Source organism: Phoenix dactylifera, chromosome 1 (assembly GCF_009389715.1).
Source record: "Phoenix dactylifera cultivar Barhee BC4 chromosome 1, palm_55x_up_171113_PBpolish2nd_filt_p, whole genome shotgun sequence".
NCBI lineage: Eukaryota > Viridiplantae > Streptophyta > Magnoliopsida > Arecales > Arecaceae > Phoenix > Phoenix dactylifera.
Genome location: NC_052392.1, coordinates 31,300,831 through 31,372,919, shown reverse-complemented (window position 1 = coordinate 31,372,919; position 72,089 = coordinate 31,300,831). Strand labels below are relative to the sequence as shown.

Sequence of the window (72,089 nt, the reverse complement as noted above, 5' to 3'; positions counted from 1 at the left end):
AATAAAAAAATGAAAATAAGGAAAAAGAGGAGATCAGCTGTCTGTGGAAAACTTGAGATTAGAACCACCTGGACACTACTTTGAGGATGTATAATGTCCTGGAAATCAAAAAATCTCTTTATTGATTGATCAACAGGGTTTTCACAACTTACAAACTTTTAAGAATATCAATAAAAGAAAAGAACACAACTATCTCCTATACAAACTAGTAGTTCTCTTGTATAATATCAGGTCAAACCTTCAATATACTCCTGGAATTAAAAAGATTAAATATAATTTGCTTCTCAAACAACAACAGAGGACTTCTCACAATAGCAAGGAGGAAACTCTAATAAGATATACACTATATCGAGCATCAGCACTGCTTCATTTATGTATGCTCTTCAATTTGGCTTTTCTTAAGGTAACAAGAATTATGTAACATAGTTTACCGTCATTCATAAGAATCATTCTCCACATTTTTTTATTAGTTAAGGCGAATGTCTACATTCTCTGAACCTTTTCTGAGGAAAACTGCAATGTTCAACCTTCAAATTCGTTGTATACATCGAACCCATCCGTTTATCCTTTAGAGTTTCGTTTTAGAATCAGTCTTTTTAGATATTGCAAGAGTTTCTATTCTGGTTTTCAAATGCAAATAGGACATTTCAGGCCGCCGCCTTTTGAAATGGACTTTCTTGAACTGCTCTCTTCTTTCTTTTCATCTTTGAATATAATAGTAGTACCCTGAGATCAAGGGGCAATGCTTACTTAAAACTAGACCAAAGCTAGAAAATGTCAAAAAGAGATGCAGCATGTTGGCTTTGAATATGAGCTTTTTGCTTGGTGGTCCAAATTCCACTAGAGAACATTGAACTTTGTTGTTGGCCTTTAAATATTTTTAGAACTAAAATTCCCTTGATCCTCCATCATCCCATTCCTCTTTTTCCGCTCAAACTCTTCTTCAAGCTGAATCAGTCTTTTAAGATCAAGAGCTTCTATTCTTGTTTTAAATCGCAAATAGGACATTTCAGGCAGCAACCTTTTTTTTTTTTTGTGCTAAGGTGGCAGCAGCCTTTTGACATGGACTTTCATGAACTACTCTTTTTTTTTATTATTATTTTCATCTTTGAATATAATAGTAGTGCCCTGAGATCAAGGGGCAATGCTTGCTTAAAACTAGACCAAAGCTAGAAAATGTCAAAAAAGAGATGCAGCATGTTGGCTTTGAATTTGATCTTTTTTGTTTGGAAGTCCAAATTCCACGAGAGAACATTGAACTTTGTTGTTGACCTTTAAATATTTTTAGAACTAAAATTCCCTTGATCCTCCATTATCCCATTCCTCTTTTTCCACCCAAACTCTTCTTCAAGCTGACATCAAATCCTCCTTCGGCCATGAACTTTGACTCTGACATTGTTTTAGTGTGATGCACAGTTCCAAAGAACCTCCTTTCTTTTAAAGCTTACATATTGATTTAGTTGGTGCGTAGTAGTATTCAGTCTTGGCTTTGCTTTTTCGTAGAATATTTTAGTCTATGATTGCACGTGAAAGTGTTTTGATGATGTGAGCTCCTCTAATTATCATTGTAGGGAAACTTGATTCCCAGTCTAATCATCATCACCAATAGAAAACTTGCTTGGAAATCGAGACATATTTTATTTTCTTTTGAAAGTGGGCAAGAAAATATTTTTCGGCAAATTTAAGGCTTCTCATGCATGTAAATGAAATTCTCATCAAAATTGGGAAAAGGAAAAAAAAAATTGAAGTAAATAAATAGAAAAGTTGTTGCTAACTTTGATTTCTTGTACATATATAAAAATGTGTGTTCTCATATGTTCCTGACCAATCTATAATTTTTGATTGTGGAATTATCTTGTATTTTTGATTTATATCGATACTTGCACTAGTTTCCTGCAAAGGATTTCTGATGTTTTAGCTATTTTGGTGAGTGATTTAAATTGAGATGCACTCACATATTGTAATGATCAAGATATATATCAAAGTATCAACTGATATAAATCAAAATGAAATTAACTAGCTTTGAAGTCCATTTTAGTATGCAGCAAATAGAGGACTCATTTTTAGACAGTCAGGAAGACTCCAAATATGTTGATATCATAGGATAAATGGTTTATATTTGCCAAGATAAATGGTGAAGACCAAAACCATATTTTTGTCAAGAATCATCATTGAATGAACTTGTTGATCAACATGTTAGAGTTTTCATTTTATCTTTGTCTAGTTGTTATCTAGTTAGGATTATGTCGAGCTGCTATGGAAGTCCATGGATGTCGGATTGGAGTCTTGGCCCTAGGAAGCCACCTTCCCTTCCCCTCGCTTCCTCATCCTCTCTCTTTCTCAGCTGCTCTATCATAACCCTCATGGCCGCCCATGGCCGAGCCGCCGCCACCACCACCACCACCAATCGACACCCTTCTCTTCCTTTTCTCCTTCCCTTCTCTTTCTTCTTCCTCTTCCTCTTTTCTGTTATTCTTCTTTTCTTCTCCTCTCTTTCTCTCACTTCGAGCGAGGAGGCGAGCTGCCGGTGGGTTGAAAATAATTGCCAAAAAGGGAGGATGTGGTCGGAACGTCCCAAATTGGGACAGTGGAAAAGATATTAAGGGCTCGTTTGGTTTGCGGGAAAAGAAGGAAAAAAGTATGGTCAACGAAAAAGTAATGAGATGCCTCTTGTTTGATTGGAGTTTTCAAAGAAGAGATATTTCCACGAGAAATATGATTCTCACGTTTCATGGAAAAACCTTTTCCACGAGAAATATGGAAAAGTTACTTTCCCATGAGAAACATGGGAAAGTTACTTTTCCGTGAGCCGGAAATCACTCCATTTTTATTTCTTCCTAAAAAGCCTTTCAGCATTAAAGAGGCATTAAAAATCTAATTTTTATTAAGGGTATAATAGGAATTATACATAAGTTTTTCAGGAAAATAGATGGTTAACCAAACATAAGCACTCTGAAAATTTGTCACTTTTCCATTGTCAACCAAACATGTCAAAAGTACTTTTGCAGGCATCTTCTTCCTAGGAATCTACTTTTTAGGAATCATATTCCTAAGAGGAAAAATATTTTCCGTGAACCAAACGAGCCCTAGAAGATATCTAAAGAGAGTGAGGGCATTTTGGTCATTTGAAATTGAGGGCAAATGATGTTGGCTAGTTGACGAGCCAAAGGACCAATTTGGGTCCTTTTAGAAACTTAAAAGGTCACTTTGAAAACTTTTAAATATAAGGGCGTATGCTAGAATTTGCCTAAACTTGAAGACGTGAAACTATAATTTATCTAAATAAAAATAATGATACAACAATTTTAAGATGCAGATAGAAATGTTAGACTAGTTGATGACATGTTATATTCTTGCCCTATCCTTTTACACTATATAAAGGCATGTATCTCAATTATGAACAAAAGGAATGAAAGCCAAGTTCTTTGATCATTTTCTATTTTATCTCCTATGTATCTCTCTTTTTGTCTCCAGTTGCAACCAAAAAAAGGTTAACAACCGGTATTATTGCTATTCCTTTTGTTTCTTGAATGATATCAAAAGAGATGAGATGGATGGAGAAAACATTTGTTGGTTCTTGCGGAATGAAAGGCTTAACAACATCAACATCTATTAAAGTTTTAGATATAGTTTTTTCTGGAAAGTTAAGGTTAAGATCAGCGAAAGACGGTAAATGATGGTGATGTCAAAGCTAGGGGTGTAAATGAGCCAAGTTTAATTGGGCAGGCATCTAATCAAGCTTGGTTTGAAATCATTTCTAGCTTGAAAGTTGAGATCAAGCTTGATTTATTTATTGTTTAGTTGAGACTAATGGTAGCCAAATTGCAAAGAGAGTCGAACTTGAGCTTATTTCAAGCAGCTTGATAATATTTATTGAGGAGATGAACAGAGAAAATATTGGTTTATTCACAGGGATTGAAAAGCTTGATAACACATCAACTGTATCTATTAGAGGTTTTATATAAAATTGTGCTTGCGACTTCCAAGTTCAAAGCTAGATTGTCAATCTACTCAAGCTAGGTTTGAAATTAGTTTCATGTTTGAAAATTGAAATTAAGCTTGATTCAGTTTTTTTTTAATTGAGCTTAATTCAAGAATTTCAAAGCAAATGAAACTCAAGCTTACTTCAAAGTGGCTATGGAAGCCCTTATTCCACATTAGTTCCATCAGCTTCAAGATATTCTCATTTCCATTCCATTCTAATTTCTGTTTTGGTTTTTCTTTATTTCTACCAATCGTAATGATGCTACTGTTGAAAGCAAGCTAGCTACAAATATAGATTTTCAGTTTCTCTATGACAAGAAAAGCTAGGAGCAAAGTTATCTCACCCAAGTGTGACCGAAGTTCGTTCGATCTTTTGCTTCTTTTCTTTTCTCTTTTATTTTTCTATCAACTGACCACTAGATTCTAAGAGTTAAACACTAAGGGAAGGGGTCAATGTATATCAGATCCTAATATATTCAATTACTATCAAATAAGAGCAACAATTTTCAATTCATATAGCCATGAGTCCTACCAACATGACTACATAGCTTGCTTTTTCTCCAGCTAAACTCAAATTTGACTCCTCTTTTCCCCTTCTTTTAGAAGACTTACTTGCAGTTTCATTTTCTTATTAATCCCCTAATCAATCATTAGATATTCCACACTTTGAGCACTTTCCCTGTAAGCATATTGACAAATACCACACCACACAAGACATTAATTAATTGAACCATATGGTGATGATGGAAAGAGAGCAAGGTTGAGTCCTATCCAAATGATCTTATCCACTATCTGATCCCAATCACAACACTACTCCCTTACTTTATCAAGCATGCTCTTGAGTCCTGTCAGAAGGGCAATTCACACAATGCCTGCCCTAGATAATAATCTGTAAGCAGTGATGTCATGCAGATGTTGATATCATAGACCAAGGTCTTTTGCATGACAAGGTACTGCCCATATTATTTTAATTAAGTTATGGTGGTCCATTATGATTTGATGATGAAAGTAAGGGACCAAAATCATAGCGCGTGGTGTTTTTCTCATTTTTGATTAAAAAAATCGAGATTTTTAGTACACTCATGCGTGTACGTACTAAAAGGGACCACAAAATTGCAGCTGGTATTGTCTCATATGTATGGCAAGGTAAGAATAACGACATCATTTTATTATAACAAGCCTCCATCGATATCGTTATTGACCATTATAACAGTTACAGTACCTCGTATTTTCTCCTCTAAGTGTGACTTGTTACATCTTTGTCTTTCAAAAATGACTATTTGTATGTACCTTTTCATTTTTTTTGGCTACGCTAGATGACTTGCACCGGTCTGATATGGATACATCTAAAAAGATCAAAATGGGATAAGTCACAAAGCACCTGAGGCACTTACTCTTCGTTTGTCTAAAGAACTCCTCCAGAGTGATTTGCAACGTAAAAGACCACTTAGTCCGCAACTTAGTTGGCCTCGCTAAAGGCATACTTCACCATGAAGACAGTGTCACTATTAGCTATGCCCCAGATATCTCGAAGCAGAGGGTGGTGACCCTCGGCAATACCAGGATACTTCCGGATCCAACCGATCACTGTGGCCGAGTCACCTTCCATCCCAAGTAGCTCTCAGCTCGTCCTAGAGACAGAGATATCAAAGATTTGGCTCCTTCTAGCCGCCACTACTCTAGAGTCCAGGCTTCTGATCACGAAGCCCACACCACCCCTTCTACTATCGTCCAAAACACATCCATCAAAGTTGATTTTGAGAAAATTCGGGGGTAGGGGCTCCGAGATAAAGTACACTGTTTGAGACACTACATGAGCAAAAAAAGAGTTCCAAGCGCCCCGAGCTATCAAAGGCCTGTCCGATAGACCAGCATGGGTAATCTCCGCAGCCTACACTCGGATCCTCTCCATGACGAGCCTAGGTGTCGAACTACTCTCCCCAAACAACCAAGTATTCTGAGCAAGCCAAATGTGGTAAGCAACATAAGTTGCTCTAGTGGCCAAATACCTAGTCTGAGACGTACTAGCCCACCTCCTGAGAGCCTGGGTAAAGGAATTGGACTAGTGAAGTGCTTCAGGCGAGATGTTAGATGGCCTCCACACCCTCACAGCTCGATCACACTGGAATAACATGTGTTCTGCAGACTCCTCCACCTCATACCCAGGGCAGATCAACGGAATACTCAGTCTCGTCTGCTCAGGACGGCCTTTGTCGGTGGGCGTCCCCAAGTCACCTTCCACAAAAATAATGCAATCCTCGGATGAAGACCAAACCTCTAGATCCATGCACAATCTAGCCTCTGACTTTGCTCACTTTGGAATAGGTCACAGATATCCTTAACACCAACCCTCAGACTGCAAGAAGTACTCCAGACCCTCACATCCGGGACATCGCATCTAGGAACTACTAGAGAATGCAGTCTCTCTGCAAGGTGCTCTCCAAATAGATGACCAGTCGGGCTAGAGTCCCACCCAGTCCCATCCAGGCAGAGGAGATCGCAAATCCGCAAACCACTTACAGCCTCAATGTTGATCGTGGTCGACTATAGTCTCACCGGGAGGGTGTCCATCTAGGGGTCCTCTACAAGATCCACATTACACCCATCACCGATCAGCCACTTGATGTTGGCCAAGATAGTAGGAACATGCATGCTAATCTCTCTCCAAATGAAGGAGCACCTACGACTCTTCTGAAATACCCCATCAGCGGCCTCCGAGCCATACCAGGCTGTCATCACCTACTCTATAGGCTCCGTGGCTCAAGGAACAGCCTTTCGGCATGTCTCGCGACCAGTGCTTTTCTTCTCATGAGCAGAGATTGAATACCCAGCCCCTCCTTCTGAGTTGGATGGCAAACGACACTCTAAACAAGCACATGCACCTCGTGTCGAATGCCATAAGAGCCTCACAAAAAACTCCGAAGCATCTGCTCGATCCTCAGCAGCACCGACTTCAAAATAATAGTGTTGGAATGAGGTAGATCGACATAGAGCTAAGGACCGATCTCACAAAGGTTAGCCTGCCTATTATAGATAGCGAAGCTGCTCTTCAACCCTCTAGCTACTCCTGAATGCACTGCACCACGCCTAGGTACTCCGTCGTTTGGTCTTCTTCCGATAATAGGTATGCTCAAGTAACTCCATGGCCCCTCATGCGTATGTACCTTTTGTTTTATCTTGTTTCCACAACACTACCCTTCCTCTTAACTGACAGCATCAATAAATAACTATTATAAGTGTAAAATGAATGTATCATTGATTTGAAGTGTTAATGCTAAAGAATAATAGAGTCATTCTACACTTTAAATGACTATTCATTAACACCATTAACAAAAAAACTAATGGAGTGGAATCGATACAAAAATAAGATGCAATAATATATGTAAAAAGATGTGTATGCAAATATATATGTATGTATATGTAAATAGTATTGCAATGTTGAATGCCATACTTAACACTATAATAGTGAAAGCAAAATAATATTATTTTCTGATCACTTTTCACCTAATAAGCTATATAATTAAGGTGGTGCAATTCTTTTAGTCCAAAAATTGGAATAAAATTTTGAATTTGGGAAAAAAGAAATAGTTAATGCAAATAATGACTACTATTTGAGTTATAACAAGCCTTCATACATACGTACGTATGTACATACATATATAGAGAGAGGGGTGAACTTGGCTCCACTTAAATGGATCTCCACTCTGATCTGGTCAAGTCTAGATTGGACTATGTGGTGTTACATTAATAATTCGAGTCATTGAATGTGATTTATTATCTCTAAATTGCTCACACATCAAAAATAATATGATTTGGAGACCTCTAACCTATTCATCAAGTCATCAAAAAAACATATATAACTTAATGTTGTTTAGACAATCCGATTTTTTTGACCATTTAGGCTAGTAGTCTCTAAATCATATGATTTTTGGTATGTCGTAAGTAACTTAGAGGTACTAAATCACGTCCATCGGCTTAGATCCAGCTCATATTATATGTATATGTATGTATCTATGTATGTATAATGTTTGTATATGTGTACATATGTACATATATGTATATGTATATGGATCGGAATGAAGTGTAACTCTTATAGAGTTGCATGTTTTTCTGAATTGGACAATAAAAGTCTTACATTAATAATCCGAATCGTTGGATATAATCTACTATCTCTATACTACTTAGTAGTACCTAAAAAAAATAGCAGTACCAAAAATTATATAATTTCGAGATCTCTAGTCTATACAATAAGTGGTCAATTTTCTGGTACTATTTAAGCTGTTCAATTGTTGGTCACTTCATGTACATGCTAGAAATTTCTAAACCATATTATTTTTTAGTATCTAAGATCATGCATCTTTGTAGATTAATATTTAAATGCATGCACTTGTCAATCCTCTTTTATTTTATTTTTTCTTTGAAAAACCATCTTGGCTTGATACGTGTTGCATCACCTTCTCTTTGTCAACATGATATTAGACAATCTATCAAAGTTAATATTTTAAATTCAATGAGGAGTAAGAAGATATGATTTTAATATTGATCAGGTGAAATCTTATCCCATAAGTAGGCCCACTAAGCATTTCCCCGGGTGGAAGCCTTCCCCAAGGCGGTATCTTGGGTAGGTACACCCACTCGCATTCATCCAATAATTAAACCTTGCTAGTTGGGCAAAAAATCACAAGAGAAGGAATTTAGAGAGAGAGAGAGAGAGAGAGAGAGAGAGAGAGAGGATGGTATAAAAGTATGACGTGGAGTGTTCCTTTGAAAATGTGGTATGAGGTGGACAAGGAAAGCTCCTTCAACACGAGAGCAACGTGCATGGACCGTGCACTTGTGCACCCAACTAAAGAAAGAACCGATGCCTGCAGACCATTCCATCTTTACCGTAATCCGTGGAACAAGCTTTGATGCTCTTTTTTTTTTAATCTTTTGATGACAAAATCTGGCCGACTATGAAGATATGAGGGCGGTCAATCCACGGAATGATAATGATCTGCACATAAAAATAAAACTCGTCGGTTTGACTCTAGCCAGACTCTCCGATGCCTAAGTTAGAAAGAATTTTGAGATAATGGTAGAAAAGTAAAATATATGAGAGAAAAGATTAGTGTAAAATTTTGACCTTTTTAGATCAATCTTTTCATCTCGGCCTTTTTATCTCAACCGTTTCACCTCGGCCTTCTCAGGTTGGCTTGAGGAGTTCGGTCTTAGGCTCCTCACCTCGGCGTTCTCAGATAGGCTTTAGGAGCTCGGTCTTCACCTCAGCCACATCCTTCTCACCTAGGCCTCAAACCTTTATATCAAATTAGGCCTCAGCCTTCATATTAACTGTGGCGGCTCATAGATCTGTTGACCTACCAAAAAAATAGAGCAAAATGATGGATGAGGGCTCGAGAACCTGTCACCATAAGAGCTTTAAGCTACGAGTGCCTCTCCCTTTGGGATCCCTTGGCCCTATTTGTATACGCATGGAAGTAAGAATCTGTTACAATTAGAGGCGGAAACACGGAATAAGCTATATTATAAGCCATAATCGTCCTTCCTTGTAAGCTATAACCTTCCTCCTTATGAGCCCTAACCATCCTTCCGCTTTTGGATCTTCTTAATTGAAGTTATAATCATTCAGAATTCATGTTGTTAGAATCTGCCTGCCATATGTTAATCCATGATAGGTGGATTGATTATATGCCATATCAATCATGGATTACATATCATTAACAAAGTAGAGCATGCAAAGAATCAAAGTCGTCAGCTGAGAAACAGATGGCCAATTCCAAACAAGCTGTTCTGATCAAATAATGTTATTGGGTGCGTTGTAACGCATCAAATTATTGCACCCATCTCGGTATATCATTTTAGAAGGAAAGTTTGAAGCATTCTATGACATGTGTTTGTAAAGAAAATTAAAAATCTTATATTGCTAACAAAATTAAAGTCTATTAATGTGTCCCACCACCTACTCATCATGTGATACCTCTCACATTGATAGAAGTAGATAGGTGGAGGAAGAAAGAGATCAACGAAGACAGACCTTTGCTTGCTTTGCAGGTGGATCATATTTACATATGACAGTTACTAGGTGACAACTATATATGGAATTGTAGTTGACTAAATGAACGCTAGAAAAACTACTTTCATGTGTGTGATTCATCTACTTGCAACCAATTAAAGCTATGAGGACGTCTGTTTAGTCCCATATCGGCTATATACCGGATAAATCTTGGATACTCATACAAGATTAAAAAATTTAAATAACTCTTTTCGGCTAGTCATTTTGGATAGAGTCCTGAGTTTTGATCGGCTTATAACCTAGGTGGACTAGGAGACGTTGCAGCACAAGTTTATAGAGGTTGACTATGGGCCCATCGTGGTGCTTCTAATTATATTTGAATAGAATTAGATCTTTAGCCTCGCAGGAACGTCAAAGCTTAAACAAATGAGTATGTGAGGATTCTCCCATCATCTATGTACTAGATAGATCTTGAATATTTGTATAGAATTAAGAAATTTAAATAATACTTTTTGATTAATTTATTTTGGATGAGATTCACACGATCACACCAAACCACACTAACATGATGGTACGGCTCTTGCATCAAAGAAATTTGGCACGCAAAGTTGCGTGTCGAAATTTTACGCTTGCCGATCGATAGATTTGCTGACACGCATGATTTTGTTGGAATTGGTACCGTACACGATAGACCGGCAAATACTAAGTTTACCGAATCAACACTTAGTCGGTGTCGTAAAGCATTTTCTAAAGAATATTGCACATGTAACTCTCAATTCAGCAGTAAATTGGTAGATGGCTGACCAAGATTCATGCGATTTTTGTCTTCCAAGACTCTGAATGGATCCCCTTCTTTGGCACCTAGCTATAGTAGCGCTCAAAACTTGGTTGGACTAACTTTATCCATGTACATCACGCACCATTCATGGTGGTCCCAAATTATGTTAATCAATGGTGGGTTGGTCATGGTAAGACCCATTCCACTTCTATTGAGCTACCTCCGCCCTCCAGTTGAGTGGACCACAATGGATGACAAAGAAAACCTAAAGTATTTTATTTTTTGCTGATGCGGACAATTCATACAGATTTAGTACGAATACATCCAAAAAAATCAAAAGACAACACATTACGGAGAGCTCTGGGCAGCTTCCTTTTTCTAATCTACATAGCTTTCTCTGAGTAGTCTGCCACGAAGAAGGCTACTTAATTCGCGGCCGTTTTGAACTACCTGGCTAGTCTTTTTAGATGAGATCCTGTATTGTATTGTGACCGACTGGGCCCAACTTTTAAGCTAGCTACCCACAAAACCACCTACCGCGTTCCAAAGGCGTGCGTGCCTCTCATCCATGGGTCATCGTCACCTTTTTGAACTCTCCATACGGTGGACCCCAAGGTGTTTTCCTCCACTTGATATCCTCCTAACGGTCTTGATGATACCGCTGCCACGCTGCAAATACTGGGGCATACGAGCAAAACCAGCTAATTAGGTGTCAAACCTTGGCGTTTTCTCTTTCTTTTTTTCGGTGGGAAAAAAAAAATGGATCGATTGACCAAGGTCAGAGCGATTTAATCTAAACATCGATTTCGACGGTGGACCAGGGAACGCGTCATCCGGAAGTCGACAAAAGGGAGATGGGCGGTTGATAAGAAGTCGACGGGTAAAGCCAAAAAAATGAAAACGTAGGGAGTACAAATATCTAATGGGTTCCAATGCCAACTTGCCAACTTGGTCTACGATGAATACTTATAGTGGAAGTAACACGGAATAGAGACTCAGTCCATTCAAAAGGCTACTCAATACTGCACCAGACTCCACTTGGCCTTCCTCACTTTCCTACCTCTTTTACCCCACAGTAAGTTTGTTTATTTGCTCAACTACTCTCTCTCTCTCTCTCTCTCTCTCTCTCTCTCACACACACACACACACACACACACACACACATTGTAAAATGATTAGCTAATTTCAATGGTGTGATTTAGGCTTGATATGCAGGGGAAATCTTGGCTTTTATAGGAGCAGGCTGGAATGCTCGATGAATTTTGTGATTCATGCTCGCCGGATCTCCAGTAATATTATAAAAAATACAGGTCTCTGCAAAGTCGTAGCCCATCTACTAAGCATGAATTTTAGTGTAGAACATGTATTGCATTATGCGCTTAATGAAAATAAAATATTTTTATTGCATCTAGTAGACTAAATTGTACCCTATTTGGAAATGGAACAAACGTGCAACGCATGTCCTTCCATGATTAAAATTTGAAAATATAATGGAAGTCAGACAAAATAAGAGATCATTGCACTTAACTAGGAGAAAATACTAAGAGAATATCATGATTCATTGTCCTTCGTCTAGTGATATTTAAACTACCATCTACACCACTCTCAAAACTTCAAAAGCTAGCAGACATCTATGCTAAACTGGCTTGTGGGGGTAAGCATGAGTTAAGTCAGTTTAAGACTTTCGCAAATAGGATTGTTCTAAGATACTAAACAAAGACTAATTTCATTTCCTTTCCCCTTTCCCCACATCTCGAACCGAGGTTTTGCATGGAAATCTTCATGTAAAATAGCATACCAACCAAAAGGGATGTGACTTGCATGTCATCTTGTTTGGTTAATCTCTTTATCATATTAGATACGAAAGAGCTCTCCATTCTCTAGCTTTATTCAACTACCCTAACCATGTGATTCATGCCACCATAGCAGTGCCATTTGCATCCTTTTGGAATCCACCTTAATTTTAAAACAGCCATTAGAAATTAAAGGATTGGCTTTTTTTATTTATTTTTGAAGCTTTATATTTTAGGTTTTAATTAATCTGTAGATAATCTGTGAGAATCCGTACGAACGTGTGTTTAGTTCCATATCGATTATTCGCTGAGTAGATCTTGGATACTTATACAGGATCAAGAAATCCAAATAATATCTTTCGGCTAGTTATTTTGAGTGAGATCTTGGATTGTGACATAATCTGAAAAATATGATGATGCAAGCAAAACTGTTATCTGTTTATTTTTTATTAATTTCAATAACTACTGGTACAACGGTATTATTCTATTATATCATATCAATACGTGCGTACGCTCTTGCGCGTGTGTGTGGGTGGGAGAGAGAGAGAGAGAGCATTTGGTCTGATGACCGAGATTCAACCGCACGGGTTAAAAGCAAGCCGCCACCGGAGAACCAATGAGTAAACATAGAATAATTAGGCTTCTTATGAGGATTTTTCCCAAAAAATTCAAGATGGCGTAAACGTTGAGCAGTGACAATCTTCTCTATCTTAACAGAGCGAATAGCTTCTTTTTTTCTATGATGAGTAGCTGAATTCAAATCCACAGTCTTTATATGCAAGAATTTCATTGGATCTGCGAAAGAATCCAAGAAATGGGAACTTTCTACGGTGGAAAATAGTATGTTAGGTGGGACCTGTGCAACAAAGAATAAATATGTCATTCATGCAGTTATTTTTATTCTTATGATGATGTAGACCGAGCTATTCACACATAAGGGAAAATGATTTCACATTAAAGAAAAAAAAAAGAGGCTAATGGAAATGTTTAATGCGTGTAAAGTTGGCAAAAGTTTCTAGAAACAATGTGAAAAGATATTTTTGCTTTTCCTGGTGGCTAAATTAAGGATGCAACAGGTGTAACAGTGATAATTAATTGAGTAGGACTTCCACTACCACTAAATTAACAGGAATTTGGCTATTTTTGCTGCTAAAGAATTAGAGAAATTCAACAGGTTGGAAATTAAAAAATGTTGTTCGGTTTTATTACTGATGCTGATGATTTTTTTTAAAAAACGAAGATATGAAGAATGGTAATTAATTTTCTCAAATTGCATATGATCATCAAATAGACAAGTGTTCATCAATTGTAATATAGATAACAAGAAGCATATTGCAAGTTGCATGTTTATCTTATCGTTTAAACCCATATGTTAGCTCAGATATCATAAATATTTTATCTTTTTTGCATTGTTTTTTAGAAGAAATATCAATTAATTTGAAGTCTTAGCTTTTATAACATTTCGATTAACAATATTACTTACAAGTAGTTATTAGCTTAGCTGGTTAACATCTCTTGAAATTTTTTTAGGTCCAGAGTTTATACTTTACTGGTGGTATATTATAATTGTATTGTCCAAAAAAAAAAAGAGTAACAAGAAAAAAAAAAATATTTTAATTTGATGATATATTTCACATTAAATTTTAGAATAACTTGTTTATATGTATTTTGGTCAAGAGATGATGACAATAATGAATTGGTCACTTTGACAGTTGGATTCCCAACTTGGATTCCCCACTTGGGATCTCGGAAGCTGCGGTCTTCCCTCCAATAAGGGGCCTGTCCTTTTCTCCAACAAGCAAAGCCCAATGGGCCGTTCCTCTTGTCGGCACCTAGGCAAAGGAACTCAATCCAGATCGAAATTCTCCTCTCGTTGTCCAACGCCGACCTCATACAACTCTCTCTGTCTCTCTCTCTTTCTCCAACTCGATTGCCGACTTCCTCCTCTGTTTCATCTTTTGTCCGAGTCCTCACGCGGTCAAATCTGTGTGAACGGCATATTTCTCTCTCTCTCTCTCTCTCTCTCTCTCTCTCGATAATTACATTTAGGTGTCTCAAACAGTGGATAGAGTTAAATAAAAAAAAATATATCCATGAGATCCTGAAAGAGAATGAGAAAGCCATGCACTCTTAATGGAGACGCTGTCATGGATGGCGGCTCTGCACGTTTGAATTGCCTTAAAGCAAATGCCTTTCTTTCTCTATAAACATTCCTTTCCCTTCCAAATATTCGAGGGGGTTGAACAGCGGTTTCTTTAAGCAGCTGGTCCAAGGCCTTTATGTGCTTCAAACTGGCAAACGCATCGGACGGTAGCTTCGCCCCGGCAAAGACCGATGAAGTCGAAGACGAAGGCGCGGCGGCCATGATGTCATCAGCAATGGCACAGGATGTGACGCTTTCGAGCGACCACCGGTCTCGGGAGATGTCGACCATGGTCTCGGCCTTGAGCCATGTCATCTCCCCGGAGGTGGTGCCGGCAGGTCATATGGGCGGCTCCGTTAGTTCGCCGCCTTCTTCTTCTCTGTCTTCGCAATCTTGGGGTGGTCAGAGAGATCGGGAGCTACCACCCGAGTTGTTGATGAGGTATTACCATGGTTATGATCAGTTTGGCAGCTACGATGGGGAGGCATTACCAAATGTTGCAGGTGTGCTGTATATATGTTTCCTTGTAGTTTTGATTGCTCTTTAGATTTTTCTATATTTTATGTGTTCCATATTTTCTTATTCATCAACAAAAAATATAGATAGATTTTATAGATGAAATGACTGCAGAGTTACAATTCTGAACTGAAGGGATTATTAACAAAAATAATCAACATCTTGTGCTGGTGTTCTTCTTTTATTTTTTTGAATGAACACAGGAAAATATTGATTATTTTTTCCCTTTGGATGGAAGATTTACATGTTTGGAGTTTCTGAGTATGAAGTAGAAATGATATTATAGCATAAAGATCATGCAAGAAGTATCAAATTGTCATCTTTTTCGTATTCTTTCATGTGAATCAAAAGCATTCGGCCTGTTAATAACTGATCTTATACTGGCAACTTCTATATCAGATTTTCTTTTTCAGTCTCTTCTATCTTGTATGGAGTGTCATGCCAAATTTATTTATTGCATGCCTTCAGTGTGACAAGGAAAACAAACTTAGCATAGAAAAGAGAGAGAGAGAGTGGATATAATGCTCTTTTCTCCACCCTCTGTCTTGCTTGAGTTTGATCCATGCATTATTAGTTCATTGCATGTTAACAAGATGACAAACAGCTAAGAAATACACATACTCACTGTCCCTCTTCTTTATGTCTCCCGGATATAACAAAACATAACCTCCTAACATTTTCTTTTTCAGCTCTTCTGTCTTGCATGAGCCTACTGTCATTATCCATTGCATGTCTAACAAGGTGCCATATAAATAATCATGGGATGGTCTCCCTTTTTCTGTCTTTCTGTGCATCATTAACATACAGCAACAAGTTAGTTCCCAGATTTTCTTCTGTTTCTTTATGTTTCATCAAGTTTCATGGCAACATTGTTACTATTGCATGGTGATGGCAGGAGATAAAACTGCTTCCCCTCCCAACAAAACCAAAGAGATGATAGGATAGGATCAAACTCCACCCACTTATCCCTATTTGCTTTTCGTAGGAGCTATCTTCTATAACTTTGTCTTCACACGGGTATAAAACTCAAGTCATACATATCTTGAAACATTTGGTCCCCATGTTTTGCTCCACTGTTTTCATTTTATGCAACTTGGAAACCCCTATATCTGACCTCCATCCTATACAACACCATCCCCTGCGCCAACCAATCTCATATCTCTCTCTCTCTCTCTCGCAACATCCTTATCTTCTGAGCCAGCAAAGTGTTATTTATAATTTTACCTGAACTCACCACTTGCATGTATCCACCACCTTCTAGTATTCTCTCTCTCTCTCTCTCTCATCAACCAGATAATTCTGACTTCTGTTCTTTTCTATCGTTTGCAACTCTACAGCCACAGAACATAGCCCACAGAGCCTCCTAACCACTATCCAAGCCCCAGCCATGGAAGAGTCCTCCCCTTCCGGCTACCGAGAAGCAGAGAGGGAAGCTGCACCGAGGAGGCGATACAGGGGAGTCCGGCAGCGCCCATGGGGCAAGTGGGCTGCGGAGATCCGCGACCCCCACAAGGCAGCTCGTGTGTGGCTCGGCACCTTCGACACAGCCGAGGCCGCTGCCCGGGCCTACGACGAGGCCGCCCTCCGCTTCCGGGGCAGCCGAGCCAAGCTCAACTTCCCTGAGGATGTCCGCCTCTACTCGACACCTCCCCCTGCTCCTCTACCAATCTCGAATTCTCCAGCAACTCTAAGCTCTGATGCATCCAGGGACTACTTAGAGTACTCAAGGCTGTTACAGGGGGTTGGAGACTACCAAAGGCTTCCACCGACGAGCCTTTTGGATCAGTTTATGTACTCCAATTATTCTTCGGCAATGGATTCGACGCTGGCTGATGGTTCTTTAGCTACTCATTCCTTTCCAACCTCCTCTGCTTCTTCTTCCTCTGTTTTTGCTTCTTCTTCTTCTTCCTCTTCTATTTCTTCTCCTTCTTATCCTCTGTCCTATCCTTTGGAGGAGACAGCATCAGAGACTTGGGTTAGGGAAGATGGGTCAGTGTTTCAGAGGCCGTATTGGACTGATTCCAACCAGTTTCCGCCACCTTCTTCTGGGTAGAGTTGAAACTGGGGCATTTATCCTCTTCCTTTGTTCACTCTGTTCTATCTCACAGGCTGAAGGGGCTCCCTGTTGTACCTTTTCTTTCTTTCCTTTTCTTTTCCTTTTTTTTTTAAAAAAAAGTTGTGTTTCCGCTTTCAAGTTATATTCTTTTCAGCAAAGGACAAAATTTAGGGAACCAGGATCCTCTGTTCTATAGCTTGTATGATGGCTCCTATGAGAATAATTCTATTAGAGATCGCTTTTGGAGAAAGCATTGTTTGTTTTATTGCATTTTGTCATTTTTTGTTACTCTATGAAGTAAAATTAAAATAGTAAATGATACATAGATGCTTTAATATCCAATCTTACTTAGCAAGTTATAATAAGTCGATTAGCCAAACATGATATTACTTTACAATGCCCCACGACATGCTACCAAATATATCTGAAATGCTTGTTCACCAAAACTCTATATTCTCATTACAATCTTTCTCCTCCGGTGCATATATATTAATATTTTAGGAGATGAGAGAATAAATTTAGATCGGAGCTTGGTAGTAGCAATTTTAGGAATTTAATAGGTAACTGGTTGCAATTTTTTTTTTTAATACAACAGCGACTCATACCAAACATGCACAAGTGCATCCAGAAAGATCAGAAGAAGTTGACAGAGAAGAGAAAGAACGGACTTGAGACTCTTCTAGAAGAATTCTTCTAAATAGTGTGCAGTATAGAAGGCAATCTAATCAGTAGCACTGTTCATCTTCTATTGCAGTCTTTTTTTAATTTTTTTCTCTTTTACGACCTCGTTCGTTGTTGAAGACCCATGCAGGTTGTTATGTGATTCCCCGAATCAAAGTTGGTATTGATCATGGGTGTTGATTTAAGGAGCTCTAGAAGGTGGTGGCAAGAAACAAGCAGGCAGCGGCACCCTTCTCCCCAAAGATCTCACTCTCTTTGCGCAAGGAGGTGAAGTCTCTTTCGACACTGCTATCATGGCAAAGGGGCGATCTTTAATGTTCTCACCGCCCACATGCAGCCCCTCGTGAAAAAGGATGGGCCATGGAGCTGCATCACATCATGGTTAGCCTAGACCTTGTCTTCGTCAGTGACAAGAAGGGTAGGTGTTTACGCAACATCTAAACCGACGACAGTAATTCAAACGTCGGTATACCAAAGGTGCAAACCGATGCAACAAAGATATAAGCTAAGTGATTGTGATGTAAACCGAAAAGATGAGAGTCATCGATCTAGGACAAATCTTTTGATAGAGCAAAAGCTAAGAAGCAGTTAACCAGCAATTATCACTACTCAGTACATGCATAAGTGGTAGCGCTATCTAGAATGTGAAGGTAGTCGAAGGAGATAATTGCCATGCATAGTGGTCCATACCTATCTTACAACCATTCAAAATAGAGACCTTGTGTTTGGTTGGGGTCATGAGAGGGAGGATGGATAGGGTTGGAAGGATGGATGGCCGCTATCCACCATTTGGTTCAAAAAGATTTATAAAGGATAGATGAAAATGAAAAATTGTCCATCCACTAGCCTACCAATTTGTGTCTTTCCAAATTAAGAATATGCAAGGATGGATGGATGGAGCATGTGAGGTAGGGGTGAAAGTGTCCGTCTGGATTTGTTTTTGTATCTGAATCTATCCAGATATGGATGAAATTTGAACATCCGACCAATAGTTGTATTTGTATGCATATCCGTAAAAAAAATAGATATGGATATGGATAGACAATTATCCAATCTGTATCTGAATATCTGATTCCATTTATAACTTTATTTAATTTTATATATCACTTATGAACTTTTAAGAAAAATAAATGACTATATTGATATGCTATTAATTTGATTTATCATCCACTTAGGAATATCTTTGATTCTATGGTCATAAAGTTTAATTATGCAATTTTTATTTGTATTTATATTCACACTTTTAGCATCCAATTTGTATTCGTATCCATTTAAAATAAATATAAATATAAATTTTTGCGTCATCCCTATCTTTATCTGTAATTGTCAAACAAAATAATTATAGATTAGAATATACTAGTATCTGATCCGTATCCGATCTGATTTTAACCCTAATGTGATGGGTGAGTTTCTACGTTGATAAAATTATTTTATTAATTTTTTTGATAAAATCCAAACACTTCTGGACTCTTTTTTTATGAAAGGATAGTTTAGTAAAGATATCATACAAATATTATCTATCCTCTCTTTCATTTCTCCTATATCAAAAATAAGAGGAAATTATTCCAATCCATCCCTCAATGTTTCACCAAACAAACAAGAGGATGGATGGAAGACCTATCCATCTTCTCCCTTATCCATCCTCCTGCTCGATTTAGATCAAGAAAATCATACTCATAGCAGAGAGAAGAATCAACTATGTATGATAATAGTGGACCATGTGGCACGAACCAATGAGAACAAGTATCAAAAGTTAGGTAGTGATCTACTTATAAATATCAAATTGCAATACCGAAAAAGGATACTTCTGCTAATCGAACAACCAATTGTTATCTTTATCTCTATCCTTAATTTATCATTCCTTTTATCCTTTAAATTTCTTGCTCTTAGTTACCTAGTGTAGCTCTAGATTATCCTTAGCAGTAGTTAGACTCGTAGCTCTAGCTATACTCTATCTTCTTTTCTTCCAGATAAATAGTATTATAGTAGCGAAAGTCCTGCACCAGTGCCTATATTAATAGTTCTTGCCCTAATCTTTGACACCTGTCGCATGCTTGTGCAATTGTCCAAATCAGCCGTACGCTTGTTATCTCACTCATATCAATAGAAAATAGGGAGGACTATGAGGGGTCTTCTCAAAGCCCTTTGCCGCCTCGCCACGACGCATTGTTCCTGAAGTGGCCCGACAGCAGCATGGGAAGCAATGACCGTAAGACTTGGATAGGAAGAAATTAAATAATGAAAGGAAGAAGAACGAAGAAATAAGGCAAGGAATTAAATAATGAAGGAAGAAGGAAGAAGGAAGAAGGAAGAAATAAGATAAGGAATTAAATAATGAAAGAAAGAAATAAGACAAGGATTTTGATTTGCTTACAACAAACCCCTGGTCATCTCATTATCCATTTTAGTCTCCCATTTGAAAATTAAGGTTGACAGGAAGTATTGTTTTCAAAATCAAAGCTTTGCATCAAGTCACCCCTAAATCAAAACACTGTATCATCCCATATAACCATGTATTTTAAAAAATTCGGTGCATAAGCTAGAAATCTTCAAATATATATATATATATATATATATATATTGTATATAGATATTTTAGGTCTTCTAAGACCCTAGATTCTATTCCATTTTTATTATCACTAAACTGAATTTGATGATGGGTGTAAAGTTTTTCGTTTACACCCATTGTGTATTTTAGCCATATCCACCTATTTTGTGTGCATATATGTATATGTTAAATGGCCATGGATTGAGGAAGCTGCTCCAACAATCCAATTATACAATAAAATTGACATTTGGAAGATGCTCTTCAATTTTCCTAGCAAGTGGTTAATTAAATGAAAGTTGTATTACATATATCGTAGTAAAAATAGTTAATCAAAACTTTGAAAAATATTTTATTATTATTAGCTTGATTTAATGCTTACATGTGTTATCTATACCCATTTACCTACAAGATGAATGTTTGGAAGATTAGTATGTTTTTATAAACAGTAATAATATTTACACTACTTACTCCCCCACTAATCAACTAACAAAGTGTCTAAGGTTACATTATGCAGCGGTATGTTAAGTTAATACCAGACAAGGCTTCCATCTTGATCAAAATATCAAATTATATCAATATCTTGCACCTACTAATGTAATATATTTTCCATATTTACCTTAGTTTATATAAACTAGCACGTTCCATAAATATACCAATACAATATCACGATTAGGATTTTTTTTTAATCTTTAGCTGACTACTTTAAATAAGTTTTAAAAGTAAAATGTAAAAAAATCAATAACTTGAAATTATCAAATGTTATTTTGTTGCATCGATAAAGATTTTTGATACCGTGAACAAATTAATTCAAAAATAACCTACTATATGTAGAAAATCTTGTGCTGGAACGAAGTTTTGCCCTTCGATATGGTAGATTAGCAAAAAGGAGCGGCTACAGATATCTTAAGGATGAATAAGTGAGACCGGTGCTATTAGATTGTGGCAAATGCATACATCTGTTGATGATGACAGGGCTTCATTCTTTCTTTCGAGTTAGGTAACAAATAAAATGACTCATCATGAATTTACTGAATAATTAAATTGGTATGGAATTTAGTGTTTTATTGGGTTGTAGACTTTTAATATTTTTTTATGAATGAAAAATCTCACTAAAAAAGTCTAATAAGTTGTAATTAAGAATTTATATGATTAGTTGGTATGATCTGAAATATCTGAACAAAAGGGTACAAAAAGAAAAAAAAAATATCGTTCAGGTTTTCATTCGTAACCAATATATCAAACTCATTTAGCTGAACATTTAATAATAATAAAATAACTAATGGTGACAAATAAGAAACTATAGGAATACAACGTTATCCAAAACTACTATTTCTATAAGTAATACATCACTCATGCAGCACGCACAAATGAATTCAAAAGGAAAGGATAGCTAAAAATTATTAGTTATAACAAAAAAATTATTTTTTTATTTTAATATAAAACAATTATTTATGAATACAATAAAATTTATAATCACTTAGTTTTTTTTTTTATTAAATTGGATGATTCATACGGTTCTAAAAGTCAAAAAAAATAATAAATTATAAAGTATCCAGATAACTGTCTTTTTATCAATCTATCGATGTCGACATTTTTATTGATAGAAGTAGGATAAATTTTTTCGAACCACACATATCTACAGAAAGTCGGATAGCACGGCTCATTAAGTGGTCTTACTCGCGGCTCATTATTTTAAAAACTTTATTTGAGTAAATCACATGGGGTGGCGGTGTTTTATCATTATTGTTATTTTTTAATTTTATTAACTGCACTTATATTCATTTTGTGTGATCTATTTTTTATAAAAGTAAAGGTCAAAGAATCCATCCTAGCGCCGGACCCTCGCGTACTGCTCCTTTGGAATGGGGTTTGGTGATGAGATCATTGAGATGTTGGTAGGGTGCCCTGCAGCAGCTATTTATTCTCATTGGGAGGAGTGCTCTGCCCCCACGCTGCTCGAGCTTTCCCACCCTAAGCTGTAGGTTTTTGACCCCTGCATTTTCTCCGCCTGCTCTTTTACTTAAACCACATGGTGAGGATTGGACGATTCATATTTAATGAATATAAATACATCTAATATAATTAGAAAATAGAACATCTCAGAGCTCTCGAGGCAGCTCTCCATCTCAAATCCATACGGTACTATCCATATGTTTGGTTATATAGGTGGCCATCTAACCTGTAGCCTCATTAGCTTCACGAAAAATATATTTGATCTGAAAGGTCATTTCATCTCTCATCATGGTCCAAATATCATAAGCAAAAGGTGGACAACATCTGCGCCTTTCGGACCCTCTAGGATGAGCCTTCCTCTTTCCGTATGTCTATTTCTAATGAGAAAAAATGGTAGGAAACGGGGTGGGGGGAAAATAAGCCAGAGTATACAAAGCATATGAGGGTGGGGAATAGATGCGGTGCAGAGCAGAACGAAAAAAGAAAAAAAAAGGAAAAAAAAGAGTAAAAGGCAATGTTAACAAGGAAGGCCGAGTGGAGCAAGCTTCGTGACGCACAATGAGACATGCGTCGTAGAACATGAACCGTATCTTTTTTTTTTTTTTTTTTCCCGTTCGGAGTCCCCAGGTGGTCTTATGGTGCTGAGGGGAGCGGTCAAGAACCACTGCACATAAGGCTGCAAATGGAACCGCTTAAATTCAAGGATTCCTAGAGCCAAATCAGATTCTAAGATTAGATCCATTCTATTTTTTTAGATCAAATCTAAATTTACTAAATTTCGATCCAATCCATCTTATTTAAAGTTTGAATAATTTTGAATTTTTAATCATACCATCCGTCCCGATCCGAACTTGTAAAATTATTTAGATTCGTGGGCCACAGCCTGCGGCGGTGCAAATATATCTGGGGGCATGCCTCGAGCCCCCATGGTTCTTGGCAGAGATGGTCATCTACTGAGGATTTTCTACATTTTTTGGCCACCTCCTCGCGGAGCCCGGACCGGAGTGTATTAGGTATTATGGCTGCCTATGTAGCCTATCATTGGATAGGAATGCCCGAGTCTTCGAGGACAGCAGAACGCTTCCAAGCCAGAGGCGGAGAGGGCACTTCTTCATACGGCAAAGGTTATCTGCTCTACCATATCATCATTCCTTGGGATGGCTACAAAAATCTGGGGGGCCCCTTTTGCTCCTGTAGCATCCAGGACCGTGCTGATCTCATGAGAGCCCCCACCCTCTAGTTTCCTCAAGATGAACTTTGACGGAAGCATTGGCGAGGGAGGGAGCACTGGGGGCGTGGGATACGTCATCCATGACCACACTGTCAAACTGATAGCGGCTGGAGGTTGGCGGATCTTTGACATGTCCATGGTATATGCTGATCTACTAGCCACATGGGAAGGGGTCACTTGTGCAAGGCGTATGGTGGGGGCGGATTACATTATCCTGGAGGGAGACTCGGCCACGATCATCGATTGGATCCAGAGTCGAAGATAGAGAGACGACTCTAGTCTGCTTCTCTGCAATATTCGCAAGCCTTTGGATGAGGATGCTCTTCTGAGGACATTACGTATCTACAGGGAGGCGAACAACACTGCTTACTAAGTGGCCTCCTTTGCGGCCCATCACTCTAGAGGCTTCACTTGGGTGGACCACGGATCGGTTCTTACTCCCTTATATCATCTTCTTTTTTTTGATTTTGTTACCTGCATTCACACCTATCGGGTGTGAGCCGCCGTTGTACCAAAAAAAAAAAAGAAAATGGAAAGCGAGGACACGACTCATGAGGGTTTCGAGCCTTCGAGGTGGAGGCGAGAGAAAGGGACGACCGGATGAGCGAAGAAGCCACGAGGGATAAGGGACAGAGAGGGAGGTGGTCAAAGGCAGAGCTCCTCCGGCAATAGCGCTTAGGGTTCCAACAACGTAGTGACACTTAGGGTTCTTCTGTAACGCTCCCTACATTCCTCCTTTCAATTTTTTAGCTCGATTTTTTCATGTTTTCATGGCTTTTCATCCTAGATGGTCAGAAGGAGATTTTTGTCGAAAACACCTTGTTTTACTATGTGTTGTTTGCCTTTGAATGGGTTTTTCTGATGATCGGATGAAATGTGGGTCTATGATTCGGATTTCCTCTGCAGTTTCTTGTGGTTTCCAGAGATGTTGTTTGATGTCTGCTTTACTCTTGTCTGCTTTGATTCTGCAGTAATGTTCTTACAGAAAGATTGTATAAAGTAAATCCAGATAGATGGACAAGGCTAGATGGTTATGGTTATATTAATGTTTGATTTGTCTAGTCAAATGAATGTATTTGGTCCTTCGATGATAATCATAGCTGAATGTAATCCCTGCGCTAATGCTCTGACTGTTGTGTTACTTGAGTATAGTGAAAAGTTGTTGCAAAGGCTCTACTTTGGGTTCCTTAAGATCGCTTGTGCTTCTGGGGTTGATAAAATCCTTAATGCTTGTTGTGGACCATAATGTCTCTAAAATTTGATCGATCTTTGCTGGGTGAATCTGGTTCAATTTGAACTTTGTGCAGCTCATGATTGGAAGATTCAAATTGTGGTTTCTAAGGGATCATAAGTTTCATATGGTCATATATCATATGTTCTTGTCCAGTGGAATGGAAAAATATCATACCTCTTCCTGTGTGTGCTCCTATTGGTATGGTAATGGAAAAATATCATACCTTGCTATCTTATGCAATCCAAATTGATATCACAAGGTTTCACCCAATATGATGTCAGTAAATCAATCCCATCATAAGTTCTTTTACTACAAATATAAGATTTTTTTTTTCACAAAATAATTTTTGAACTCCAAGATCAACCCATAAAATGGCAATTGAGCTTGTCTATTATGCTATAGCAATTGAAAACTTCTGTTCTTTTCTTTTGAGAGGGATACAGTACCTGAAATTTTATTATCTTAGTCTCCTTATATTGGCCAGCATATCAAGACATCTGAAAACATTTAATACAGAAAAAATTTGCAGAATCAAACAGTGATGAACAAGAAAAAATAAAAAGAAGAAAAAGCACATTTTGTTCTCGTGGATCATCTTGGTTTTGGGGCTCAAGGAGTTTTTTTATAATTGATGAGCCGGACCCGAACAAGCAAATCCGATTTGGATCAGAATAGGACTCGAATTTTTTGAGTTGGGATCGGTTCTACATGAACCCGATTCGAATGACTCATTGGGTCAAAAATTATAGTCGTGGACTCGACCCGATTTTCTATTAGATTGGGTCTGGATCCAAAATTAGTCCGGCTCATTTGTTCTCCTAACTGGTGGGACATACGGCTTTTTTTACATTTTTGTTCTTATAAATACTTGCTTCACTTTAATCTGAAAAATATTAGAAAAGAAAAAAGAAACTCTATTCTCTTCTGTTATAAAGGGGCAAAAAAAGCCTTCTGCTTTCTAGAATCTCTATGAAATTGGAGCAAGTTTTTGTTTTTTTGAAAAAAAATCAGCATTTTACAGGAGAAATTCGGTTCTTCTCTACTGCATTCAGAGATTTTTTTGGGTTTTAGATGTTGGTCTCAATTCAACAAAAAAAAAAAAGTTTAATATATGGTGGGACACCTAGAGCCTCCGCCTCCTTTTTTTTTTTATTTTTTGCACTTATAAATACTTGCTTACGTTTAATCGGCAAGAAAAAAAAAAACTTGTCTTCTTCTGTTATGAAGAAAAAATGTTTTCTTCCTTCTAGAATCTCTATGAAGTTGGAACTTTTTTTTTAAAAAAAAAAAATCGAAATTACAGGAGAAATATGCTTTTTCTCTGTTGCATTCGGAGGCTTTTTTTTTTTCTTTCTTTTAGTCGTCTTTGATTTCAATTCAACGGTAAAAAAAATTATTTTGTTGTATCATCAAACGGTTAAAAAAATCGATGCATCTCCAGGAGGATTGTCTAGAATGGGATCTCACCATTTCGGTGTAGATCCTGGAGAGAGCCATGAAGAAGGGAAAACAAGAGATGGAGGAAAAAATAGCCGAGGCAGAGGCTAAAAATCGTCTCATTTCGATGTAGATCCAAGAGTGAAAGCCAAGAAGAAGGAAAGAAAAAAAAGGAAAATAAAGAGGGAGGAAAAAAGCTTGAGACGGTGGCTTAGAAAGGGGCATAACCTTCGATTTTTGGAGGTTGCACTCACCATTGCTAGTGTGCACATTTTGAGAGAAAACACAAACATGACTATTGGAATTGGCTTTCTCATACACTAGTATTCATACTCTGTCATTAAAAAAAATAGAAACAAGAACAAAGTAGTGAGCCTCCAATAAGGATGCATATCGGGCTAGTTGGGCTAGGATATAAGTGGTTTCGAACTCAACTCAAGTTACTAGACTCCTGGGCCAAGCTCAGCTCAGCCTGTACTTAATCCAACGTGCATGGGCCCAAGCTAAACTAATGAAGGCATAAGCGGTATTCTCCAACTTTGTATATCTTGTTTCAACATCTTGGAGGACTTTGATGATATAATAGATCAGCTTTTGGAGTCCTTGAATCGGCACCAAGCTCATGGCGAGGGGAGAGATTGCCAAATCTACATAGAGCATCTCTCCTGCTTACGACTTAGAGAGAAGGGGTGGTGAGTCGAGGTATTGTTTAAGTTGGTTAGTGATATTCTGACACTCTTCCATTGAAAGTTCCTCGTCTCCTTCGGTGCTTTGAAGAAGGGAAGGCATCTTTCCACCGATCTTGATACAAATCTACTGGGAATAGCTATCCAATTAGCCAAATGCTGCACCTCCTTTATTATATTTGGCGGTGATATCTCAGATACAGCTCGGATCTTTTCTAGATTTGCCTCAATCCTGCATTGCGCCATGATAAATTCCAAGAATTTTTCTGAGGTAACTCCGAAAGTGCATTTGCTTGGATTGAGCTTCATGTGATACTTTCTCAGAGTTGTGAAGGCCTCTTCTAAGTCGGTGATGTCTGCTTGGCTTTCTAGCTTTTTACGAGCATGTCGTCTGCATAGACTTCCATATTTCTATCGATCTATTCTTTGAAAATTTTGTTAACCAACCACTGATAGGTCACCTCTGCATTCTTCAAGCCAAAAGGCATGACCCTATAGCAATAAAGAGCCTTGTCACTGGTAAAAGCGATCTTCTCCTCATCCTCGAAGGCCATTTAGATTTGATTATAGCCTGAGAAGACATCAAGTCAATGGCCGATGTCTAGAGGTTGCATCTACAAGCTAATCAATCCTTAGAAGACGAAAGCTATCCTTTGAGTATGCTATATTGAGATTGGCATAGTCAATGCGGACCCGCTATATTTCATTAGCTTTTTTCACCAAAGCGATGTTAGCTAGCCAATCAAGATATTTGACCTCATGGACGAAGTCAGCTTTCAAAAGCCGGTCAACTTCCTAGTTAATGATTTGTTGTCTTTCTAAGACAAAACTCCTCTTTTTCTGTCGCACAGGTCGGTTTGTCGGGTCCACGTTAAACCTGTGAACAATAACATCAAGACTTATACCTGACATATCAAAGACTGACCAGGCGAAGATATCTACATTGGCTTGAAGAAAGTTGGTGAATTGAGCTTGAGTCACCTCGTCCAACTGGGAATCTATCTGAATCGTTCGGCTCGCTTCACCTTTGTTGAGAGGAATGGAGATGAGGTCTACAGTTGGTTCTCTTCATTGCTCTTTTAGTTTGTCTCAAACATCTAGACCTTCTATGGGGAGCACCTCGACGGGCTTTTTTTCCTTTGAGTGTGACCATATAGCATTGATGAGCTAATGCTCAGTCACCTCGGACTTCACCAACTTCATTTTTTTGTGGAGAACCTCATCAACGAATGATAAGTCGATCCAACAACTCGAAAGGTGTTCATACTAGGCCAACCTAAAATTGCATTATACATAGAGGGGACTTTGATCACCAGGAAGTCCAACTTCATGGTTGCCTGTCGTGTCTTCCCTGACTAGCAGTGACTGGAAGATTAATTACGTCTTCTACAAATACAAGGTCCCCCAGAAAAACCGACGAGAGGAGAATTAATTCTCCTCAACCGATCCACAAGTAAAAACAATATATCAGTCGAGCTTCTATATCAACTAAAATCCTTATTTCATTATTCGTGATGGAAAGAGAGATTACAACAACATCATCATGCGGAGCTTGAACTCCTTCCAGGCTGTTGTTGGAAAAGGAGATGACATCCCTAATCCTTTATCTCTGTAATGTTGTATGCCCTGCTCAGCCATCGTAACCACGACTTCTCGATGAGCAGGCATCTCCAACCACATAGGGCCTTCAAAAATGGTGTTGATTACTTCCATTGTTGGTCGATTATCGTGTGGCTCCTAGAAAAGATGCTGCTGATCTAGGTTGGCTTCCTCCCATTCTCATCAGTCGTTAATATAACGTCTGAGGTGCCCACGTCGGATGAGAGCTTCAATAGACGCTCCTCGGTGTCATGGCCATGGTCCCAATGAAACTTATAGTACTTTTTATCTCTTCTATTTGCTGGCACCTTTTTTTTTTTTTTTTTTTGCTAAAAACGGTGATTCATACTACACGGGTACGAATGCACCTAGAAGAGTCAGCATACAAAATGTCCCGAAATGCACCGGGCAAATCATCCTCACCAACCCATAGGGAGCCGCCTGAATGGCTCGCAACATACGCCGCCACCCAGTCCGCCGCCCCATTGGCCTCTCGGTATACATGCACAGCTCGCCATAGTACCCCCTCCCTCAGCATCAACCATATATCCCGGAGCAATGGATGAACTCCCCTCTCGTTGAGAGAGCCCTTCCGGATCCAGCTGATCACCGTGGCCGAGTCTCCCTCCAAGATGATGGAGCTCGCCCGAAGGACAAGTCGCGCAAATCGCAACCCCATCCAAGCCGCACGCAGCTCTGCCCCTGGTAACGAGCTGTCGAAGATCTGACAGCCTCCAGCTGCCACCATGCTGGACCCTGGGCTCCTGATGACGAACCCGGCTCCACCCCTCCTACCACCCTCCTGGACTGAACCATCAAAATTAACCTAGAGGAAGCTCGGGGGTGGGGGCTCCCGGTGAAAAACACCACATGAGGAGCTGCCGAAGCAGAGTGAGAGCCCCAGGTGTCCCGAACTATCAAAGGTCCATGGTCCATGTCTGCGTGGAAAAAGTCCGCAGCCTGTGCTCGGGCCCGCTCCAACACAAACCACGGGGACAGACTGATATCATCAAAAATACGGCCGTTCCTGGCCAACCAAACCTGATAAGCTATGCATGACGCTCTGATGGCTGCAAAGCGCATCTGTGGGGATCTAGACCAGCTCTGAACCTCCTCCAGGAAGCACTCCCTCCGGCTCCAAGCGTCCGCTGGTAATCCTGACAGTCTCCAAGTCCTCCTCGCCCGACCACACTGAAAGAGAACATGATCCACTGACTCCTCCACCTCACAGAGCGTACACAGGGGGGAAATGCCAACACCCCGTCGGCTCAGCTCTGAACTAGTCGGCAGTCGGTCCCAGGCCACCTTCCAGAGGAATAGTGCAACCCTCTGGTGTAGACCAAACCTCCATACCCAAGCACAGTCCCTACCCAGCTCAGACTCCTGCAGAAGCACCCGAGCAACATCACCCACTCTAACTCTGGTCCTGCATGTAGTGCTCCAGACCCTGACATCTGGACCTGCCGATCCAGGAACGGGAAGAGCCCGAACCCGCTCCGCTAAGTGCTCCCCAAATAACTGGCCCAGTCTGTCCTCGTCCCACTCCATCACCCCTGGCACGAGGAGATCACATACCCGGAGCCCCGCAGCCCTCTCACCTCTGATCATCGTCGGCCACAAGCTCAGCGGGAGGGCATCCACCCAGGGGTCCTCCATCACATCAATAGTCCGACCGTCACCAATCAGCCACCTGGAGTGTGCCTGAGCCATAGGCAGATATCTCCCAACCTCCCGCCACATGAATGAACACCTCCGACTACCCGCCACCTGGCCCACAAGGCCTGCTCGACCATATCTCGCCATCATGACCTGACTCCATAGACCCTGTGGCTCCAGCACAAACTGCACCGCCCGCCTCGCCAGGAGTGCCTCTCGCCTCGCCAGGAGTGACTATACCCCCAGGCCACCCTCGCTCAGAGGCAGACAAACTCTCTCCCAGGCTACCAGATGCACCCCGTGGCCCCTCCCCAAGGAGCCCCACAAGAAGCTACGAATAAGCCGCTCAATCCCCACCAGCACCGTCTTCGGCACAACTGTGTGAGCCATAATGTAAACCGGCATAGAACAGAGCACTGACCTGACCAGCGTCAGCCTGCCCATCATAGAAAGCGATGAGGCCCTCCAGCCCTCAAGCCTACTCTGAACTCTCTGCACCAATGAGGAGCACTCTGTCACCCGCAGCCTCTTCCCAGTAATCGGGACTCCAAGATAGACCAATGCCCCCTCCAGCTCTCGCATCCCCAATATCCCCCTGATCTCCCGTCGCACCCTCCGCTCCGTGCTCGGACTGAAATGTATATACGACTTTTGTGGATTAATCCTCTGTCCAGATGCCGCACAGTACTCAGTCAACACTCTCTGAAGGGTCCGGACATCCCTCGCTCTCGCCCTAGCAAGCAGCAAGCAATCGTCTGCAAACAACAAGTGAGAAATGGGCCGGGCACCAGGGGCTGGACTATAGGCAGCCAACCCCTGGTCCACGCAAGCTACATGTAGGCAACGAGACAGTACATCAGAGCAAATAATGAACAGGTATGGGGACAGAGGACATCCATGGCGAAGCCCCATAGTGGCTCGAAAGAAGGGGGATGGAGTACCATTGACTAAGATGGAGAAGCTAGGCCCTTGCACACAGCCAAGGACCCAGTCAATCCAAGTCTGATGGAATCCAAAGCTCTCCAAAGCACGCCTGAGGAAGTCCCAGCGGATCCGATCATAAGCACGCTCTATATCCAATTTCACAGCCATCAAACACCGCCTCCTAGAAGCACGCTTCAAGTCTCCCATCATCTCCTGTGCTAGCAAGATATTATCCGATATACTCCGTCCCCCCACAAACGCCCCCTGCTCCATACTAATCATGCTAGGCAACAAGGCCCTCATTCTCCCAACCATGATCTTCGCTACTACCTTGTACAGAGTAGTACACAAACTAATGGGCCTATAGTGGCCCGGCTCCGCCGCATCCTGACGCTTCGGAATCAGGGTGATATAAGTGACCTGCCAGTCCTCTGCCATCATCGCTCGAGAGAAGTATAACTGCACTGCCTCCACCACTGACCTCCTAATGATACTCCAATACCTCCGAAAGAAGAAGGACGGAAATCCATCCGGACCTGGTGCCTTGTCCTCCCCCAGGGCCCAAACTGCCTCCTGCACTTCTCTATCTAACACTGGCTGGATTAATGCTGCATTTTCTGACTCCTCAACCCAGACTGCCAGCCTGGGAAGCTGATCCATCACATAGGGCCCCTCTACCTCCGTCCACCTGGATCTGAAAAACTCAAACAGAGCCTGTCTCACTGCACTGTCCTCCACCACCCGCTGTCCTGCCCCCACCCTCAACGACCGAATCATATTCCTTTGCCTTCTAATAACCGTCGATCGATGGAAGAAGCTAGTGTTCCTATCACCCTCCTTGACCCACTGGACCCTCGACTTCTGCCGCCAAATTGTCTCCTGCTGATGCAGCAAGGAATGATGTGACGCCAAATAGCGTCGCAAGTCCGCCATCTCACCTTCCTCCAGCTCCCCCTCACGGTCCTCCCTTCCCTGAAAATCTGCAATCTTACCCTCCACCTCCTCTAGTCTCCTGAATATGTTACCCACTACCTCCCTATTCCATCTGCGAAGACGGCGCTTGGTGAGCTCCAATCTCCGCGACACCCTCTGCATAGCATCTCCCTGTACTGGTAAGCCCCAAGCCTCTCTAACTATTCTCCAAGATTGGGGATAAGACAACCACAATTTCTCAAAGCGAAAAGGACTATGATAACTAGAACTTGAAGCTGTAGAGATCAAAAGAGGACAATGATCTGATGCAATCCGAGCAAGGTGACTAACCTGGTAGGAGGGGAACCGCTGAATCCAGTCCGGGGAGGCAATGGCCCTGTCAAGCCGCTCCCATACTCTCGATCGTCCAGTTTGATTGTTACACCATGTGAATTGCGGTCCGGCAAACCCAAGATCCACTAAACCAGACGCATCCAGAAACTCTCGAAACTCCCTCCTGTCCACTGAATCAGAATAGACTCTGCCTCCTCGTTTCTCAGAGGGGCCAAGGATGCAGTTGAAGTCACCCACTACCATAGTCGGCACCCCCTGGGCCAACAAGCATGTCAACTCACCCCAGAGGACTCTCCTGGTACGGTAATCAGTACTGGCATAGACCCCACATAGGACCCATGGGGGTTCATTCGGTTCCGAGATGACCATCACAACCTGCTGCTGGCAATTGCAAAAGACATCAATTGAAGCCACTCCACGCCTCCACAGCATCACAATACCTCCGGACAAGCCCTGAGACTCGATCACAAAGGACTCCCAATCAACAGCCAACCTCCGCAACACCCGGCGCAGCCCTTCTCCAGAAATTCGTGTTTCACAGATAAAACAAACCTCGGGACAGTTAAGTTGAACTAATCTCTTGAACGTCGTCAAGAAAGAAGGCTTGGCCGCCCCCCTACAGTTCCAAGCTAGGATTTTCATTTATCAATATGGTTTAAGGATGAGGCTCGCCCCTGACTTGGACTAACCTCACTCTGTGAACCCCTTGTGTCTTCCACGAGCTTCATCCCACCACCCTGAATCACAGTGCGCAGCAAGTCCACCACCATTCCGTGGGTATGAATAGGGGAACCAGAGCCCTGACCGGAGCTGCTTGGAATGCCTCTCATCACCACCTTCGCTGGTACACCAAGGGGGGCCTCCATCGGCACAGAGAAAACCACTTCACCCATAGCTGACAACCCCTCTGTTAATAGACCCGCGGTTGCTCCACTCTGCACTGCCGGTGCCAACAGCCCCTCCATCGACCCAACCTCCAGGGTCTTCCCTGTAGCCGGTGTCTTCTCGCCGCCACCAGCCACAGCCTCCCTCGGCTGAGGAACCGATTCCACCACCACCGGCCCGGAGCTGCTCGACGTAGAGGCGACCGCCGCTGACCCCGTAGCTTCCGCAGCTACAGAGCCACCCTTCGTGGCCGGCCGGCTTGGGGGCCTCACCGGCGGCAAGGAGGCACTCCGGAAGTGCCTTCTTCTTTCCTCCCTTCGTCGGAACCTCGGATCGTCGAAGGAAGACGACGACATTGACCGAGGGAGATGATCCGGAGCATTCCGTCGCGCCCCCGGGTCCCTGGACGACTTGGGCGGGCTGCGAGACCGCTTCATTGGGCTTGGCCCCTTTCCACGGGCCAACCCAATTGCACTAGCCTGGCCCGCTCTCGCCTGACCCAATCCATCCTTAAGTTTCGCTGATGGGCCTGGATCGGGCCCGACCGCCTCGACCCGCCTAGGTTCCGCCCGGCCCATTAGATTAGACTCCGAGTTCAACCCGGACTCCGGTCCGATTAGAGTTGGCTCAGTGACCATCCCCACGCCCGCCGCTTCCTTCTCTTCCTTCTCCGGCGATCTCCTCCTCGCTACCTTGGTTGGCTTTTGCCAACCATCCGTATCCGTGGGCGACTCGGGGAGGGCCTTCGCAGCTGAAGGGGACCTTGGCCCCGACCCGGAAGCCTCCTGCACCGGCGTACTGTCGACCTCCGGCACCACGGCCTGCTTCCCTTTCGCCTTGTTCCCCTTCGGCTGCCACAATTTTGATGTAGACAGCCAGGGGCCGAAGGGCAGCCGGCTACCCAGCCTGGCCCCCTCCATCAACTCCGCCTCTTGATCCTGGGGAAAAGACTCTCCCTGTTCGCCGGACACCGCCGGATCTGTGGGAGGAAACGGGCAAGCACCCTCACCGTGCCCCAGCCTGGCACACCTATAGCAGAAACCAGGCAGATTCTCATAGCGAAAAGCCTGCCAATGAGAATCTGCACCAACCTGGATGAAAGTCCCTGGCCGGAATGGTTCGCCGACATCCATTTCAACCTTAACACGGGCAAACCCCATTTTCCGGCCTTGGTCGGTGACCTTGTCCAGCGCCAGAGGCCGGCCTGCCTTCTCCGCAATGCTCCAGATCAGTTCCTTCCTCCAATATTCCATCGGCAAGCTCGGAAGCCGTAGCCAGATAACCGCCCGCCTCAGCCTATTGGCCCCCGGCACGAAATTAGGCTTCCATCGCTCCATCGCCATGAGTTGCCCTGCCACCAGCCAGGGACCGGCCTCCATGGCAGCCTCCCGATCCTTCTCGCACCGAAACCGGAAGGCAAACGTCTCTTCCGCCATCGTGAAGTCCTCGACGTCGTAGTCGAGTTTCCCTACCGTCCGAAGCTCTCGGCTGATCCATTCCACCGGAACCCGGCGCCCCAGGCTACGCATGATAACCGCGGTATCACGCCAAGCCGCCCTAGCCAGCTCCATCTTCTCCGACGGGATGTCCACCGCGTCTGTGAACCGCCGTTTCAGGCTCTCCAGCTCCGCAGGTGAGATTTGATGGTTGGACCAGCTCGGCATCTTCGAGTGACCCTTCGCCACATCCGCCCAGGACCGGTTCTTCTCACCGGCACGCGGCTGTTGATGCGCCCCCTTATCACCCCTGCCCGTTCCTGGCTTCTCCGGACCGGGAATCCCTGTCGCCATCCTCCCAAGGATGGGAAGCAGCACCAGCGGAAGTGCTGGGAGGAACCCCGACCCCCCCCCCTTCCCTCCCTCTCTGTCACTCACCAGGTGTTTGGGGAAATTCCCCACCCACCGCACGAAAATTAGCGCACTAGGCACGCATCCCAAGTCACTCCCTCTCTCTCCTCTTTTCTCTCCCCTCCCTCTTTTTTCAGGAAATTGCTGGCACCTTCATTCTTCATAGTGGCTTCAAATATCATCATTCTTCAATCTCCATGAGGATCTGGGCCTTAGTGCATTGAGAGGAGTGTACCTCTCAATGGTGTTGATTACTCCGATTGTTGGTTGATTATCGTGTGGCTCCTAGAGAAGATGCTGTTGATCTGGGTTGGCTTCCTTCCATTCTCATCAGTCGTTAATATAACGTCTGAGATGCCCACGTCAGATGAGAGCTTCAATCTCATCCTTCAGTGATAGACGCTCCTTGGTGTCATGGCCATGGTCCCAATGAAACTTATAGTACTTTTTGTCTCTCATGTTTGCTAGCACCTTCATTCTTCATAGTGGCCACAAGTATCCACATTCTTTGAGGATCTGGGCCTTGGCGCATTGAGAGGAGTGTACCTCTCAAATTTTTAAGGTAGGCTCCTTGGACGGCATGAACTCTTTTCTTTTGTCAGTGTTTCTCCCTTAGCCCCTTTCTTTTAATCTTTACTCCTTTAGTTCCTTTTGCCGGGTTTATCCTCGGTTGGCTCTCGTTGAGATTCCATTGCCTTCTTAGCATTGGTATACTTTTTAGCACGACACAATAGCTTGGCGAAGTCCTTTAGGAACCTTTTCTCTAGAGAGAGAATATAATGGCTTTAATCCACTCTTCATAGCAGACATAGCGACCGATTGATCCAGATTGCGAACTTCCAAATGTAGCTATATTAAAATGGCTAACAAAATTTTTGAAGGACTCTCGTTCCCTCTGCATTATATCTAACAAAGCCTTGGAGCCTCCACGCTATCTCTTGGTACTAATGAAGCTCGTCGTGAATAATCAGCTGAGCTACTTGAGGGAATGAATCAAGCTTAGCTGGAGTCCAGAATACCAAAACCAAGTTGTCTTTCAAAGCATGTTTTGGAATGCTCGGCACAGCATGGTGTCGGTGGTGCCTTGAAGCATTATGAGGGAATTAAAGCTTTCGAAGTGATCCGTAGGATCCGAAGTATCGTCGTAGGACTCCAGATGAGGTTTTTTAAATCGAGGCGGGAGCAATTCCTCTATTATCTTCTACAATAAGAGAGGCCTCGAGGTAAAATCCAAATCATTTGCAAGCCCCAATGTCTGTCCTCTTAGGGCTTCAATCCACCCATCCATTTCCTTGATCTTTCGATCAAGGTCGGCCTCCTGCTTGAAAATCCGACTAGCGGGAGGAGGAATGACCTAGAGTAGAGTCTTTACTAGAGTGAGTGCAAACTCGTCTAATGCTCTATGGACGAGAATGGTGACTGTGAGTAATTGAAGCCGAGGCTAGATTCGGTTCATTTGGTTGCTGCTGGTTGGCAGTCATCTGTTGCAAGACTTGAATAGCTACTATCGGCATTTGCACTTGCTGCACGAGCAGATTAAACTGCTCATGTACAACATGCGCTGGTTGCCAAGGTGGGAGAACTTGATGAGGACTTTATCGGAAGATGTTTGATTTAGGATAAGCCTCTCGACGAGAAGTGCTTGACACACCACAAGTCCTCCTTGACTTGATGACTGAATTTCAAATAACTCTCATGCTTCCGAATAGGGATCAAAAAGGCACTTCCTCTAGCGTCAATTTATTGCCGCTAGAATCTAAGGTAAAAGTTGAGGTTGGTCGGTGATCGAAGTGGCATTGAGGTCGGCTCCGTGCCGAACTGGAATGTTTTGGGCTAATGAACAAGATGTTGGATACTAGCAAAGGGGGATATTGGTGATCCAACTGACTAATCTCCCAAGATGTTGAACCAACCTAAAAATAAAGTCCTCTTGCAGAGCTTTTCCAACGGAGGATCCTCTGATGCTCAAGCTAGTCAAACTCTAAAAAAATAGTGAGAAAAAGAGAAAAAAAAGTTTCTAGAGAGAGTAGAGTCAAGAAAATGATTTACCCAAGGGCCCTCCGGTGGCCTCTATATAAAGGATGGAGTCGGTGTCTGTTATCGAGATTAAAGAAACATGCAATATCTGCATGGTAATGGCTCTCCGCAACATGCAATAACTGCATGGTAACAGCTTCTTATATCATGCATGCGATGATAATCGCTTTGATTGTGCAATTATGGCCGAGCCAGGGTAACTATTGCGGAGATCAAGGCCATGTTTCTGATGGGCATTAACTACCTTCAAACAGTCTTTAATGAGACGTGGCATTCTCTTATTGCTTGATCGGACTAGAAAGGCACTTCGGCTAGCACCGAGGTAAAGTGCTTCGTACAATACTGAGGTCAGAACTTCAGTTTACTCCGATGTCAAGTTGACAAGCATTCTCCATATCGGGGGATATCCTCCAAATTCTTGCCAAACACCAAAAAAATTGATGCTTATATCGTGACTGGCAATATCCCGCAAGGTTATAAATCTATTCCACCATCTCCACCAAAATGATGGAATAGACTTATTCCATAGAATAAGCTTATTCTTATTTCTTTCATTTATTATTTTTTCCTTTTCCACTCTATTAACATTCTTAATCTTTATGTTAAATCCAAACTATTATGAAGTTCAATGCATATTATGTGCAGTTTATTCCCTCTATATGTTTAATTTTTGCACTTTTTCCTTCAATAGTTCAAGAAATATTCCAGACACCACCAAAATAACTTGTATCTTTACCTATGTAACAAATAATTTTTAGTATTATATTTCCACTATATCCATGTAATATACATGTAAAGTATGTATGCATGCCACATAAGTATCATGTTGGGCTGGTCGGTTGCCATCCGTAGCCTCCAAGGGCGATTTAGTCATTTCATCCAACGAGGGACTATATCTTCCACCAAGCAGTTCGCTTCCCTACCGGTTCGGAGATCACCGGAAAGCCCGCGGCGTAGTCGGCAAGAGAGTGATGGCAGAAGAGAAGGAATCCACGTCGGTCCCGCTGAGCCAGGCGGTCGATCCCGAAGACCCTGCCAAATTGCCGCCCACTTCGCCCAATTCCTCTACTCGGAAGGTGCGTTTCCCTTGGATCTCTCCTCCCACCCCTTGGATCTGGCCCCATTTGTCCTCGTCTTGTTCTTGGGAAGTTTCGTGTATCGATCTTGGTTAATCTTGTTTATAGTGGTAATCGAGGTTTCGGTTAGTATTATCGTTTATCTGGGTAGCCATTGGATTGTTACTTGGGATTTATACATATTTGATCAACGGAGAGCAATGGGAGATGAATCGTACTATGTAGGGTTAATGGGTTGGATATGTGTGATGGATTTGGTATGCATATCTAGGTTGGAGGATGGAAATCTAGAATGCGTCATTTATTGTTTGTGGGGCTAATGTAAGCAAACATCTTGTTGCTTTCATTCTTTGAATTACATCCCTAATTGATCAGAACATTTGGGAACCTGGGTACCAGAGCGCAAAATGAGCTAGGTAACAAGTGTGCCAAATGGAAGGAGAAGAAGGAAGTGCTTAATTTGGAAAATTATTGGATATTGTGTTATCTAGACATTCTAATGTTGTGCTGTGTCAAACTCGGAAGGGAATAATGGAATTTGAAGAGGGGGGGGGGGGGGGGGGGGGGTGTTTCTATTTGCACAATTATTCAATTTTTCCGAGCAGGCAATTAAAATAATTTCTTAAGTTAGATCTGTTGTTATCTATGATTTGCTTACTGGAAGATGGTGATGCAAGATTATGATCTGAATGCATGGAGTATGGTTAAAAAGGGAGATGGTATAGAAGGCATGCCATTTATGGCATGTATCTTAAGGAGTGACTGAGTGTACGCTATGATGTGTATGATATTTGATGCGTAGAATGTTTGCTGAATTCACTCTCATAAGACTACATTAATCAACTTGGAAGACACCAAAACTAGTGGTGCTTGTTCAAAACAATGATGGGCTATCATGTACATCCCATGTACAATCTCATACAAAGAATGAAATGGATAAGTATACAAGAACAGGACACAACCAAGTTATATGCAATGTAAATTGAATGAGGTATGCTATTTCACTATTTCTGTCACCTTTAGATTAAGCTATTTTAGGAATATTGCTGCATGTAAGGATGTATGATTTATTTTCCACCCTTCCCTTGTGCCACGAGGCCCATGACTATCCCCAAGCTTTCATCCACTGGCAGTTTTAACATGATGAGAAAGTGGATATGCGGATGTTTCCTGCCTCTACAAAGTAGAGATATCCATCTCCTTTGCTCCTCCACTATGCCCACTCTATAACTTAAAAGAGTTTCAAAAAAGATACAACAACGGAAAAAAAAGAGTTTGAGGGCCAATGTTTTAACCTATCTAATTCATCAAAGTAGGGGCCACCTCCCAAAACTGTATCTTAAATTAGTGATCTCTTATGACCTTTGGATTGTCATAGGAGGGGAAGGATAGTTGAGCGTAGGTAATGAGGGAGACTGAAGAAGTCTAGTGTGGGGGATAGGGTGATGTATAAGAGAGGAAGGGAGAGAAAAAGGGGAGAGGGGGTGAGGCACATGGTCTGGTGATATGAGAGAGGGGAGGTGGGCTGGAGGGAGATTTGTGCACTTGACGTTAAGAGAAGGGGACGATAGGTTTCATGCGGAAGATTGTGGGCTAGATGGTGGTTTTTAAAAAATTAACACTATTATTACAAATTTAAAACATTTAATATTTATAGTTTTATTTAGCTTGATCCAAGCTGTCGTGAACCGAAACAGAGCTCCAATACATATTTTTATTTTACTATACTAAGATTGGGTTTGAAGTTAACAATTTGTGACCATTCTGTAATTGGCTTAATGCAAACATGACCAGATCTGTTGGAATTTCCATCCCTAAGTAAATATGCTAACAAAGAAAGAGCTGAGGAGATGTAAACATGTCAATGGAGGTATGAGCATTGTAGGATTAGTGGAGACGATCAACAAGTGAAATTTCATGGTACTATAAGATGAGCAATTGCAGATTTAGGATCATGGATATGAGGAACCATCAATGTGGTTTCTAAGTTGAAGAAATGAATGAATAATGCTGGTGACAAGATAGGTTCATAGGGAAGTAGAAATGGTATTGGGAGAAGTTGCACACTACAATAAATGTTAATAAGCCGCATGTCATAGTGATGATGACATATGAGCCATTGCACTAACTGGAGTCATAATTGCAAGAAGCGGTGAATAGAAATGTGATTATGGGAACACCTAATTGTGCTTTAGAATGGTGACGACAGTGGCAGTACCACAAGCTAACAGGGTTGTGAGTAGGTGATATCACAAATTGCAGGTGTAATAAAGCAAGGTGAGAAGGTAGTAGATTGGCAAATGAGGTCTTATGGGATAACAATGACACTGTGTATAGAATTATAAATTTGTATTGTTGGTGTGAGGACAAAAGACGTCAAACATCATGAAGGAAGTAACTGCAAGACAAGGGAAGAGATGAGCAAATTTGGTAGAAACTTATAAGTAGCAGCTAGTGTGTTGACTTATTCTGAAATGATTGTCCCTATCCTACATTCTTTTAAACAAAATATGAGAAACAGAAATCCTATTTTTCTTGTCTGCACTCAGTGCCGCACAACTGCACTCAGTGCCGCACAACTGCACTCAGTGCCACTCTTGTTTGTGCTTCTGTATTTACTCCTAGTTTATGAGGGGGAACGTAAGAACAAGTAATCGTACCATTTGCATACTTAAGATGTAGATTCCTAGTAAGAGTAGCCAAGCTAATTGAAATGTCTCCCATGAAAAATTATTCCAATTTGAAGTGGCAATGTGTGTGATAACTTGTGGATTCCATTCTTGCTGATGGTCTAGCCATCTATATGTGTGCATGTACTTGTGCGCATGTGGCCATTGATGTGATCAGAACTGTGCCTCCTATTGATAACCTAGCCATCTCTATGTTTGAAGAGATGCGCGTGCATATGTACAATTATTCATGTATCCATGGATTAAATGAATTTATCTCTTTTTGCACTTATAAATAATCCTTTTGTGCCCGATTCAGCAACATATATATATATATATATATAATCTATATATGTGGACATGCATACTGATGAATCTAGAAATGGGTATGCATATATTTGTAGTATTAATTTGTCTCACTAACCTTTCCTGTTATTCTCATTTAGGCTTGCTGTGCTGTTCTCCAGAGCTGGGTCTCAAAAAAGTTTATGACTGGATGGTACAGCTTTGCCATTTCCTTAATATTTGTTGAAACACATTTTTAATGCTCTACATTGCCTTTGTTTTTTAAGGAAAATGTATATTGCAGTGTGGTTCTTTTTCCTGTTGCCATCACATTTTTCATCACATGGTGGTTCATTCAGTTTGTTGATGGTTTCTTCAGTCCATTATATGCCAAGCTTGGTGTTGACATATTTGGTAAGCCTTTGATGTATACACTACTGCCTTTTGTTGTTTATGGTAGTCATTGAAGTTGTTGCTACGGTGTGACACACACTGTTGGTCTTAGTTAAGTGGACCTAGATTTCAGGTTTTGCTGTGGAGATTGGCTGATAAACTGTTGTATCATAGGTAATTTTGTATGGACTGGATGTATAAAATTTGCAACTGAAGGTATAAAAGTGACCAGTTAGTTTTTGAACATTATCTACAATATATGAAAAAAATGGAGCTTCCTTAGATGAGTCAGTAACCATTGTTGGGTTATTTACATTGCTAGAGGTTTCAAAAGAAATTAACATGAGGATCTTCCAGACAAATCTTCTATGTTTGGAGAAATTTTGGAAAACCTACAAGGATTGCCTGTTTCTACACGTAGAGGTGGATATTGTTGGAAGAACCTCCAGTTTGTATTTTTTTTCTTCCTTTCTTAACTGCCTGGCTTCACGCTCGTGCGGGGGGTATAAAGCTGACCTCAAAACCTTCCCCATTATATATTAGTAGATTGTATTGAGTTTTTTGATTTACTGCATTAGGGTGGTGAAACCAACTCATACTTGCACGATAGATGAGTGGTTCATGCCCCTTGCATATTCAATTATATGCACTGTATGTTAGTCAAAGAAAATGGTGCATGTTGTCCTTCATACTTTGATAAGCTGTCCTAAATATTATAGATATTTGATATTTCTACCAAATGTCTCTTAATAGCTACATGGCTAACCCACTTATACCCTTTTTTTTTAATTTATGTATTTCAGGCCTTGGATTTTTGACATCTCTAGTATTTGTGTTTCTTGTTGGCATTTTTGTTTCATCATGGCTGGGTGCCACTGTTTTCTGGCTTGGAGAGTGGTTTATAAAGAGAATGCCATTTGTAAGGCACATTTATTCAGCATCAAAACAAATCAGCACTGCCATATCTTCAGGTATTACTTCTTTTCTGCTATAATACTTGAACTAATTCCTTCAGGTGTTACTTCTTTTCTTGGAAGCCAATGTTTTTTGATGTTTGAAATGTTTTGTCCCTGATAATGAAACTGCAGACTTTACTTTTACTTTCTCCCATTATTGAGTTATCTGATAAATTGTCAATTAGATGTTTGGTCACTTGGGTTTTTCTTGTATGGATAAAAAGGCTTATCTGTATAGCTTGTGGCATCATGTTTGTAAATGTAGCTTTTCCAGTTAATGCTTTCTATTCATGTCTAGTCCAAACTGACTTAAGAGTAAAACTGCAAGTGAGAGCTCAAAATATGCCCCGCTCTTGAGAATTTCAGTCAAGCCAGGGAATACACATGTTTCTCCCATGTGATATATATTTTCCTCTGTACTTTATGGTATCTTAAGTTAGTCAACATATTTTGAGTCCATTTTGATGAAAGGCAATGTTTCTTATGTTCTTGTTGTTTAAAACTTTAATAACAACATACATGGTACTTTCCTGAAAATATGTGATTATGTGGAACCTATATAGATTTGTTATTTAATTTTTATAGCAAAATTTGTATTATTCTCTTTTGTAGGATTACCTATTTTGAGTCCATTTTGATGAGAGGTAGTACAGTCTTGTTTATTAAATAACTTGTATAACAACATGCGATACTTTCTTGAAAATATGTTAGTCACTACATGGAACCTCCATAAATATTAGCTACCCCTGTTTTAGATCTATGGTCTGCCTAAAATTCTGGTAGAGTAGTCGTGGTGTAACATGCTCTTTTTATACAGATCAAAATGCTGCAGCTTTTAAAGAGGTTGCAATTATTCGTCATCCACGTGTCGGTGAATATGCATTTGGTTTCATCACATCATCGGTGATCCTTCAGGTACTTCATTTAAGATGGTTTTCTCCATTGATCTGGTCTTTGCAAGTTGACCTTTAGAATTGTTGCTTTAGCTGTCTTCAGTCAGTGATTCTTTCTGGCTTTTCATCATGTTCTATTGGTCATAAGATATTAAATCTGCTTATTCTCTAAGTACATCATTTTCTTTCAGAAAATGCCGTCTCCTAAAAAGCTGCCCAGAAGGGCTGTAAAAATTTTCTTTTAGTATTCACCAAGGGCAAGAGCCCAAATTTATCCTCAAACTCCCATGCACTGCCCCAAAAAACCAGGATACACCCATCCCCTTCAGTAAGGTTCTTGGGGAAGCAAACCAGCACTCTTTACTTTCTGTTTATATCGTCAATATTAATTTCCCTGATCCGAAAAGTGGTGGAAGATGAGGAAGTATGAAAAAATAAACATCCAGTACATAATATAGTAAGGCAGGTAAGAACCATAGGCATAGATGTAGATTGATTGCCGTAATATTTGCAATTACATTTTCCGATTCTTATAGTTTTGAGCCGCCTATGATCACCATATTATGTGGATATATGAAGCGAGACATCTGAAAGGAGAATGATTGGTGAAGGACCTCAGTGAAATCATAGCATCTGAATAGAGCAGCTGCACTATATGTTCTTTTCTAACAATATAAAGAGCTCTTATTTATCAATACAGGAAGCCGGGGCTTACATGGTGGGTGGCTTATTCATTGCTGGCTGACATACATGTCCAATTGTATTTCTTCATGCTATTGGGTTGTTTCCATTGAGCCTTGTTCCAACTATTTGCTCAACTTTATATTCCTTGTTTGCCAAGCTTTCCTCTTTAGGGCTACTTATGAAGTTATTTTAAGCTTATCCATATCATTTCTCACAATTTTCATCCATGTTATCTTAGGTCTTCCCCTTATTCTCCTACATGTTTAAACAAAGATTATCCTTTTATTAGATGATAAATTTTTGTGTTCTGCAATATGTCTGATAGCCTAAAATGGTATTTCAAATAAATACTGTATCTGGGTTGTGTACTCTGGTTTATGCCCTACATGTTCTATTTGGTTCCTTGTTACATGCATATAGGAACTGGACTTGGTTGATTTTCAGGTCTTTCCAATATCTTTTGTGAGTTTAACTAGCTTGTTATTTTCTTTCCTTTCCTCATTGCAGAGTGATAAAGGTGATGAAGAATTATGCAGTGTTTATGTCCCAACAAACCATCTATATATCGGAGATATATTTTTGGTTAACTCTCAAGAGATCATTAGACCAAATCTGTCTATTCGGGAAGGCATAGGTCTGGTTCCCCTGCACGTTTCTGTTTCTGCCATTTCTCTTGTTCCTTGGTCACCTTTTACTTTATTCTTTTGACATATATTATCAGTCTACCTTTTTAGTAAATTGTTCAAATACTTTTGAAGTTGGTACTTGGATGTCATGCTCATATTGCATTTACTGCATATTTGCAGTTGAGAATCTATTACCATCTTTGCTCATGTTTGGCTGCCCAAGAAAGGCTTATATAGCATGTTAACAAATAATGGTGGCCAATAAGCTACACAGTGATTTTCCTTCGATACACTATTAAACTACCTTTTGATAAGAAACAAATTCGGACAAAGTGTTGATCAGTATAGCTAACTCTCTCTTCCTCTCCCCCCTTTCCTTTTGCTCTTTTTCTTCTTTCTTTATCTTTTGTACTTCTACGTACTATCTTATGTTTCTTATGGCAGCTTTTCTTTTAAAATCTTATTATATTCTGACTTCTAATGAGGTACTCGCAAAAAATAATAATTAATAAATTGAGACAGTTAAAAGTTTGTTAAATATTGTCTAGTATTAAAAAGTAAGTGAATATTTTATAATGATTAAGTAGAGAATAGTTTTGGTAAATTAAATGATACCCTAAAAATTTGTAACACTAAAATCCTTTGTAATTTTAGATAAGTACTAGCAAACAAGCACGTGCAGAAAAATAGAAATATGATAAATTATCCACCTATATTAATTTGAAAAAATAAATTGAATCTGAAAAATAAATAAATCAGATTTGAAAACATAAAAAAGAAAGTATAAAATAATAAAAAAAAATAAAAAAATAGTCAATAATGAATCAGGCAAAAAATACCAAGAAATATAAAAAGAATAATAGAAAATAAGTTAATTAGAACACATGATATAATATAAACAAATAAATGAAATAAATGGAAAAATACAAAGAAAAATATTAGAACAAAATGAGATACAATTACAAAAGTTAAAATAATTGATTAGGCAATAGATGGAATGGTAGAGCTTATAATAGGGATGATTACCTAAATCTCATTCATTTAGCATCTCTAATTTTACATGGTACTTGAAGGAGATGGTGAATCCTTCCATGTAACTTAGATAATCTGAAACATTCTAAAATGCTACGAAATGAGCACATGAAACTTAAAAGTTTCTAAGAATGAGTAGATTAATTATAACACCCTTGCGACCATACGAATAGGTATATATTAATATTCCCTCTCAATCTCAAGAACAAACAGTCTTTAAAATGCTAGCTTGTTAATTTAAATTGTTATATTTCAATGAAAAACCCAAATTTTAGTTAAAATATTTTGACTTGTGGCACCATAAGACTCTGACCTCCCATTCTTGCTGGTAGTCACCAACTCTCATAGTGCCATACTGCTATCATCCTTAATCTTGTAGCTCTACCTCCATGTAGTACATCCTACTTACAAGTGCATCATAGAAATCCATCAAAAGTAAAGTAATAAATATATAAGAAGAAAAATCCAAAACTTGGCTCCCTTGTTTTAAAAGATATGAGATCACAAAAGGCGAAGCATGGCTTAAAGCCATAAAGCCTAGTCAGTAATAGAATCCCATGGTTATTAAACTACTCGAGACCAACTCGGCCAATGGGCTCGGTAGGTCACTGGTCCGATCATCAAGTCAATGACTTGGACCAAGTCTACATTAAAACATATTTAAAAGCTAAAAATATAGCAATAAAATTAATATAATAAAAATATGTATAATTTGTTAAATACTTCTTTATAAATCACATGGATCAATATTTTATTCTATTCCTTAATCATAGCATAAATAGAAAGTAATGATGAATCATTTAATTTTTGAAAATGGTAAAAATGTTGAAATTTACTAATATTTTTAATAATAACTAGTAAAGCTTTGAAAACATTCAAAAAAGATAATCAATATTCATATTTCATTTTCTACCAAATGAAAAAATGATTATGTTTTTTTTTTGTGGAATCTTTTTTTTTTGTTAAAAAAATAGTAAAGCTTTAAAATAGCTTCATCTTATGTATACATAATAAAGTATCCTAATGAAACGAAAACACATTGCTAGTGCAGTGCTTGAGAGGCTTTATGTTGTACTAGAAGTCAGCTGTTTGAATCCCATGTTAAACACTATTTGTTTAAGCCTTACAATACCTGGTTCACCCATGGTTCGCTTGTCTAGTTCACCGGATTTTCCAAGAAACCAGCTGGTTTGGATATTTTCTACTGGTCCAAATGTCTTTCTGCTCCATTAGGAAACTGGATTCACCAGGGGTCTGGTTCACTGATTTTCTGGTCCTGTCAGCCAGCCTGATATCTGTCTAATAACCATGAGAATACCACAAGTCCAAATATAAAAAGTCATTGTAAAACTGAAAAATAGTTTTAACACCCATTAGAGTTGTCAATAGAATCGCAAATTATGTCCTCTAGTTTTTAATGCATTTTTTGAACTTTGCTTTGGAAAGCATAACAGCGTAATTCCTTCTGTAATTTTATTTAGTTAAAAAGACATAATAGAGAAATAGCGAGGAATAGAAGAATTAGGCTTCCATTTGGCTAATTTTACGGTCTCTCTAGACAAAAGGGGATGGCAAGGTTTTAAATACAGTACGGCATCCTAAACCTTTTTTCCACTGGAATGGTATGGTATCGATGCGGTATGTAAAAGTGATAGCATGGAAAAGAATGAAAAACCATTAGTACTAACTGATATAGTCACTACAGTATCATCATTGTGGGTAGATACATATTGATATGAATAGTTTTGGCATCTTGGCACTTATACTGATGTTGGTTTTGCATTTGGAATGGTATGGTACTGATGGTACCATACTGATCTGCCTATTTTGAAATCGTTGTGGATCGAAGTGGAGAGTGGTCTGTGAGATTGTTCTATTCTTTTAATATAATGGCTAAATGCACACAAACATGAGTTGAGAGAATGGGGGAGATAGGAGGAGGAGGGGGGCTGTCTAAAAGAGATTGCATTAATTAAGAAAAATGGGATTTTTATTGATTAGGGAATTGGTGTCATAATAGGTGTTTTACTGCTTTCAATTAGAACAGAATGGGGTAGGGGATGCCAAACTTGAGAGGAACGATCAAGTAATCCAAGGACATTTTTTATTTGCTTTTTAAATCTTGAGAGATCTGATGCAATAGTCTCATTGTTGACTGGGTGACAATTGAGAAAAGAAAGCTGTGTGTTGAGTACCATGACGTGGCTTCATATAAACACAAAGATAGTGAAGAATGTATTCTCTAGGGCCAGCTCATTTTTTTCTTGAACAAAAAAGAAAAAAAAAAGAAATTAATAGCTGTTCTATTGAAAGACAGTATGGGGCCTAACGTAGTAGATAGCAATGCTAGAGAGCTAGCGATATCAACTACCACCACTTTATCCAAGAAGTGTATCTTTCCTATTTGTTAGCCTATGGTCCATTTTTCTCTTTGATAGGGTTATCATCCCTTTTTATTCGTTAGAAAAATATGCACGTCTAAATGTATCCACAGTGTTGCACAAGCGTTGCCTTCCTTCAGATTGCTCCCATCATATGTTTCATTATCTATCTTGTCTCAAATCAAGTAAGAAATTGAGAAATCTTAATCTAGCCAGTCTTTTTTTTTTTTTTGCTAAAATCTAGCCAGTATTTGCTTCATAGAAAATGGGACTGTCATTGAGAAGGGTGAAAATTCAGCAGCCCATGTTGGTGGTGGCTAAACCCTTCTATCTACAACTTGGCTGATTGTATATATTTTTTTCCTTTTCATAAGGATTTCAGCTAAAGGTAAGACAAGGTTATTGTGACATGCATGCAAGATATTTGTTCTGCTCATGAATTACTCTATTTTGTGAGTTGTCACATTTTCTCTCCTCACCTGGGTACTTTTAGGTGCCTGTGCTCAGTTTCCTAATATGTTAATAAGCATGTAAAGATTTGCTACTTGTGGATTTATTTTTAACACTGTTGCTGAATGTACTTGGTGGAGGTAAGCTTGAAAAATAATTAGATACATTTAAATTTTTTTAACTGGAGTTTTGGTAATTTTGTGTTAGATTTTTGTTTATCTGTACATTTCTTAAGTATCATCGACCACTCAAAGTATCAGCACAAGGATATTAAGTAAACTGAGCAGACTAAATTGTCAAGTCATCTTCAAACAAGATCTAATCAGTATGCATTGTTCTTCTCTGACATTTTTATGGTATATCGAACATTATTCAGAGATCATTGTTTCTGGGGGGATGACAATGCCGCAAATGATTGCTCCTCTAGAACAGATCCCGCGCAAGAATCAGAGCATTCGCTTAAACAGGATTCCATAGCAAGGTGATCAGCATGCTCACACTATTTGTCAGTCTTACTGGTTATAAAATGTGAATAATATGTGCTGGTTAGAAAATGTGTATATTATCAGTTAAATCTGCTACACTTTGGTTTATGTCAGGCTAAATAAAACTATGAGTTGGATCATGGGAAGCTCCATAAATTCAAATCTTAGCTTGTGCTGTTATTTGAAGTGTCTTGTTATGTGGTGCATTCATGGCTTTGCAGCACAAAGAAGCAAGGAAAAAAGGAAGAAGTTTGAGCTTGATGTTCTCTAACATACCTTAAGAGTGGTTAGACGTGCAGTTTTACCTCGTTGGTATTGTAAAACTGTTGCTTTCTTTTCATATTTTGTTGTTTAATGTACAAAAAGATGAGGCATTATTACTGCATATATGAAGCATAGACTCTTTGGTACTGTATTTCCAGTTAGTGTTGTGCTGCACTTCGAGGTTCGAATGGAGGCATTCGCCTGACGTCTTTGATCAACCTGTGTGAACCAAATGGATGGGATATGATTGTATCTTATGCTATTTGAACAGCCCTCTTCTTGTCTAGGTTTTCATGTTGAGGTAATTTACTGGAGACAGTTCTATTGCCCTGATTACATGTAAGATCATTCTGGACGCTTCAGAAGCAGAAGCAGAAAGGAAGTTCCAGATGTCGTTAGCTATAATAGGCTCTCCGAAGGTTCAGCTGTTTGAATAAGGACCCTTTCGGCAATGAATTTGGGTGACAGCGCCGTTCAAATGCACGCTTATTTCCAATTAGCCAAATGTGATACGCCTTGTCCTGATGCCCAGGACTCTTGTAGAGGCTCTCCTGAAGCAGTCCGTCATGTAGGAAAGGAAGCCCTCGACATGCGCATCAGGCTGAAGGAAGACCTGGGATCCACCAAGGAGTCTCCAAACATGCACCGCACAATAACACTGAAAGAGGACGTAGGGCCACCAAGTTCTCAACATGGCAAAAATCACACAATGGCGGGAGACAACATCCCACATCTGCTCGGAATGCTTTTGGTAGGAAGGCAGTCTCACTCCACCTTCCAAATAAACTTTTGGTAGGTAGGCGGCCTCATTCCACCTTCGAGATGAACTGGGTGTCCCTAGGGTGGGCACTCAACCTTTAGACCCACGCAGAGTCACAAATCTACTCGATCTTCTCTTTAAACATATGGTACAGATTACTGGCCTTTGCCTTCATACTGCAGGTTGCCTGCCAAACCCTCCTGTCCACGATGCTGGCCTGGAATCAGGGTAGCAGCGCGAGTGACAAGAGAAGAATTCCACTTTCTCTCCCTCGAGGTGATCAGCTCACAAACTCATATGTCGGCATTGACCTCAGTATTAACCATAGTAGGCCATTAGGAGAGGAGCAAATTAGAAATTAGAAAACAAGGCATCGCCCAAGACCTTCATTGCCTGACCATCACCAATAGTCCACATGACATTGGCCATGATCCTTGCGGCATGCCCGCAAATCTCCTTCCAGATGGAGTAGTTCTGCCTAGCACGCACCATCATAGGAGACGTATGTAGGCCATACTTTGCCAGAGCTCCAAAGGTTCTGTTGGCTCTAGCAAATATCTCATAGCAAGCCTCCAGCCTGATCAACACGGAGTAAACTCCCAAGCCCCCTTCCCGCAGGGGCAGGCACTCCATCCCCCAAGAAATCGGGTGCACTCTACTAGCCCCTCCATTGCTCCGACGAGAGACAACATGGCAAACTGAAAAATAAGGTAGCCAGAGAAAAAGAAGGCAAAAACGATTTCTATAGTAGCGGCAGGCTAAATGGGAGCAACCTAAACCGTAAAAATAGAGTTGTAAAAAAGCAATGCAAACGTCGTGCTGCCAGGCAACGTTGTAGAATACTGCACCAACCCAATTAAAAAAGGTCTAAACAATAAAAATAATCATTTCCCCGCGACCTTCTAAATTTCTGGCATCTGACAAAAAGCTTATTCAAGCCCTTCTTCGACTAACCATTCACCTTTTGGTTACTGCAGTTTGGGTGCATCCAATGGGCTGAAGTTTTAGACTTTGTAGGTCTCGTTAACCAAGAAAATTTCAGAGAGAAGTAAAAATGGTATTGGGAGACGTTGCACACCACAGTAAATGTTAATAAGCCGCATGCCATAGTGATGATGACATATGAGCCATTGCACTAACTGGAGTCTAATTACAAAGATTCGGTGAATCGATGTGATTATGGGAACACCTAATTGTGCTTTAGAATGGTGACGACAGTGGTAGTACCACAAGTTAACAGGGTTGTGAGTAGGTGATATCACAAATTGCAGGTGTAATAAAGCAAGGTGAGAAGGTAGTAGATTGGCAAACGAGGTCTTGTGGGATAAAAATGACAGTCTATAGAATTATAAATTTGTATTGTTGACAAAAGGCATCAAACATCACGAAGGAAGTAACTGCGAGACAAGGGCAGAGATGAGCAAATTTGGTAGAAACTTATTAGTAGCAGCTAGCGTGTTGACTTCTTCTGAAATGATTGTCCCTATCCTACATTCTTCAAAACAAAATATGAGAAACAGAAATCCTAAAAAGAACACATGCCATTACTACATATGAACTCCTCCGCCCCAAAATAACCCTGAAAAGAAGCCTTTCAATAACACGAACTTAACGCCACTCAGGATGTCAAAGATGCCTAGAATCCAACAAATACATACCAATTAAAGCCATTGTCATTCTGACTTGTTGTAGAAACCCAACTTAAAATACAAATCCAAAAATGTGCCACAGCCATCTTCCGACGACAACCAATGTTTGCTAATACCAAGAAGAACAAAAAAAGGAGCACACTCACCATTTTCTCCCCTATATCTCCAAGGTTTAAATACTCTGGAGCTGGGAGAAGGATATCCGAATGACTGACCGGTCAATGGTGCTTGCGTGCTTACATACAAGAGCCTCGGTAGCTTGTTCCTCATTCTCGAACAGAACCAGGGCCTGCTTCTTCCCATTGACCTCAAAAATTTTGCTGTTCACAATTGTGCCATGCTCCTCCAGGTGAGTTACAACTTCATCCTCTGTGATGTCTTGAGGGAGAGCTGAAACATGGATCATTTTGGTTGGGGAACAGCAATATCGGTAATTTTTAACTGCATTGTTGTTGAAGCGGTTAAGGCTGGACCCAGCATACTCGTGGGTGTCAGGGGCTGGCGTGATGTTTGGATACTTCGAGAAGTTCACCTCCATCCTCTTCCCAAACAACATTGCACCCTGCCATAGTAGGGGGAAAAAATGAAATCAAACAGGACGATGCAAGGTATTTCTTATTCAAAGTAATGAGGCCAGATCAAGCCAGAAACAAGCAGGTAAGCTATAAGCATCAGTGTTAGACCAGCCAGCCAACTTTCAAAATTATGATGAGAGAGAAGGGAAAGGAATTTATTATATTCACAGGAACATGTATTGTATGAAAAGTTATATTTTTGTTTCTTTGTGCCTGTGGACATCCTGGAGCATTCTGTGCTTGCTGGTCCTATTCGTGCAAATGGTTCATACAATAGCATTGAGTAGGAGTCATAAAGGTACCGGATGATCTTTTGTTTCACATTGCATACATAAGCACTCTGTCTGTGACATGAGGCATGCACAAGGGAAGAAGTAATGCAGTGGCTTGCTTTATCTATTTCAGCAGAGCGTGCAGGCTTAAGAGTAGATGCTAGAGATGAAAATCGAAACACGGTTGAAGATTCTGACAAAAGAGACATGGAATTCATGACAAAAATGCTTCTATTGATGGCACAAGTAGAAAAGTTGGAAAATTGATGAATAAAGGATATTCAGGTCACAGTAAGTAAAAAGAAGCATGACATCACACAGTTACATCAGAAACTAAAAGGCTTTTTTTAAATTTAGTGGATAAATTGACAAGGTTTTTAAAGCATGGTAGGACAGCAGGTAATTAAACTCCAAATTGTCATGGAATATCAATACTGAGTTATTCGAGCATGTTATAGAAAAACAAAAATAACTATTGCCGAGAATCACCCTTTCGTCTGTCTATGGTTGCCCTCTGTCATTTTTCATTCTCAAGTCCATAGGAGGACTCATCCACCATACAGGTTTACCAATCATGTCAAGACATAACAGTTAGGAAACCAGCAAGTGAATATTTTCTGAGATTTAATGACTTGTTAAATTCAATTGAAGAAAAATTAACATTCTTGTGACTAATTTTTTTACCGACATCATCCATATCTCGGAGATCAAATGGTGATTTTACAATTACAGCTAATAAAGTTAAAAAAATGGCAAGAGCAATCAAACCTTCAAGAAATGTACAGCCAATTCAGCTTGAAATCCGTCCGCCATTTGAACAAGTGCATGATCTGGTTTATTGCGCAGTAGCTTGATTCTCATGATGTTGCCATATATTGAAAATAAATTAAAAAGCTTATCCTCATCAATTTGCTGCAGTAAAAATACAAATTGAAGGATTGAGTAGCCTTGTGGGAGCTAGAGCAAGGAGAAAAACCATAGAATGGGGAGGGCTGGGCTTACATCAGGATTCAAATTAGTGACTAAGATTGTGCACCTGTCATTAGTACCACTTATTCCAGGAGGCAAACCACCACCAAATGCAGCTGCAATTGCCGCAGCATTGCCCATCTAATGAAAACAGTTATAGCATCACATGCAAAAATGTAAATGAAGCTGCACGTTACTCAAATTAACAATATGAGAAATTAAGAAAACGGCATCACCAAAAAAACAGAAGATGTTAACAACTCAGACTTGGCTGAGTAATACTCACCTGTGCAAATGCAACTGAAACAAAAGAACAAAAAAAAAGAGCACCTATCAGCAAATGGATGATGAGTAAAGATTTCAGTGAGAGAGAAGCTTAGAATTGGCACCTCTTGCTCCAGGTTGGAGTGCGTACAGACCCCCAGCATCACCATATCCAGACTGTCACAAAACAAAACAAAGAAATGAGATAATAAACGATACAAAATATTAAGAGAAAAATTAAGCTTCGAAAAAGCTACATGTTTAGATTTGACTACTAGAGCGAGATGCTAAAGATAGATGAATAAGAATAAACAAAGGCAATGAAACTGCAACGCACCTGTGATGATCTTCCTCTCTGTTCGGTAGGTAATGATGGATTTGTGAAATCTCTGAACAAAGACAATGGACACATTCAACAAAATAACAAAATCTGTATTAAGATAAATGAAAAGAACATCGAATACAAAGAGAAGCCGACAAATGAACAAAAAGAAAGACCCAGATACAATAATTTATTGTTCCTTACATAACATAGTTATTAATCAAACCAACACTAAAATTGGACAACCTCAAAAGAAATCCTGGTGATGGGAGTTTTTCTGTAAAAAAGCTTACCAGAAGAAAGGGAGCAGTCTAAGTAAGCTGCATTGAAAAGTCACAGGAGGGTCAACTTCAATACGAACCCCTCAAACATATAATGATGCCCTCTTGCTTTGAAAAACAACATTCATAGAAAATCGCCCAATATCAATTTCCCCCTACTCTAATTTAAGTGGATGTTTAGTTTTTCACTGAAATTTAGTTAAGAGGTTTTCAAATGAAATTGAAATAGATGATCATGAGATCATTAGTAAATATCACACATTTAAGCCTCCAGCTTATATGATGAAGGGGAATGGTTGTAACTTGACTGAAGAAGTGGAAGTGTTAGATATGGCCACGTCGAATAAGATCATTTTGTCAATTAAGGGAACCAGTGCTTTCTTTTAAATGACAATCACCAACTTGATTTTGTACAAGGGCACAGCAAGATTGCAGCCTCTTTTCTCCTTTTCCTAAAAAGGGGCCACCATGGGTTGGGGGCTACAAAAAATGGAAAAACAATGAGACCACGTGATTATAACAACATTGCTATCGCTATGTAATGGTAATGATCTAAAATCATTATAAACTGTCATAATTTCATTTGATGAATTATTATAAAAACATTTTGGATTTAACTTAACAATAGATTTCTTATATGTTTGTGACAGTTTCCAGAAAACATAATGGCTTACAGCAACAAAATAATTGCTTCTTAGAAAAATTATTTTTGAAATACAAATTCTATTGCGTTAAACTCTTGAATGCTTGACACTATCAAATTATGGCGACTATCATAGTTCTATAATAGCATTATAGCAGTGATTATGCATATATAACAAATAAAATTTGCAAATTGTGTATCCTTTAACATGATAGAATTTTTTCAAAATTGTTGTAATGTCCAGTATTTGAACCATGCTAAATAATGGCATATTGATATTAATAAAAATATTTCAAATGCATGATTAAATAAAAATATTTTAAATCTATTGATAATCCATTCAAATCCCATAAACTTGTGAATGTACGCTACAATTTAGATTTGACCACTTTATGCTCATTGTTCGGCAATAATAGTAAAAGTAGATATGAATTAGTTATTCTTTACCATTATCATATCAAATATTGAAATACCTACTCTTGAAACAAAAAATAATAATAACAATTTTTCTGACAAGAAAATGGATCCAACTAGTTATACTGTAATGGATAAAGTAGGGGAAGAAAGAAGATGAAACAAATATTAACAACAAAAGAGAAATATGACACTTCAGGCATCTCACTGGATTTGGAGTACAGATCCTCTTGAATTCGTATGTGCTTTGATATGGCTATTTGATGTTTTAAGATAAGAACTTGAGTTTCCATACTGATAAAGATTTAGAATGCATATCAAGTTTTGAAGCTTTTTTTATGGGCATAATTTCATGCCAATCCTCCACTAATTTATTCGCCAATAATTAGATTTAAGCCATGGCCTTTTCAAGAAACATTCTAATGTATTGTCCTTTTTTTGGCTTTCTTTTACCAGGGTTGTTAGTGTTGGATGGAGGTGAATAATACAACGCTAGAGTCATCTTGTCAATTAGGAAAAAGTGGCTTGCCATTGCAGAATATAACAGAGGAAATGAATGCAGGAGGATTTAGCATGCAGACATAGGCGTATGAATAAATGAGTAAGATGGAGAGACCCGGTTATCTGAGGGAAATGTAAGTACATGGCTAGGTCTAAGTGGTTTGACGCATTGATGAGCTTTAGTGTTTGAAAGGACAGAAAAGTAGGTTTTAGTTTGACAATAAGGAGTTGATTAGTCTAAGTTTTTAATGTTGCACTTAGATTATTAGGCATCAGTTAGTGATTATTGGTTTACTTCTGCAGCAGAGGTGGTGTATAGAACTTGTTAAATAAACCCAAGGAGATGAGAAGATTTAAGGTCAACTGCATGTTTTCTATGATAGCACAGATTATGTTAGTATGAAATGCCGGGGGATTATTTTCCATTCTTGCTTTCTAAAGATCTATTACTATCGAGGTGGTAAAGTGCTTAATGCGACACCACCGAACTTTAGTTTGGATGGTATCTCCTCTTGCCCTCCAAGCAAGAGGTCATGGGTTCGATTGTGGGTCCCAACACCCTTGTTTTACGGCCCAATTAGTAAATCCCCGGTTCTATGAGCAATGGCTCGGTATGCACAGGAGACTAGGTTCTCGACTAAGTGGGATGGGGTGGGTATAGGATAGTAGGTGGGGATTAGCCCTTCTTGTTATTAACAAAAAAAAGGTACTTAATGCTATCAGTTGGAAATCCTCTTCAAATGCATTAAACTACATAACCCAGAACTCGGGTTTCCATCCACATAAGTAAGCCTTCTAGTTTCAAAACAGGCCCCTATCTCATAAAAAGACGTCCAGGAAGAAGGCACTAATTCAGGTAGTTAACATTGGAAGCAGATTATAAAACAACATAAAAATATGCAAATAGCATACCTAATTCCTTTAAATTGACTAGTATCAAATGAAGAAGGTTATAGGTTGTTGCTGGAATCCCATGATCCCCACAAAACTCAAGCCTTTTATGTGGTACAATTACATCGGAAAGAAACCTCACAATTAATATCATTGCAAAAAAAGAAGTCAACATTTAACATAAAAACATCGCTCTCTTCGTAGGGGACAAGATTACAGACCATCAAGTCCATTTAGGATAATATGCTTGATCAACTCAAGTTCCTGTTCTCCTTGTTGGCAATGAAAAGCCTAAAATCTAAGCCAATCTAACATTAAATGTGAGAGTGGAAGATAGGAGCATGTAAGCCTGAATACTAAATGCCATATAATTCAGAATATGGATAAGGAATAGTGGAGGTAATTTTGGCATAGCGTTTTACAAAGCTTTCAATGCCCTATAGGTGTTCTCATGGGTGATAGGCAAGAGGACACAATTTTTCACTAAAAGTGTCCCTCTATTCTTAACCCCCCCCCCCAACCAAAAAATAAACAAAACAAAAAACACCCACAAAAAAAATCATATTAATTTTGGTTCTTTTTTTACCCTTTGTCAAATATTTGAAAGGATTTGCTGGCATCTTCTCATACATTTTGATTTTTGTTTCTTGTCCACAAAAAAAGAATTGGCCAACTTAAATGTAATTACCGTTAACAATAGACTTCTCACAATAGTCAGTTTGCTTGAACTGACATCAAATAATCAAATACAGCATTTTTCTTAATATCAAATAAATCAAACGGCATTTCACTTATCAACATACCTAGAGCGCTCATTGTTGTAATTAACTTGCAACTCATTGAGACTGGATTTGAACAGGAAAAGAAACCAGTAAGAAATCTATATCATGGGGAAAAAAGAAATAATCAAAAAAAATGTCAGTCTAACAGGAACTTACTTCGAAAACTGTATATCTAGCTGACAGCAACCATCATATATATTGCGCCCCTACAGAAGTAACCGTACCATCATTAATATCAGGTTCCTGGTCCAAAGGCTTCAAACAAATACAGAAACTAAACAGAATAAAATTTTCATACTTGCAAAGCAGTACTTGCTTGCAGAGCACTCTGTCGTGATTGATATTGGATAAGGGCTTGAAAACCTACACAATTAGACAAAGGAACATTTTAAATATCAACTGAACAGTCTTCCTTACATGAAAAAAAGCAGGAATCATGAAATCTAAATCAGCAATTACAGGGAGCAATCAAACTGGGAGAAAATATTTTAAACAAATATACAACCAAAAATATAATACAAGATCCACCCAAGCAGATACTAAAAACCATAGACTTAAAAGAGAAAAAGGGCGAGAAGACTTGAAGAAACTAACCAGCTGACTTCTGAAATGTAACGATCTTCTCCACAAATCCATGAGGAGAAAACACTTGATGCAGAACTTCCACTGTTATAGGATAAAGCATGTGATGAATTGTAACCAAGAGGATTCGGTTGGGTTGTGAATCCTGAGTAACCAATAGCAGAGAATCATAGAGACATAGAGAGAAGAATAAATAGAGAGGAATGTATAGTTGAAACGAGCAGAAAGTGTAGAGAGAATAAATTGCTAAAATATTCAGCCATGCATAAGCTTGTATAGAGGCGAATAGATAGGTGAAAAAATAAGATAGATATAGAGAAACAGATAAATTATTAAAAAGTCCTCAAGCAAAATTTGCTAAAATATTTCTCTGCTCCCAGTCATGCAACTAACCCTGTAACTAGATCAAATCATTATTACCATTATCAACAAGTTTGGCAACAAATGATATGCCTGATCATGTCTCTCACAGTTGGCCTAGAACAATATAATTAATGACCAATAAGAATGCAATATATGCCTGAGCATTTACATAGAACGCCCCCCCCCCCCCCCCAAAAAAAAAAACACACACACAAAGTGCCCTATAAGCACTTTCCAAGTTAATTAAGTATGCCGGATATGCTCCCCATAATACATTGATAATTCAACCTCATACACATTATCTAGAGTTTGTAAACACAGGTTTTCTAATAGCTACAGAAAATACTACTGATCTTCCAGGATGTCAATCCATAAAATACAATTCTAAAATACATACAAACCATAGCAGGTCACTAAATAGCATCCTCTTTTTTTTTGATAAGAAAATAGCATCCACTATTAGCAGTTATCTGAAACATGAGAAGTAATGTTCTATAATCAAAATGCTTAACAGAGCAACAAATACCAAAGATCATACTAAGTTTCATGACTAATTGTTGATTTAATAATAATACCTTCCAAAAATAGCATTAACGATCAAATCCACAATTACATAATTAAAACTACACACTTTCTCGGCCATTAAAAACCAAATAGTCCTCTCAATGCCAAATATATCTAGCATGAATTGCTGATCACAAACAGCAGCTCTATCCTGCAATAGCTAAAGGACTGCATAGGCATGTTTGGAACATTTGACATGGATGATATGACATGGATGGAACATTTGCTGATATGTTTATATGAGGATCTAACATTGTGATAGTTCCCCACTCTGAAAAAGGGATGATCCTCTGGAAGATGCATACGGAGTACGCGATGTCATTGCCTCTGTAAGAGTGCTTTTTTATATATGCCGATTTCGTTGCCTTTAATCTATCTTGAGCTCATCTCCATCCTCCAGGTTGCAGGGAAGAGCTCTATATTCTGGGTCCAAGGATGATGGTTGCAACGTTCCAACCATCTGCGCTTCCACCAATGACTTCAGGCTCAAGGCAGGGAGCCTCTATTTCTGTATGATTCACAACCCATTGATTCTCTGTTCTTTCGCAGGATACCATGTTGATTTGGCTGGTTCCCATATGCATGAGATTGACTCTCCTATAACACCCTTGACTAAGCCTTTTCCCATATGCATGAGATTGACTCTGTCAATAAGTCATGATCCACATTTTTCAACACAACCCCTTATAAGTTGGTTGGTTGGGAAGCACTAAAGTTCCTTTCAGCAAAAATGGTTTACAATTTAAAATCGAAATGCAATTTGTAGACACTACTACCTAGTCTACTGTTTACAAAGTACTTTCAGTACGCAAAACACAAACTGGTCAGATGTATTCAAGAGTGGACTTTTTCTATAAGAACCAAGAAAATCCAATTTTGTAAATTCATTATCATAGCCAAGAACTGGACAATTTTGCTGAAAAGGGAATGAATGCACACTACATTTGACTCGAAAGAAGGTGGGGAGAATAACTGCCAAGCAATCATTTTTGTGCTGCATGAAAATCGTGGGCCTATATTTCCTAATTGATGTACAAATGATACCATAATGGATAGGTTCTTAAGTTCAATATAAGACATAACAACAGAAATGTAGGAGGGGGCACAATAATTCTCAGGCTGTAGTCTATCAAGGTTGCCCATTGCTAATAAACTGTCCAAACCATCTCAAACAGTCAATAAACATGAAGATAACAAGTAGGATGCCCTCTTTTGAAATTTAACATTCTCGAATATGGAATTATAAAATCACATTTGTACATACAACTAAAGTTAATTCACTAATTCAATTGCTAACCTGATCTCCCCTCCGTCCTTGAGAGTTCTGGTCTGCTGTAGTCAGCTCCTGATGCGAAGAAAATTGGATGTAAACATTCCTTCCCCTTAAATTGCAAAATTGTAACCCAGGTCAGATAACTTTTTTTGATATTCAACCAAAGTCAGAAACTTGTAAACTTTTCTAGAAGAAATTTAAAAAAAATAAAAATAAAAAGTAGTATTGAATCTAAGACAGGGTTTTTCGCATATGAGAGTTAACCCATTTCAGTTAAATCTCAGGGCTCCAATCATCCACAGTCAAAGAGAACCAAACAAATAATACCAAGTCATACAGAACACTAGCCGTTAGATATTACAAGCAAACATACATCACAAGCTATGCCATTGCCCTATAATATTTTATGTACATGATGGCCATGACAGCTGCAGATGGAAAGCTAAAAAATGCCATTTCAAAGAAACTTAAAGCATTGAAAATAACAAGAACCCTTAAGAGTTCCTTAGTTTATACCAATGACTACCGAACTGTGCTGCACTGTGCGGTTGCAAACGTACCGAATAGGACCGGCCAATAACCAGCATGGTTCAGCCATTCGATTCAATCCAGTTCCTTTTCTTCTTTTTTTAATATAAAATCATCGAGCGGCCTCTCGAAGCTTCTCTCCGGCTCTCTAGCTCTCTCAATTCTTCTCTCTCGCCCCCCTGGCGATCTCTCGATAGATGCGGACACCAACACCCTCTTCCTCAATCAACAGTTCGGACGATCTCTCCTGCAATCGATGTTGATGCCAATGCCCTCTCCCATAATCCGGCACTATTCTCAAGCCCTCAATCAGTACCAACGCCATCGCCCTTGATCGAGGTCGATGCTTGTCCCTCGGTACGCCTCTCTCCCCCTCCCTTTCCTCCCTCTTCTCCCTCTCCCTCTCCCTCATTCTCCTCTTCATCTCTCTCTCTCCCCTAGTTCTCCTCCTTCTAAGGTTGGGGTTAGGGTTAATGTTTCTCCCCCTCCCCACTCTTCTCCTATTTTTTTTTGGCTTCGGTACACCTCAGCTTGGTGCGATATGTACTGGTAACATACCAAAACTGTCGTCAGACAATATGCGCCCTAATACCAATTTGGCTAATCTTGATTTATATTATGTGAGATTGGGGATGTTTCCGAAGCCATTCATTGTGTGTGAGACAAAGTTTGAGGAGTTCCGCATTTAGGAAGGACAATGATGCATGTCAAACAAAAAAATAAAGGTCAAGATTTTACAATCTAATAGGCAAATAATAAGTGATCTAGGAGATATTGAATCATTGTGTCACATACAAATTTATTTTCAAAACATGAACACAATTACATATACTTCTACAAAGAAAGGTGATCAACAAATTTCAAAAGATTATCAAAAAACAAAATAAAAAAGTTGCTTGCTTTAAAGAAATGGAAGAAGCGTGATTGCTTACACCAAGAATCAAGCATTTCAATGGACTTATTTGACTTAAACCATGAAGGTATCTAATAGAGGCTACTCTTTTGCGCAAACCATACTGAAATTGTCCCTCATATATACACCACTTTTCAAGGATCATATAGCAAAGTCAATTTCTATGATTGATAGAGCCCCTTTTCTTTCCCAATATACTATAGCAAAACTCACCAAACAGTTACCTAGACCCATGTAAGGGAGTCATGTAGGGCCCGGTAGGCTTCAAGTGTCAATGAAGCTCATGGCCACCAAACTATATATCAACAGAACATGACTAGCACTAACAATGTTCCCATGTCAAAGGCAATCCACTGCCACCAATTTCTTGGCACCATTAGTGTGGAAACCAATTGTATCATTTCATTCATCTCAATATCTAGAATTCAACAAAGAAATTTTCATCACCACTCAACAAGACCTAGTAATATTTTCAAGTAATCAAATTTCAAACAACTCAAAAATATCTAAACTTCAACTGGGCTCAAATTCAATTTCAAATTCAGCCAACATTAAGTACCCCTTGAGAGAATCTAGAACAAGTTTACCGGCTCAGTTAATCAATGGCAACCAGCTTTATAGATCCAACAATCATGACTGCCAGATTTGCCTCCATGAGTTAACCTAGCTATCTTTGATACACTTTGAAAGTTCACACTTCATACCTCAAGAAAATGGAGGAATCCTAAAAGACTAGCTGCAAAGTGTGGAATAGGGACCAGACAATATAAAGCATGACTAAAATCAATCTAAAACAAAGGATGTTCAAATTTTAGATAATCATGCAGTGCCCCCTTTTTTATTTCAATTCCACATAGTTAAGCATTTGAAATGATGCAATGCATAGTCATTATGTGGTAGCACCACAGCCAAAGGATTCGTCAAGCACCAACTTAAGTCCCTCCCCCTTCTCATCTTCCAAATGAATAGGATGTGTTTGGCATTCAACTTATTCTATTTAAGATCAAATAACATGATAACACAGTATGTGGATATTCGCTTATTAAATGAGCAAATCATTAGGTACAGCCAGCTAGTGATTAGTGGAGTAGAAACCACATCATAAATATTATTAAGTGATGGTGAGAGAAGAAAACCGATTACAAGGATCTCATTTGGATTCAAATAAAAAGGGAAAATAAAATGTGTTCTCAATTTTTCAGAACTTGCCAGCAAAAGTTTTCCATCCCTTGAAATTTTGGGCAATAAAGAAGGTCCGTAAATGTATAGCATAAATAAGAATGTTGAGATGGATATGCAGTAAAACTAGGTAGAATATAGGAAGAAATGAGTAAAAACATTGTATGAGTTGCACAACTTAAGGACAATGCAAGGAATAATCAAACTAAGATGGTATAGGCATGTTTTAAAAAAAAAAATCTAAGAGGATTCAAGTAAGGAGAGGCATCTTAACATGCACTAAAGAATAAGAAAACTTATGAAGAGGAGGGAAAACCTAGGGTAACATATGTGGAAGTTAAAAAGGATAGGGAAGAGTGTGTTGCCATATCAAAGGAAGCCTGAAGAGGAGTGCTTGGAAAATGAGAATTCATAAAGCCAACTCCAAATAGTTGGGACAACAATCAATGGTTAAGATTATGGTCATCATTCACTCGTAGCAAATTAAATCAAATCAAAACATTATTTGTTGACAAGAATGTATATTTAAGTACCAAAAAAAGGGCAACCTATAGTATCTGAGAAAGGAAAATGCTGGATTGAAATTTTCAAAAGGAAACCCCAGTAAGGACCTCAAAAGAAAACTCACAGACAAATAAGAATTCTATCAGAAAATGCCTTCAAAAAATCTGTGTTTAAATGGGTCTCCACATGTGACGTGTGAGCAAGATGCCTAAAGCTTCACTTGTTTTTTATTTGTAGTTTGAACTGGCACCCAAAGTTTTTAGTTGGATTTGGGGTCAGAAGGAAGTCCTGGCACATGATAGCCTACATAAGTTACTAAAATAACACTAATAAAGTGCACATTTATGTGGTATTACCAATCATATGGCTTAAGATCTTTGAGATAAAAAGGAGAGGTTTATCGATGAAAACATTGTAAAGAATTAATTCTTTCATTTATTTTTGTTTTGACATTGATTTTCACAGAACAATCCCCTTTATGAGATTTTTCAAGTACTTATAACAGAAATTCCAGCATCTTTGTTATCTAATAACAAGCAATTGATATATGTGACTAACCAAAAACTGGGAATTCATTATTAGAATGCAAGGCAGCACCAATTTGAATAACATTTTTAGAGTTTCGAAGGAAGAATTATGTCATTCTTAAGCATATAAATCTAGAACTCGTTGCAGTGTTGTTTTCTTTAGGTCGACAACTAACATGACTATAAATTTTATTGCTTTAAAATGTGGTAACTGCCTATGCGTGCGCGGTCCACTGGCTGCACCATAAAGCATATAAATGGCTAGTTTATGTTGTATACATTCGAGCCAAATATGGACTAAAAAGACAGTTTGATTACTACTTTGTAGACATATATGTAGTAGGATTGGCATTTATAGTTGAATATGCAGCCTACTTATCATTATGTAACGGCATATATTGCCCTTTTAGCATTGTGCAACCATATACATATGATCAGTTTATGTAGGCTCATTCAAACAAGGTGGGTGCAACCTCCTGGTTGGGTTGAATGTGGGTTTCAAGTAGGCCAAGTACATGTATATAATAATGTTTATATGTTAATTATGCTATAATTATTACTAGCAAGAATCAAGTATTAAGTAGAAATCACTAATTACTATATATTATTGCTATTAGCATTATATACAATATATTCATATTTTTTTAAAATGTTTAGAATATTATGCATATATGCAGTAATGCATATGCACTATGAGGTTCCTTGACCACCCACATACTGCACCTATTTACAATATTGCTAAAGTTTTTTATAACTCGAAAACCTAATTGTTTTCATTATATTGTAGCATAAATTCCTAGAACATTTGGTTCATAATTGACTTGTTTGCAAAGTTACTAGCTTATATTGGAACATAATCTGTCTCCTACTAGAAGTTCAAAAGAAATCAAGTTGAGAGATGGATCTTGCTTACTTTCCAGAAAACACGACAATGGTGTGAGAAACTTCTAAAAAAATCATAGCTAATCAAGATCAACAAGGAAATGTGGTTCAATTTTGACTAAACAGCAAGAGAACCACTGATAACTGATGCAGTGGTTTCCCTGAGACTTCATCTATATTTCTCATTTACTGCTATTAGTTCTCAAATCCATCTCATATATCATCAGATTTTTAGAACCAATTTCTAATTCACTACCCACTTCCTGCAATTTAATTCTCAGAGTGTTAATTATGGTAGAACTACTCCATCTCAATGCCCAAAAATGTACCCGTTATGGTACTTTTGTACATGTTTCTCAAAATAATAAAAATATAAAAATGTGCATTCTTTGTCCACTTAACAACTTTACTTCTATACTAGATCATTTTCGTCCTGAATCCTCTTTAAAAAAAAATAGTCCATTGTACGTTATGCTTCTCAAACGAACAGCAGCAGCATAAGCAGACCTTGGACCATCATATGCATATTAGAATAGTCGTATAAGCTTGTAAATAAAGAACGAAAAAAAAGTCCCCTCCATAATGTAACATCCCTTTAGAGAAACGTAAGCAAAAGAGACAAATGGGGGGAAATATCCATAACAATACCTAACACTTGGCTGAACATTTGAGTAGTACTGCAGGACATTAACAGCAGAAGGCAAATCATGCATCTGGAGAAGAGCCTGAGATAATAGGAAGATACCAGAGCTAACCCATGAGTAATATCAATCCATACAAATCATCACAAAAAGAAAAACAATAAAGTGTAAAAACCTGATTTTTAGCCCGTAACATCACAAGCTTGTTGACAGGGCCAAATGGCTGAACTAACTGGAGAAGGTCATTCTGTAAGAATAGAACTAAAGATGTCAAATTGACTGAAAAGAGAGAAGCTTTCATGATTTTCTCTCAACAAATGCATTCAAAAAAAGAAAATAAAAAAACACCTCGGATATTTCATGCCCAACATTTCGAATGTGAATGACTTTGGAAGGCTCCGTCATCCTCGCTCGATCTCTTCTGCAAACAAAACTAGCAGCAAAAAATGTCCAATTTCTTAACTTCTTTTGCCAAAAAACCAACTATAAATAGTATATTCAATTCCAAGAGACGGAACAAGTAATAAGAAAAAAAATCGGAACCGCCACAAACCCTAGAGGGTTCTTAAAACCGAATTAGAACACCGAAACGGAGCGAAATGAAGAGAAAGATGGAGAAACCCAACGATTCTCTGACGAATGAACGAGAGTGCAAGAGCTCACCTTGGGAGACGAGAACTCCGAGGATCTGCGAGGGTTCCGAGAAGTTGGAAGCCGAGCTAGCTCAATGAAATCCAGAGCATGAGGTTTCGCTAGGGTCCTTCTCCACCCTCTCTCTCTCTCTCTCTCTCTCTCTCTCTCTCGCCCTCCCTCCGGCTCTCTTTCGAACCCTAGAAATGGCGCATCGGCGGACGAGACTGAGCTCGAAACGGCGCAACGGAGCGTCCCCTTCCCTTGCCCTAGCACTCGATCTTTTATCCAGTACGCGACCTCCGACTAGAAGTCGTATGGTGCCCGAAGGAACAACGAACGCTTGATTCTTTCTCTATTTTCCCGGGATTTGATTGGTAAATTGGCATAGGCATCAGATAGGAAAACTCTGGCCGTTCGATGGCATCGGAAGTGGTAAAATCGACGTCAAATATTTGAAGGGGCGCCGTGGTTGCGTGGCTGTTATTAGGACCTGCGGCGTAAGTTATCTCGGCGGGACTGTAGTTCGCCGTCCCTTGGACCATTTCGGGCCCATGGTATATCTAATGGTACAGCTTTTTGGAAATTACTTCCCCTGGAATGGAGATTTTTGTTAAAGGAAAATGTTGGATCAAATTAGGGAATCACTTTTGTAGGACAGAATTGATTGAAGTATAAATGGTTCGTGTGGAAATCTTCCTGTTTAAGCGGGGAAGAATTCCCATTATTTTCCAACGTAAACATGAAATTGCCCTCTTATAAAGAATAAAGGAATACAAAAACACATCAGCCATGTAACAATTTTTTGTTGTCTTAAGTCACATTGTTGATCACATAATTTCGTATGCTAATAAAATGAGTTAATTAATATTATGTTTTTTTTGTTACAAAGGCGCCTCACATAAAACATGCATGAGTGTAGTTAATAAAATCAGAAAAAAGAAGCTCGTGAAGAGAAGAAGGAATAGACGCTTAGTTCTCCTAAAGAAACCCTCTAGCATGATGAGCAGCAAAGAAAATAATCCAGCTGGCAGCACTATTTGTTTCTTAGTAGATATGGACAAACATAAATATTGTATTTTAATAGTGTAATTATAATAATAATATCGGTCTTACTTAACTATGTAATCAGTGAGCGAAAATATTGGAGGTAGAATGGCACAAGGCTTGCAAAATAATGATCACTAGCAGAATTGATGTGCATCGAGGTCAATCTCAGGCAAATGTCATCGGCAAAAAGTGAATGCCGGGAGCAAGAATAGTAGAAGTGAAAGCCCCATAATGTATTATGTGGAAGAAAAATGTGTTGTTCACACGTTAACAATTTTCTTATAATGTCTATTATATCAATTTAAACATGGTATTTACCAAATAAAAAGGTTTAGCCGCATCATAAATTACTAGAAGTATACCGTTTTTTATGTTAAGTTTGACTTCCTGGCCTTCTATACTAGCCTAAAATATTAGGAGGGTTAAAATAGCACAGAATTAACTTATATAGGAATATATGCCTTACATCCTACACACACTTTGTTATAGTTCTTTTTCTGAGAAATGATAAGGGAAATTTTGGCCAAGATAGTATGACATGAATCATCTCATCATTATCCAATACACTGTAATTTTACAAAAAACAAAGCCAGCTAGCATATTGCCATGTTAAACATGCCAAATCTACTTCCCCATTCATAGAAATATTTTAATCCAATCATGCAATAGTACAATATTTATTGAATACAAAATATCAAGAATTTTATTAGTACATGGATATGATTTTTGTCATCAATTTCATTATTGTCAAATTATCGGCCAGCAATGCCTCATCTCATTTTTTACAAACTTTTAAATTTCTCTCTCGGCCTCTCCAAAGCAACTCTTAGGTACTTATGAATATACGTCCAATCCAATCTATAATCCTAAAATTTGCTAGTTGTACCGGCCCAATCTATAAATCTCATAAAAAAATTTAGCCTAATCATCCAAATAGACTTTTTTAACGATATATATATATATATATATATATATATATAAAGACTTCTTAATTAAATGCTGGTTAAAACTAACATCGTCCATAGACTGTAACATTGAGAGACTAAATGTACAATAAAAAAATTTATATATATATATATACACATGTATGCAATTTTAAGAGAGAAAAAAAATCAATCCAATATTTTTAATTTTACAAATGCCTATAAATTTAATCTATTTGTGGCCTTGCACGTAAGATGTTGCAAAAGCTTGAATGACCGATTTTTCAACCAACCCAACTTGATCGCCAAAAAAAACAAAAAAAAAAGGAAGAAAAGAACAACCTGACCGCCGCCGAATCTATGGGCATGTGACCCTGCTTTTTACGTTGGTGCGGGCCACGTCAAAGGAACCGAAAAAAGCCAAAATTAAAGAGTCAGTCAAACACTCGAAACACGAAGCAGCACTCTCTAACCGCAGAAAAAAAAAAAATAGCAGCAATATGGGGCCCACACCAAAACCTCAGAAATCTTTCGTTTCCTCGTTGGACAACTTCTGGAGGGACCATTTGCTGTTTCATGTTTAACGATGCACTGTCAATCCAATACATCAAGACAAATGGTCCTTCCATCATGAACCTGAGGACTGGACTGATCATGACATGCGACACGTTATTTGCTGCACTTGTCCTCTTTAGCGGATCCCACCGCTCATGATAGCTGATGATGGCCGGACTTGGCGCAGAAAATTTCAAAATTTACACAAATTCCAACAATTAAAAATAAATAAAATTTAGGCCTGAGGCCCAGTTTTTATGATCAGCTCGTATCTTCATACTGTAGAGATCTTTTTTTTAATTGGGTTTCATCAATTTCTGCGGGTCCCATATCAATACATGTTCCACATGCTTTTTGTATCGGTTGATCCATGGGACCCATCTGAACAGACGGCTGATGATTTAATTGAATGTAGCGGAAGAAAGTACTCATGGGATCCAATCCAACCTTCATTTGAAAGACTCTCCCATCGGCTGGTATAAAATAAGGTCACGAGCCGCGCGCCGAGAGGGAGCTCAGATAGGGAAGGTTTGAAACCCTAATCCTAGATCTAATCCCGGGAAATCTTCCCCAAACTCTGGGAATCAGGGTTTGGAGTTTGACTTAATTCAAATCTATTGATCGATTTTTTTTCAATTATTATGTGCAAGGATGGATCAGTACTAGAGGGTGGAGAAGGCAAGGGCCGAGGAGCTGACCATCAAGAACGAGATTTGGATAATGACTCAAGGGAGGATAGAAACTACAATACCAATGCTACAACCTTGCTTCAAGTGATTCCTCTCTCTCCATCTTTAAATGATGGAAGTTTGGTTCTGATTCAATTTTAAATTAAAAGAGTTAATTGTAGCAAAAGGGTTGATTTTTTCTATCATGATAAGTTGTTTTAGCTTGTTTGTAAAAATAGAGATCAAATTTTTAGGATTGCATCTTCGAAGTGACTGATGGGTTTTATGATACTTGTATCCTCTACAAATTGAACAAAGTATTTTAGGATAGAAACAGGAAAATTCGCTCATTTAAAATTGAATCTATCTATCGTATCAATATTAGATACTATACCATTCCTCATAACCATACATATCGAATGTACCATATTAGTATCGAACCGGCATAAAGTTTCGTACGTATCAATAATCAATATATCTCACCATCTCGTTCCGTACCTACCGGGACTGTAATAAGATGGTATTAGTATAGAATCCGATACCAAGATGGTGAATTTTGCTCCTAACCTAATAAAAATACAAGATTCGGATTTAAAACTTTGATCTATCGAGTTATCAAGCTGACCTAGGTAGACCCAGATTCTTAGGACCATTTGGATAAAACCTAAACCATACCCAAATTCGGGTTGGATTATATAATATATCTTTCTATATGGTGTCCTTAATTTTTCTCTTTTATTTCCTCGTATTAGCAGAAGAAAAGAATTCTTCTCATGGTGAAAGCAGCAATTATTTAGTGAGCATCTGTATGATAAATGAGAAAATAACAAATTGTGATGATTCTTTTGCCCCTCCACGATCCACCCTCTCACTTGTCCTTCTATTTTCCTCAGTTAAGTCTTAAGACTGGTAAAAATACCTGATAACAAAGCAAAAAATGATAGACACCGCTTATCTTAATTAAGATCAAGTCTGAATTGGATCAATAAATAGTTGGTAACAACCCATGAACCAATAAACATCCGATTCTTTTTGGTTTATCATTGGTCAAAGTGTAGGGTATAAATTGAGTTTAGGCTTAAGTTTGGATTTGGCATGTCTAATCTGGATTTATATAAGAACATAGCCAAAAAACATCCCTAATTCTAAGTAGTTGGTACCCACCTTCACCCTTTTCTTTTAGTGGATCAACGTGAGACAGCCAGATCCACAGACCAAACAATTTTCAGACTCCTAGTGAAAGATACATAAAAGGTAGGAAAGATGTTTCATCACAAAAGAGAAGGCAAGAACGACGATGGTTAAGAAAGAATGCATGGTTACTTAAAAAAAAAAAAGCCATCAGAGGACTTATCAGAATAAAGACTCTATTACAAAATAATGAATTTATTATCAGGCTGACATTAACACATTAGGAAATTGATGAAACTCTTGTTTCAACCCAATTTCGAGGTTCCTACCACAAACCATACAAACCCAATTTAGGTCTGCTCTCAAAGCTTTAAGAGTAGATCTTCCGGCACCACAAAAATATGAAGACCTTTGAAGACTCGGAGAGGAATTACCAAAAGCCTCGTAAACAGCTCAATTTCACCAAGGAAATGATATAAAGCATTAACTTTGCATATCCGAACACATTCAAGCAGAAACCATTTAGAATTAATCCCCTCTAATAAACACCTCTAGAGCAGAACGCCCAATATCATCCTTCAAAGAATGATGAGTCTTTCATCATGAACCTCAAGCTAAACCTTGTCGAATGCTGATATCGCAAGCCATACAATGGACTGATATCAACGAAAAAGGCAGACCACATTAGACAAAATAATCAATGATATGATAAGCTATTAAAATCCAGCTTCAGCTTATTTTTGCCAGAGGCCAACTTCAATTTATTGAAAGACAGTCAAGCAGAAAAGACTAATGCAAAGCCAATTATTTGAAGTTCAAAATTTACCCAAATGAACTCAAAAGTCGTCACATCAGAAGGGGGGAAACAAGTACGAATAGTAGCTTATCTCAGCACTAGGTCCAATTTTCCGATCTTTAATAAGTTAAAAGAGAACATAAAACCCCCAGCAAAACAAAGGACAGATCCTCAAATAAAGACACTCATCGAGTCAAATAACCTATTGCCTTGCTGGCAAAGACAATTCAAGCCTTCAGCCTACCATAGAACTTCTGCTTCTCTTGAGTGGTCTGGAAACGTCCATGCCCAAACTTGGACGAGGTATCGATGAACTTGAGCTTGATTTCCTCAAGAGCCACACGAGAAGTCTGCTTCAACAGGGACTGGCGAAGTGTAACAACTCTCTTCTTTGGGCCAACACAGCAGCCCTTGATCATAATATAGTCATCCTTCACCATACCATAGTGAGGGAAACCACCCATGGGGGTAATATCCTTCTCAGTCCTGTTCAAACAAATGATGTTAGAACGTATTTTCAGAGAGGTTGATAAAATTTCTTGATGACATAGATCAGAAGCTGTGGTTTTGTATGACATTGAAAACAATTAAAGCAC

At 39.2% G+C, this 72,089-nt stretch overlaps 4 protein-coding genes across 4 annotated transcripts in view; 2 read left to right on the top strand and 2 right to left on the bottom strand.

The window, feature by feature from the left end:
* Positions 1–14,703: 14,703 nt before the first annotated feature.
* On the top strand, positions 14,704–17,548 carry LOC120112443 (ethylene-responsive transcription factor ERF110-like). Its single transcript, XM_039131892.1, has 2 exons — positions 14,704–15,214; positions 16,565–17,548. The coding sequence occupies exons 1-2, from the start codon at positions 14,848–14,850 to the stop codon at positions 17,278–17,280; spliced, it is 1,083 nt and encodes a 360-aa protein (XP_038987820.1). The 5' UTR covers positions 14,704–14,847; the 3' UTR covers positions 17,281–17,548.
* Positions 17,549–38,175: 20,627 nt separating this feature from the next.
* On the top strand, positions 38,176–49,705 carry LOC103704369 (protein LIKE COV 2). Its single transcript, XM_008787624.3, has 8 exons — positions 38,176–38,343; positions 41,459–41,511; positions 41,602–41,711; positions 42,494–42,661; positions 43,464–43,561; positions 44,731–44,857; positions 49,089–49,193; positions 49,312–49,705. The coding sequence occupies exons 1-7, from the start codon at positions 38,239–38,241 to the stop codon at positions 49,187–49,189; spliced, it is 762 nt and encodes a 253-aa protein (XP_008785846.1). The 5' UTR covers positions 38,176–38,238; the 3' UTR covers positions 49,190–49,193; positions 49,312–49,705.
* A 2,037-nt stretch (positions 49,706–51,742) lies between these two features.
* Positions 51,743–66,639, bottom strand: LOC103704367 (polypyrimidine tract-binding protein homolog 3-like). The gene is made up of 15 exons (XM_026803558.2): positions 66,404–66,639; positions 66,089–66,173; positions 65,916–65,987; positions 65,748–65,824; positions 60,591–60,675; positions 58,379–58,511; positions 58,083–58,147; positions 57,941–57,990; positions 57,806–57,847; positions 54,288–54,339; positions 54,076–54,127; positions 53,973–53,986; positions 53,720–53,827; positions 53,486–53,629; positions 51,743–52,432 (listed from the first exon to the last, which is right to left on the bottom strand). Exons 2-15 carry the CDS (start codon positions 66,143–66,145, stop codon positions 52,043–52,045), a joined length of 1,341 nt encoding a protein of 446 aa, XP_026659359.1. The 5' UTR covers positions 66,146–66,173; positions 66,404–66,639; the 3' UTR covers positions 51,743–52,042.
* Positions 66,640–71,481: 4,842 nt separating this feature from the next.
* Positions 71,482–72,089, bottom strand: part of LOC103704368 (60S ribosomal protein L3) — a 5,038-nt gene continuing 4,430 nt past the window's right edge. The window contains exon 6 of the mRNA XM_008787623.3: positions 71,482–71,979. Within this exon, the coding sequence (XP_008785845.1) occupies positions 71,721–71,979 (259 nt within the window). The 3' untranslated portion in view covers positions 71,482–71,720. The remainder of the gene's footprint in view (positions 71,980–72,089) is intronic.

Bases quoted from the DNA above. Each gene is read 5' to 3' on its own strand.
- LOC120112443 (XM_039131892.1), top strand. From the start codon at position 14,848: ATGTGCTTCAAACTGGCAAACGCATCGGACGGTAGCTTCGCCCCGGCA. The intron at 15,215-16,564 runs GTGTGCTGTATA...GCAACTCTACAG, and splicing joins GGCATTACCAAATGTTGCAG to CCACAGAACATAGCCCACAG.
- LOC103704369 (XM_008787624.3), top strand. From the start codon at position 38,239: ATGGCAGAAGAGAAGGAATCCACGTCGGTCCCGCTGAGCCAGGCGGTC. The intron at 41,512-41,601 runs GTACAGCTTTGC...TGTATATTGCAG, and splicing joins AAAAAGTTTATGACTGGATG to TGTGGTTCTTTTTCCTGTTG. The intron at 42,662-43,463 runs GTATTACTTCTT...CTTTTTATACAG, and splicing joins CAGCACTGCCATATCTTCAG to ATCAAAATGCTGCAGCTTTT.
- LOC103704367 (XM_026803558.2), bottom strand. From the start codon at position 66,145: ATGACGGAGCCTTCCAAAGTCATTCACATTCGAAATGTTGGGCATGAA. The intron at 58,512-60,590 runs GTTAGCAATTGA...TTGGTTACTCAG, and splicing joins AAGGACGGAGGGGAGATCAG to GATTCACAACCCAACCGAAT. The intron at 54,340-57,805 runs GTATGTTGATAA...GTCTTTGTTCAG, and splicing joins TACAACAATGAGCGCTCTAG to AGATTTCACAAATCCATCAT.